Below are 72,089 nucleotides of genomic sequence, written 5' to 3'. Positions count from 1 at the left end.
TGCTTTATCAATATATGTTTGTATTTAATTTCTAAGAGTATTAGAAAAAAAATGTGTATTTACTATGAAATTCTATTTATATGTTCCATGATAGATCTTTGCGATGTTTTAAGAAAGAGGTAGGCAAACTTTTTCTGTAAAGGGCCAAATAGTAAATATTTTAGTTTGCTGGTCCTAAAGTTTCTGTCACAATTCTCAACTCGATCATTGCAGAGTGAAAGCAGCCATTGACAATATGTAAATAAATGGGTGTGCCTGTGTTCCTATATAAATATATTTTTAAAAATAGAAGACAGGTCTGAATTTGGCCTGGAGGTTGTAGTTCGGGGACCCTGTTTAAGGTATTCACTACACTTCAGTTTATTAAGTCACAAAGGATTAGAGAGGGCTGAAAGAAGATTGCAAAGGGTCTGTGGGGGTCCAGGTAAAACATAGTTGGAAACTACCCAGTCTGTTGATAAATTTAAAACTAGTCACTGGAAAATAGAAAGAAAAAGGAGAAGTAAGAAGTATGCAGACAAAGCTTCAAAGAGACCCCTTCCTTAAGAGTATTCCTTTCCCCTACATCAAACATTCACTCGCTTTTGAATTTAATTTGGCATAGCCACTTTGCAAAATTGCTTTGCAGTATCCAATAGGGCTGAACATATGTGAACCTTAAAACCCAGTAATTACACTCCTTGTTGTGCAACGAACAGAAATACATACATATATGCACTAAAAAGACAAGGTAGAGGTGACGTGTGTGTACCGATGGTTGATTCATCTTGATGTATGGCAGAAACCATCACAATATTGTAAAGTAATTATCCTTCACTTTAAAATTTTTTTAAAAATATATGTACTACAAATTTAGAGTGATTTTTTTTGTATTTTTTTTAATTTTTATTTTTACTTTATTTTACTTTAGAATACTGTATTGGTTTTGCCATACATTGACATGAATCCACCACGGGTGTACATGAGTTCCCAAACATGAACCCCCCTTACACCTCCCACCCCATATCATCTCTCTGGATCATCCCCGTGCACCAGCCCCAAGCATAGAGTGATTTTTAAAATTAAACTTTTTATTCAGAGATAATTGTAGATTCATGCACAATTGAAAGAAATAATACAGAAAGATCCCATGTCCCCTTTAACCAATTCTTGCCATGTAACATCTTGCAAGACTATAGAAGAATATCATAACCAGAATACTGACATTGTTGTAATTCACTGACCTTATTTAGATTTCCTATTTTACTTGTACTTGAGTGTGTGTGTGTGTTGGTATGTTTTCGTATTTAGGTCTGTGCAGTTTCATTATGTGTAGGTTCATATATTCAATCAAAATATAAAACAATTCCATCAATACAAGTATCCTTCATGCTGACCATTTATCACCACACCCACCTCTTCCTTCCCCCCTGTTATTCCCAGAAGTGCTCATCTGCTCTCCATTTCCAAAATTTTGTCACTTAAGACATGTTATGCAAATAGAAATCACTGCAGATGGTGACAGCAGCCATGAAATTAAAAGACGCTTACTCCTTGGAAGAAAAGTTATGACCAACCTAGATAGCATATTCAAAAGCAGAGACATTATTTTGCTGACTAAGGTCCGCCTAGTCAAGGCTATGGTTTTTCCAGTAGTCATGTATGGATGTGAGAGTTGGACTGTGAAGAAGGCTGAGCACCGACAAATTGATGCTTTTAAACTGTGGTGTTGGAGAAGACTCTTGCGAGTCCCTTGGACTGCAAGGAGATCCAACCAGTCCATTCTGAAGGAGATCAACCCTGAGAGTTCTTTGGAAGGACTGATTCTAAAGCTGAAACTCCAGTACTTTGGCCACCTCATGCGAAGAGTTGACTCATTGGAAAAGACTCTGATGCTGGGAGGGATTGGGGGCAGGAGGAGAAGGGGATGACAGAGGATGAGATGGCTGGATGGCATCACTGACTCGATGGACGTGAATCTGAGTGAACTCCGGGAGTTGGTGATGGACAGGGAGGCCTGGCGTGCTGCGATTCATGGGGTCGCAAAGAGTCGGACACGACTGAGCGAATGAAATGAACTGAACTGAACTGAACTGATGCAAATAGAATCATCCAGTATATATCCTTCAGGGATTGGCTTTTATTATGAAGTATAATTCCCAGGAGATTCATCTAAGATGTTGCACATCCATTTCTTCTAATTGCTTCTGACTCAGGATATGGAGCCACCGCCATTAAATCCTTCATTCATTGAAAATACTGAGTTGTTTCCAGTTAGAGGTTATTATGGATACAGCTGCTAGAACATTTGCATGTACATTGTATTTAAACATAGGTTGTGATGTATCCAGGACAAAGGTCCAAGAGACAATTGTGGGTCCTGAGGTGCTTTTTGTTTTTAAGGAACTGACGAAAAGAGTGGCTATACCTTTTAACATTCCCACCAGCAATGATACAGTTCCTCCACATCCTTATCAGCATTTGACATTGCCTTTTTCTTTTTTTTGAGAGACCTGTAATATTTTATTTGTTAAAAATGAACAGCTTCAGATCTAAAGGTAACTTTTCCAAAAAACACCAAAAAGTACAGTGTAAAGCATCTCCTCATTAAATACAAACGTTCATTTTGTGATGCACTGCATCAATGTTTTTTACATACCTTGATGCAAAGGGAAATTTAAGTTGCATCTTGTTTAAAAAAAAAACTTTTAATAACTGAAAAAGGATGACTACAACCACATTCTAAGAAAGGAAAAATTTCCTCCAAAAGAGCATATTCCTTTGTTTTTATACAACATGTTAGCACTCAAGAATTGTAATTTAGCTGTAACAAAGGCAAGATTTTATATTTAAAAAGAAAATGAAATTACAGATGCATGAAGAGCAAAAGTTTAATATACCAAAGACATTTTGTTTGATGCACTTAATATCAATATTTGGAAGGATTTTTTAAGATTTAAAAAGAAGGCATTAATAATAGCTCTGTACAATAATATTTAAAAGAACAAGAAAATGAAAACATCTTTATACCATATTTTCACAAACTGCTCTAAAGACAGCAAACTCGTGCTCAGTTGCTTTTCCTTTGTTTTAGTCATTCTGATAGCTATATGGTGATATTTTATTGTGGTTTTAATTAGCATTTAGCTAATACTAATAATGTTGAAGATTTTCTAGTGTTTATTTGTTCTCTGCATATACTCCTGTTTGAAATGCCTCTTCGTTTCTTTTGTGGACTTGAATCATTTTGTACCTGGATGCTGGAGAGGTAGTAGTTACTAGATGGCTATATGGTTTGTAAATTTTTTCCCAAGTCTGTAGTCTGTTTTTGATCTTTTACACCAGGGTATTAGAACCAATTTTTTGTTGTTGTTGTTTTCCTATTTTGATGAGGCCCAACTTGTCATTTATTCCTTACATGGATCATTTTTGGTCTGAAATCTAAGAACTCCTTACCCTAAATCCTAAAGATTTTCTCTTGTCTTTCCTCCTAAAAGCTTTATGTTTTACCTTTAAGTTCATGGTCTATTTTAAATTAATTTTTATAAAAGATGAGAGATTTAGGGAGGACTTCATTTTTGTTTTTTTGCTTACAAATTGTCTAATTGCTGAAGTATTATTTGTTGCAAAGGCAATCTTTCCTTCATTGAGTTTTTTTGCAGCTTTGTTAAAAATCAGTTTGGCAATTTGTGCAGTTACTTTTCTAGGTTTTCTATTCTATTTTATTGATCTATTGATCTATCACTCATACACATTGATCTATGTATCTATGTATCAATTCATATATATTGATCTATGTATCTATCACTTCCAATGAATATTCATTGCAGGGACTGATGCTGAAGCTCCAGTACTTTGGCCACCTGATTTGAGGAGCAAAGACCTTGATGCTGGTAAGGATTGAAGGCAGGAGGAGAAGGGAATGACAGAGGAAGAGATAGTTGGATGGCATCACTGACTCAATGGACATGAGTTTGAGCAGGCTATGGGAGATATTGAAGGACTGGAAAGCCTGGCCTGCTGCAGTACATGGGGTTGCAAAGAGTCAGACACGACTGAGTGACTGAACAACAACAATAAAATCTATCACCCTGCCAATACCACACTCGATTTTTGTAGCTATGTAGTAAGCCTTAACATCAGATAGAATAACCCCTTACTTGTTATTCTTCTATCTCAAGATTGTTTTAACTATTCCAGAGCTTAGGCCTTTCCATATATATTGTAGAATAAATGTTTGTATGTATTATAAAATTTTGCTAGGATTTTAATAAGAATTGCATTAAACTTAGAGATTAGTTTAGGAAAAATTAATATCTTTATTATTTTGAAAACTTTAATCCAATAAAATCATATATATCTCCATTAATCTCAATTTTCTTTTATTTCTTTCAACAATATTTGTTAGTTTTCAGCATGCAAACTTTGCATATGTTTTGCTTTGTGCACACCTATATATTAAATTTTCTTTGGAGTGATAGAAAATGGTATGGTGTCTTCAATATCAATTTCTACATATTCAGTAATAGTATATAGAAACTGACTTTTGAGTGTTAGGATCTCACATTCCATGATTTCCTAACCTCACTTATTATTTAACTTTTTTTGTAGATCCCTTCAGATTTTCTATGTAAGCAGTTGTATATTTACAAATAAGGACAATATTCTTTCCAATCTGTATAGCTTTTCTTTTCCTCTCTCCTTTCCCTCCTTCCTTTCTTCTTCTTTTTTTTTTTTTTTTCGTTTTTTTTTTTAGTTTTTGCCTTATAGCAGTGGCTAGAAGTTCCAGTACAACCTTGAATAAGCCTGGTTATTCTTTTTGTGTTACTAATCTTATGGGGAAAGCATTGAGTTTTTCATCACTAAATAAGATGTTGTTTTAGGGGTTTTGTAGATACTCTATCACATTACCTTCTATTCTAACTTGTGAAAATTATTTGCAATATATGGGTGTTAGATTTTGCCAAATTGTTTCCTGGGTCAGTGCAGTTCAGTTCAGTCACTCAGTCGTGTCTGACTCTTTGCCACCCCAGGAATCGCAGACCGCCAGGCCTCCCTGTCCATCACCAACTCCCAGAGTCCACTCAAACCCATGTCCATCGAGTCAATGATGCCATCCAACCATCTCATCCTCTGTCGTCCCCTTCTCCTCCTGCTCTCAATCTTTCCCAGCATCAGGGTCTTTTCAAACGAGTCAGCTCTTTGCATCAGATGGCCAAAGTATTGGAGTTTCAGCTTCAACACCAGTCCTTCCAAAGAACACTCAGGACTGATCTCATTTAGGATGGACTTGTTGGATCTCCTTGCAGTCCAAGGAACTCTCAAGAGTCTTCTCCAACACCACAGTTCAAAAGCATCAATTCTTTGGTGCTCAGCTTTCTTTATAGTCCAACTCTCACATCCATACATGACCACTGGAAAAACCTTAGCCTTGACTAGACAGACCTTTATTGGCAAAGTAATGTCTCTGGTTTTTAATATGCTATCTAGGTTGTCATAACTTTCCTTCCAAGGAGTAAGCGTCTTTTAATTTCATGGCTGCAATCATCACCTGCAGTGATTTTGGAGCCCCAAAAAATAAAGTCGGACACTGTTTCCCCATCTATTTCCCATGAAGTGATGGGACCAGATGCTATGATCTTAGTTGTCTGCATGTTGAGCTTTAAGCCAACTTTTTCACTCTCCTCTTTCACTTTCATCAAGAGGCTTTTTAGTTCCTCTTCACTTTCTGCCATAAGGGTGGTGTCATCTGCATATCTGAGGTTATTGATATTTCTCCCAGCAATCTTGATTCCAGCTTGTGCTTCTTCCAGCCCAGCGTTTCTCATGATGTACTCTGCATATAAGTTAAATAAGCAGGGTGACAATATACAGCCTTGATGTACTCCTCTTCCTATTTGGAACCAGTCTGTTGTTCCATGTCCAGTTCTAACTGTTGCTTCCTGACCTGCATACAGATTTCTCAAAGGCAGGTTAGGTGGTCTGGTATTCCCATCTCTTTCAGAATTTTCCACAGTTTATTGTGATCCACACAGTCAAAGGCTTTGACATAGTCAATAAAGCAGAAATAGATGTTTTCCTGAAACTCTCTTGCTTTTTCCATGATCCAGCGGATGTTGGCAATTTGATCTCTGGTTCTTCCGCCTTTTCTAAAACCAGCTTGAACATCAGGGAGTTCACGGATCACGTATTGCTGAAGTCTGGCTTGGAGAATTTTGAGCATTACTTTACTAGCGTGTGAGATGAGAGCAACTGTGCGGTAGTTTGAGCATTCTTTGGCATTGCCTTTCTTTGGGATTGGAATGAAAACTGACCTTTTCCAGTCCTGTGGCCACTGCTGAGTTTTCCAAATTTGCTGGCATATTGAGTGCAGCACTTTCACAGCATCATCTTTTAGGATGTGAAACAGCTCAACTGGAATTCCATCACCTCCACTAGCTTTGTTCGTAGTGATGCTTCCTAAGGCCCACTTGACTTCCCATTCCAGGATGTCTAGCTCTAGGTGAGTGATCATACCATTGTGATTATCTGGGTCATGAAGATCTTTTTTGTACAGTTCTTCTGTGTATTCTTATCACCTCTTTGTAATATCTTTTGCTTCTGTTAGGTCCCTACCATTTCTGTCCTTTATTGTGCCTATCTTTTCATTAAACGTTCCCTTGGTATCTGTAATTTTCTTGAAGAGATCTCTAGTCTTTCCCATTCTATTGTTTTCCTCTATTTTTTTGCATTGATTGCTGAGGAAGGCTTTCTTATCTCTCCTTGCTATTCTTTGGAATTCTGCATTCAAATGGGTATATCTTTCCTTTTGTCCTTTGCTTTTCACTTCCTTTTTATTTTTTCACAGCTATTTTTAAGGCCTCCTCAGAGAGCCATTTTGCTTTTTTGCATTTCTTTTTCTTGAGGATGGTCTTGATTCATGTCTCCTGTACAATGTCACAAACCGCTTTCTATAGTTCATCAGGCACTGTGTCTATCAGACCTAGTCCCTTAAATCTATTTCTCACTTCCACTGTATAGTCATAAGGGATTTGATTTAGGCCACACATGAATGGTCTAGTGGTTTTTTCCACTTTCTTCAATTTCAGTCTGAATTTGGCAATAAGGAGTTCATGATCTAAGCCACAGTCAGCTCCCGGTCTTGTTTTTGCTGACTGTATAGAGCTTCTCCTTCTTTGGCTGCAAAGAATATAATCGATCTGATTTTGGTATTGACCATCTGGTGATGTCCATGTGTAGAGTCTTCTCTTGTGTTGTTGGAAGAGGGTGTTTGCTATGACCAGTACGTTCTCTTGGCAGAACTCTATTAGCATTTGCGCTGCTTTATTCCGTACTCCAAGGCCAAATTTGCCTGTTACTCCAGGTGTTTCTAGACTTCCTACTTTTGCATTTCAGTCCCCTATAATGAAAAGGACATCTTTTTTGGATATTAGCTCTAGAAGGTCTTGTAGGTCTTCATAGTACAGTTCAACTTCAGCTTCTTCAGCATTACTGGTCGGGGCGTAGACTTGGATTACCATGATACTGAATGGTTTGCCTTGGAAACCAATAGAGATGATTCTGTCATTTTTGAGATTGCATCTGAGTACTGCATTTCAGACTCTTTTGTTGACTATAATGGCTACTCCGTTTCTTCTAAGGGATTCCTGCCCACAGTAGTATAATTTTTTTTAGTTTTTTAAAAAAAAATTTTATTTATTTTAATTGGAGGCTAATTATAATTTTTTAAATAAAATTTTTCTTCTTTGTTCTTTATTGTTCAGTCACTAAGTCATGTCTGACTATTTGTGACTCCATGAGCCTTAGCACACCAGGCTTCACTGTCCTTCACTATCTCCCTGAGTTTGCTCATATTCATATCCATTGAGTCAGGATACTATCCAACCATCTAATCCTCTGCTGCTCTCTTCTCCTTGTCCTTCAATCTTTCCCAACACCAAGATCTTTTCCAATGAGTTGGCACTTCATATCAGGTGGCCAAGGCATTGATACCATAGATTATATTAATTGAGTTTCAAATGTTGAACTAGGCTTTCATACCTAGAATAAATCTCACATGTTCACACTGTATAATTATTCTTACAAATTTTCATTCAACTTCCTAATATTTTGTTACAGATTTTCGGTCTAAAATCAATGAAAGATACTGATCTTTAACTTTCTTTTTTGTACTGTCTTTGCCTGATTTGAGCATCAGGCAATACTTGCCTCATAAAACAAGTTGAGTAGTGGTATTGTTTTTAGTTTTTCAAGTTTAGATGCTATTCAATTGTTCATAACCAATAGAAAGGACTTGCAGACTGTGGTATTTCATAAAATGTAACAGTATAAAGAAATTGGAAAAAACAAGCCACAACCATATACAAAAATATACATTGATCTCACAAATACTATCTTGAGCAAAAGAGCCAGTCACAAAAATATATATTCAATATGACTCCATTTAATAAAAGAATCAGAGAAAACTAATGTATGATGTTAGAATCAGGATAATGATTATCTTTATGAAAGTAGTTCCTTAAAAAAGGACATATATTGTGGCTTCTGGGTTCCAGTCATGTTCTATTTGTAGTTATACAGATGTGGGCATTCCTGAACAGTTCATTGAGCTGTGTACTTACCTACCCATTTCTATATGTTTGCTATATCTTTATTTGTGGCACGGGGGAAGCAATATCCACCACCCCAACCCAAGCCACGGAGGAGCTCCCCTCTCACACACCCTCTGTCTACTTTTTGGTTGAATTCCCAGGAACCAGAGTCACATGACTCAAAGTTCATGTAAACACAAAAATGAAAACAGCTTTTTATAGTGTGTTTGACTAGAAAGACACAAATTTCATTGTTTTCAAAACAGAACCACTATTTATTCTTGTTTCCTTTTAGGCCTTATGTTTGAACAGCCTCAACAAATGGATAATCTATCTGAAAAGTCTGAGAGCCATTCATACTTCTGGCAGAGAAGAAATGTATTAAAAGGTGGTTCTGTCAACAACTTTCATTCACTGTGCACTCTTTCCTGCCTGCTTGTGCTTGAAGAGACTGCTACCATATCATATTCTTAATAACAATACCCAGTTAATTAAAAGTAAATTATCCTAATAGCATCTGTGATTGCAGATATCCTTTCTTTAGCATTCTGTACTTAGGACTAATAAATGAATAAAGATTTATTAAACACATATTAGAAAATGAAAGCCTTGATTACTAAGTGCATCAGGAATCTGAGAATATTTTAGCTTCAAAACATTCCAGTGGTTAGTGGTACTATATCAGAGGAACAAACAGTACACTGAAAACTACTTCCACCCAAAAGATTTTAAGTTCTTAAGATTTCCCATGCATAGAAAGACCCCTGACCCTTCTAAATGTCTCTGAAGGTTTCTGAACCAGCACACTTCAAGAAGTCTGCAAAAAAAAAAAAAAAAAAATTCACTGAACACTCTGAAGAACAGGAAAACTTCTTTGAACAAAATCAATACACTCCAACATATAGTCACTATCAAGTTACCCTGACAAGTAACAGAGTTCCTATTGATCCACCACCCCATCACCCTCACCCTTTACTTCTTTATTTTATCTTGCAATCTTCAGGAATAAAAATTGCTTTTATAAAGCTCCCAGAGAAAATCATAATTCCAAAAGATACATACACCTCAGTGTTCATTCACTGTAGGACTATTTACAACAGCCAGGACAAGGAAGCAACCTGAATGCCCATCAACAGAGGAACGGATAAAGAAGATGTGGTACATATATATGGCGAATATTACTCAGCCCTAAAAAGGAACAGAACTGTGCAATTTTCAGAGACATGGATGGACCTAGAGGCTGTCATACAGATTAAAGTAAGCCAGAAAAGCAAAAATTTATGAATACATATATATAGAATCTAGGAAAATTGTACAGATAAACCTATTTGCAAAGTCGAAGTAGATACACAGATGCAGAGAACAAACATATGGACACCAAGGGGGAAAAGGGAGGTGGGATGGATTGGGAGATTAGGATTGAGAGAGATATATATATTATGTATAAAACAGATAATAATGATAACCTGCTGTATAACAACATGGAACTCTACTCATTGCTCTGTGATGACCTAAATGGGAAGGAAATACAAAAAAGAGGGGATACATGTATACATGGGCTTCCTCGGTGGCTCAGTGTTAAAGAAGTTGCCGGCCAATGCAGGAAACACAGGCTCAATCCCTGAATCAGGAAGATCTCTCGGAGAATGAAATGGCAACCCACTCCAATATTCTTGCCTGGGAGATCCCATGGACAGAGGATCTTGTTGGGGTACAATCCATGGAGTCAGAGTTGGGTACAACTTAGTGACTAAACAATAAGAACATATGTACACATATGGCTGATTCACTGTGCTGTGCCGCAGAAACTAACACAACATTGCAAAGTAACTATACTCCAGTGAATTTTTTTGAAGTTACTAGATGATAATATTTTCATATAAAACTATGATTTGAATATAATTAAACATATTAGCAATGTTTCTCAAGTTTTAGGATCCATCAAAACCATCAAAACCATCTGCTGTAAAAATACAGTTACTCAGATCCTAGATTCACAAATTATGATAGAGCCTTGGATTCTGCATTTTTAACCATCTTCCAAGATGATTCTGATATATAGGACTTGGGAGACAGAGTAAGGGACAGAGAGATAGAATGAGAGACAGAGCTAGAACCAGGCTGGATAAATGAAAATTTCAAGATGGAAGAGTACATTTGCAAGAAAATCAAACTTGTTTCTTTTGAATGTGAATGGCAATAACAACTGAGTATAAATAATGCTGCCGTGAACCACTAATATGAGGCCTGATTTATACATGTAAGATATCATTAAATATCATATATTGTCCTCATTGATTCATGCAATAGCTATTTATTAAACACCTTTGTGCCAGGCCTGAAGAATGCAATGGTAAAATATTCTTTCAAAAACTGACAGTGTCATAGAAAAGAAAAATAAGTAGGCATGCTGCTGGTGAATTGTGTTGTATGGCTGACTTTATATATTTAACCTTGTTTCTTTAGAACAGACTAACTACTGCAAAGATCAAGAATCCACACCACAGAGAGTCTTGAACGCAACCACCACCCCCATTAGCCTGGACTCTGGCACTATCTGCGTCCCTGGGGATGATCGTCTTGAATGCTGCAGACTCCTTTCTTCCCCTATCAAATTGAGACTTTTTAAGCTGACAAAGCATCTTGGAGACAAAACAGCCAGGGAGAACAATGATGGAGAGGGATAGTTAGGGAATTTGGAATGGATATGTACACACTGCTATCTTTAAGATGGATAACCAACAAGAACCTACTGTATAGCACATGGAACTCTGCTCAGTGTTATGTGGCAGATGGGAGGAGAGTTTGGGGGAGAATGGATACATCTATCTATATGACTGAGTCCCTTCACTGTTCACCTGAAACTATCACAACATTGTTAATCAGCTATACCTCAATGCAAAAGTAAAAGTTAAGAAAAAATAAATAACCCAAAACCATAAATTTCAGAAGTATAAATAGGAAAATAGCAAAGCTTACTTTTCTATCCACCTAGAATCTGTCTTCTCTTTAGAATTTAAGATTTTAAAAAATAAATTAGATTTGGATTGTGAAGTGAAGTGAAGTCACTCAGTCGTGTCCAACTCTTTGCAACCCCGTGGACTGTAGCCTACCAGGTTTCTTTGTTCATGGGATTCTCTAGGTAAGAATACTGGAGTGGGTTGCCATTTCCTTCTCCAGGAGATCATCCCGACCCAGGGATCAAACCCGGGTCTCCTGCACTGTAGGCAGACACTTTACTCTCTGAGCCACCACAGGAGCCCTAGATTACTTGTGACCATATTGATTTCTGCTAAGGGTGTAGTATACAAAATAAATGCATTTGGAATGTGGTATTTTGCTGCTAACTATGGAGTAAATTCTTCTGTATTAAAAACAAACAAAAACAAAAAAACAGAAGTCCTGCACCGTGCATGGCAGGTCCTCCAGGCAACCACTCTTTCTGCTAACCCTCGAAAGGCCTAGTGTGGATGAGCCATCCCTCAGGGTCTACAGCCCTTCTGAGACACAGCCCCCACCAAGACTCTCAGAGAGGTCCTGACTTCCTGCTGTCCCTGTCAGATACCAAGGAGATGCCTTCTAAGTGGAGGGGAAAACTACATGAGCAATTGGACTGTTTTTTTCTCTTCCATTTCAACACCATTGTTGTATCCCAAAGCAAAACACAGTATTTACCTTTGGTCTTTCCCTCATCATAGGGTGAACTTTCTCCTCCTGGAGGACTCAGATTCTCATTCCAAATCAGAAGTCAGACTGATTATGCACCCCCCCTCTCTTTTTGTTTAATTTAAAGTTTAATTGATTACCCTTCTATTTCAGGCTTGGGTACCCAGTGAAGAGTTCTTTCAGTGTAGCCTGGTGTCTTTTGTTTACTTGGTTCTCTGAGCAAAATTCTGCAGTGAGCAAGTGCCAACAAAATCTTGTTCCCATGCTTCTAGTTTCAAGCACTATAGGTTTCTCCAGTTATCACAATTAGATAAAGGGTTGATCTGGCCCTAAACCAGCTTAGAGGACAGTGTGATCACCCAAGGTTTTGTTGCCATAGTGGGTGAGAAAAGGGAATTGTGATTTTATGTTCCTCATTCTTTTTATTTTGGTCACTATACCATTAGCATAGATTTTTAGACAAAAATAATTATACAATAGTGAAATTCACACAAAATCACAAATCATCCTCAGACTTTTACCTAGGCAAATGAATATATGTATGAGTATTCATTTGAATGTGTATGCATATATTCACGTGTCTCTGTGTGCATAATATATATGTATATTTTAACAACTAAATTTCAGTGTCACATTAATTTTAAAACTGATTATTTCATTGAACAATGTATTATAGCACCTTTCCTTTTTTAAAAATAATACAGCTACCATCAATTTAAGACTATATTGGGTCTATTGAATAGATTAATATATTGTATCTAACAAGTCCACTAATGCTTGGTATCTGGGGTTGTTCACAGTTTTTCACTGTTATAAACAACTCGACATATTTTCACTACATTTCTGCCTTTCTCACACCAATTATCTTATCCAATCCTCAACACTCCAACATCTACCACTATCTCCTATCATACAGATACAGGAAGTTTGTTTTTCCTCTGGATAAGGGCCAATTAACAAACCTAGATGGCCTAGTCATAAAGATCAAATTCCTTCTGAACACCCTCCATTGCATTCTTCCTAACATACCCAGCATTTCAAAGTCCTACCTTTTGATTTTTTGGCATTGAACTCAGGTTACACTGAAGTCTCTCCTCTATCACAATAGTTAGGACTGAATGAAGTCCAACTTCACTGCTTTTACAAGTATCTGGCTTTGTTCCTTTCCACAGTTCTGACTGTTACTGCTCTGACAAGTTTCAGATCCTACTCATTGTGATCTATAGTACAAATCACCCTTTGTGATCTTAGTCTAACAGCATCCCTGTCTTGTATCAGTTCTGCTTTCCACTAATTGTACTTTACCTCCTTGTCTGAACCCCCAGTTTCTAATCTTTCTGGGGCTTAAAATATGCCTGTTGATCTCTGCTCAATCTTTTCTAGTGGGTCTGGCAACATTTAAACAGACAATAAGAGATATATAAGGTACTGAAATGGATAAGAAATGTATCTTTAATTCTTATAGTGAAAACCTGTATCGTTTTTTTCTTATCCTTTTTGACATTCTATTTTATTTTATTTGTTTATATCTATACATATCACATTCATCAACTACTAAATTTAAAACAATAATACTGTTTATCCTTAAGAAAATGTCTCATTTTCCTTACTTCTTTTGGTTCTTGAAATTGAACTAACAAAAAGGGTTGTAGGTGTGAAGTTAGGTAGAAATACTGAGGAGGAGGGTGGTTCAGCTTTGTTCCTAGCTCTCTGATTATCTATGTTACAGCACAGCAATGCTGGAATTTCCTCTGTTCTAATTCTTCAACACCTTTTAGACTGCCTAGAGGAAACAAACGGTCTCTTGACTTTGCCAGGAAAATGATCCAAATCTCTCAGATTTAAACTACTTCCCATTTTGATTTGATAGAATTTTCTCAGTAACCAGGAGGGAAGACGATAACCATAGAATAGCTTTTATTGCCAGTATCATATTCTTATTTCTATTCATTAACTCATAGTACTGTGGAAGCATATCAAATCTTAAGAACATGATATGTGCTGCAAAGAACATATAATTAGGCTGTGAAATAATGGTCTAGATTTCAGAGGCTTCAAGTTAACCCAGAAGATATTGTCTTTCTCCTTCTCTTATCCCCCTCCCATATTTGACTAATTGTTAACTATTAAATATTTATTGAGTAACTACTCAGTTCCTACATTGAGAAAAGACTCAAACTGTTTACCAATACAGTAAAACAAAACCCCAACCAACTATGTGCTTGAATTCTATGGTGAGATAAAACTTGAAAGGGTAAGGCAATTAGCAAGTAGAACAGTGTATATGAGTGAAAATGGTATGAAACATTTTATACTCCTCTTTTTTGTTAAGAGATCCTAACTTCTGTCAATGGAGAAGAAAAGTGTGAGAAGTAGAACATGTTTCCCTTATTTAAAGAGCTTGGGGAAAAGGATAATGCACATATTAACACAGCCAGCTTTTGCTAAGGTTCTAGAACACATAGTGGTGGTCGCTCAGTCACCTCCAGTTCCTTGTGACCCTATGGACTTAACCCACCAGGCTCTTCTGTCCATGGAATTCTCCAGGCAAGAATACTGGAGTGGGTTGCCATTCCCTTCTCCAACATATACTGAAAAACCAAATGTGTAGTAAATTAACAAAGAATCATGGGGAAGATGCAATTGTAGTTCTTTCCAGCATACTCTTTCTCATTTCTCACCACCCAAAGAAATTTCTCTATAGCCATGAAACTTAGTGAAGAATTAGCATTATCAGGTCTCAGAAGCATTATGTGATAATTTTTTAAAGCCCTATATTGTTCTGTCTGTATGTAAATAAATATACTTACTTTGTATTTGGCAATTAGAGATGGTGATGGACAGGGAGGCCTGGCATGCTGCGATTCATGGGGTCGCAAAGAGTAGGACACGACTGAGCAACTGAACTGAACTGAACTGAACTGAACTAAAAACTGGCAAGATTAGGGTTCTTTAGACCAAGATAATTGGGTATCTCAACCAAACTGTGATTGAGACAAATTTGTATGTTTTCCATATATGTTGTAATTTCTTCTATTTTTGCTAGAACTCTCATCTTGCCACTTTTTAGTCCAGTTGATTTTAATTGTCAACTACAATATAAATATATACATTTATAAACAAACAGAATAATATAAGACTTTAAAAAGTACTTTATTTCCGACTTTATCTTGAACTTTTTAAAAATAACAACTTTAGTAAAAATATTTCTCTTCAAAACTATATTTTAACTATTCTTGCTGATTTAAAGGCAATTTGAACTGCAACTTTAAATGAGAAATGAATAAAAATGGATTTTAATTTCACTTTCTGAAAAGAATGTAATCTTTCACTTGGGGTATATGGTAACTCTCAGAAGCAAGAGACTATTGATCCATTTTATCATTAGTAAAATTTGTAATAAGAAATCCTAATGAACACCAGAATCTCAAATTCAAGTCATTTTTTTGAATCACAAGAAGCAGGGAGGGGTAGAGGGCAGGAAGGAGGAATAAGAGAAGATGAAGAACGTCAAGTTAGGTTCAGGACTCCCAAGAGCAGGCTCACTGAGGACATTCTGCCCTCACTGCCACAACTGGACAATGCTTTTCATGTTTCTATGTTGTTAGTTAGAGTGGTTGGAGCAATTCAGTCTTGACTGACCAATTAACCTTGGCAGACATATTGAAGGGAGGGTCAAGGGAAGAACACTGTCTTACTCTGCTGCTGCTGCTGCTAAGTCGCTTCAGTCGTGTCCGACTCTGTGCAACCCCAGAGACAGCAGCCCACCAGGCTCCCCCGTCCCTGGGATTCTCCAGGCAAGAACACTGGAGTGGGTTGCCATTTCCTTCTCCAATGCATGAAAGTGAAAAGTGAAAGTGAAGTCGCTCAGTCGTGTCCGACTCTTAGCGACCCCATGGACTGCGGCCCACCAGGCTCTTCCGTCCATGGGATTTTCCAGGCAAGAGTGCTGGAGTGGGGTGCCATTGCCTTCTCCGCTGTCTCACTCTATCTAGCAAGAACAAAAAAAGGGAAATTCCCTAGTGGCTCAGATGGTAAAGTGTCTGCCTGCAATGTGGGAGACCTGGGTTTGATCCCTGGGTGGGGAAGATCCTCTGGGGAAGGAAATGGCAACCCACTCCAGTACTCTTGCCTGGAGAATCCCATGGATGGAGGAGCCTGGTGGGCTACAGAGTCCACGGGGTCACAGAGTCAGACACTACTGAGAGACTTCACTTGCACTTTCACTTTCTACCTTTCACACTCCTGGACAAAATTTAAACAATTAAGAAGATAAAATCTAAGCATTCAAATACTGACTTGATTTCTAGCTGAGGTTGAGGCCCTCCCTTGTTTAACAAATATTCAAGATCCTAAATATTTAGTGCATTTGAACAGTATTTTGTACTCTTGATTTCAACTCTGTATCATTGCTATGTTTCTTATGGCTTATGACCAAGATACCTTGAGATGATAGAATCAAACAGTAACATTCTCAGGAATTTCTCAGAGAAAAGGTCTCTGCCAGCAGCAAAATTTAGCATTCTCTCATGAGAAGTCACAGGAGTCTCACTTTCCACTGGCCAGTAGTTTATAGCTATGCTCACCACTTCCATGGTTATGGAAACACAGACATGGTTTTTAAGTTTCTCTTGCTGTGTCTCTCAACTTCTGCATTATTAAAAAGTACACTTCCACTTATCTTCTTTTTTATTATCTTTCTTGTCTTTTATGTTAACTAAAATGGACACGAAAAATACAACTTAATCATGGGAAGATTAGTGTTCAAAAACCTAGAGGTCATGAAATGAAATCAGGTATTTCAAGCACATAATCCCATTAGTTTTTCAAGTGCTTCAGTAGTGTCCAGAAATGACTCCCCCTAAATCCTAACAAAATTATTTTCCAAGTTCTATATTTTTCTCTGGATAAATCCTCCATCAGTATTCAGACTATATTTTAAAGTTCTCATTGAAGTTTACAGTTTTCTTTTTTATTTAATTGCTAGAATTACAAGAATTCTATTTTCTAAACATTTTCATGGCAAATGTACACTATTTCAAATACATTAAGGCTAAATAGCCTTTTGTGGACACGCCTCAAGGGAAACATAACTCCATTTGTAAATGTTTGTGCAAGGAAATGGATTCTGAGTTCCAAATAACTAATTTACAAATGAACATTTGGAAAGCTATCCATTGTAAGGAGCAGACTTCTTTTAACCTATGTTTTCTGCACTCTAACCCGTAATCCTGACAAAATCATCCAGTAGAATGACTGTAAAAAAGTTTTTCCAGATGGACAAGATGTGGTCAGCAACTCCAGTTAGCTGATGCCTGGACAATGTTATGCCCTGGAGAGATTTGAATGTTTCATTACCTATTTTGAACACTAGCTCATTTGAAAGGGCAGAACCAGACAAAACGCTGTTAAGTCTACACTGGCAGCAAGCCTTTGATCTTAGAAAAGTAATTGAGCCTTCTAGTTTTCTCATCTATATCATGAGAAAAACAACTTGATGGAGTGTTCTAACAATCTGATTGTTATAATTAGAGGGATTTATATAGAATCCCTACTAGCACCCTACCTTTAACATAAACAGCTACAATGGAGGTTTATTAATGATTCAAAGGATTGATTTGAATTAGAAAAACTCAGGAGGAAAATCAAATTGAGTCAACAAAAACAAGTATTAAGCTGTACTATCTAGGTAGCACTGTAAAAAGTATAAGAGGGATATGCAAGCTGAAAGAAAGGTTAGTGTAGCCTAAAGATTCTAGGTCTCAGTGGCAAACAAACAGTTTAAACCAGCTACTAGCCATAGACATACTTTGTCCCTCACGATATTTTAAAAATTGAACTAGTTGTCAACACTAAGAAATAGAAGTTTCCAGATTCTCTTGAAAAGTGAATTCTGCATGAGTAATCGGATGGAGTTGGAAAACAGTTGTCTTTTTAATTTAATGGGCTGTGATGCTTCCATTTTTCTATATTCTCCACCTGGGCTACTTAAGTGATTACCTACTGGACCTCCATGCCAATAAGTTTGTGATCCTTGTTGTAGATAATATGTTAACAAAGATATCCCTTTAAAGAGTCTTTTACCACTGTTTTCATAATAAAGCTTAAAATTTTCTCTTTATTTTAAACTTTTTGATATCTCAAGAAATAAACTAGTGACTACAGTGTTAGTTTTCAAAAATTAAGTAGACAATAGTTTTAAATCTATGTTTTGTATTGGGTTGGCCAAAAAGTGGTTCATATCTACAGGTGAACAGGGCCAAGGCCTATTCTAAGCTTGTTACCTACATTAACTTATTTAACCTTCACAACTACATTTTGATATAGGTACTAGATTTTTCCCATTTAGCACAGAAGGAAACTGAGGTAATATCCCAAGAAGTTAAAGCATCACACAGCTGGGAAATGACAGAGGCCATGACTCAAACCAGACAAACCAGATGGTCTGTTTCCGGGACCAGTGCTCATAATTATCATGCAGTGTAAACCTTTGGGTATGGTCCAGACTCTCCCTGATAACTTGAAAAACTATGTGTATGTGAGTAGATAAATAGATATAGATATAGATGATACAGATATAGATTAGATATAGACATATAGGGCCTCCCTGGTGGCTCAGATGGTAAAGAATCCACCTGCAATGCCTGAGACCTGGGTTCGATCCCTGGGTTGGGAAGATCCCCTGGAGGAGGGCATGGCAACTCACTCCAGTGTTCTTGCCTGAAGAATCCCCGTGACAGAGAAGCCTGGCGGGCTACAGTCCATGGGGTTACAAACAGTCAGACATGACTGAGTGACTAAGCACATAGATATATATAGTAAATATACATACTTATATATGTTTATAATACTGTGTATACATGTTATATATATATAAACATATACATATATACATACACAAAAATACACATATAAATATGAATAAATGAGCCATATTTGTATACTATTATTTTCTATTGACAAAATACATGTAGTCAATATTAGACTCTTAATTATTGTGATTTTGTAGAATATAAAATATTCTATAAATATTTTATATTCTACAAATATCTAAAAATATTCTATAAATACTCTTTGATATATTTCTTAACTAACCTCAAATACAATCTCCCCCAAATAAATTTTAAGAAAAGCTTGTTTGGTCCATAAGAATTCATAGTTGGATCTTTATTAAGATTACATTAAAGTTATGGGTTAATCTTGTTCAAATATCAACTTAATATCAAGTCTTCATATCCAATCACAGAATAGAAAACAACAGAGAAGAAAATCTTTATATACTTGAACTGACAGAGCTTGGTAATTGATTAGAAATGAGTGATGGAGAAAGGAGAGCTTGAAGATGTTTTTTTTTTTTTTTTTTAACAAATACTCCCCTGACCTGTTCAAGAATCATGATCTAGACATTAGAAAGACCAAGAGCAGCCATTTGCTGGAAACAAGAAAATCTCCTCAAAAAGATGAGCCATCTGCAGTATAAAAGAATAGAAAAGCTCCTCAAAGTTGCGTATTCTGAGTTGTAATAAAAATGGTGGATGAAAATTAGTAATAGAGTAAGGAGTTCCACTAGGACAAATCAGGAGAGGCTAAAAATATATATATATGAAACAAAGCAGAGGAAAAATAAAAAGTAAGGACTAATACATACTGAGTGCTTACTCTGTGCAAGGCCCTGTGTTAAGTACTTATAAATATTTTCTTCCAATAGCACCTTAAAACAGGTGGATAATACTGTCTAAATTTTATAGATGAATAAGCCAAATTTCAGAAAAGTTTTAAACAATTTCACATAACCAGAAAATATGAAGACCAGAATTTGAACCAAGCTCCCTGAGTTCAATGCCCATGGCTGCTGTGCCCCAGTGGAGAATGTGATACATTTGCTCCAGTCCCAGGTCCTCTCCCCTGGTTTCTCAATGATTCCAGAGGCCCTGTTTAGCAGCTTTGACAGACATAGCTGTAACTGCATGTAGAACTGGGAAAACCAAGATTACAATTGAAACCACACCATATACAGCAGTCCTTTTGGATATAATATCCAGGTATGCAGAGCAACAGAAACTTATGTAATGTACTCTAAAATTACTGTGAGCAGTTCCATATAGTAGGAGATCTAGCTGTGGATAAAAAGGGGATACAAACAATTTTTTTTTTTAATTTAAAAAAATACTTTTGTTCTGAGAAGAACACAGGTAAGAGAATGAAAAGTCAAAGGTTGCGAGTAAATATTTGTAAATTATGTATATAATAAAGGATTTACATCCAAAGTATGCAAAAAAGGAATTAAATCTCAACAAGAAAACAATTCAATTAAAAACGGGCAAAAGAATTGAACAGACATTTCACCAGAGAAGATATACAGATAACAAATAAGTATATGAAAAGGTTGAAGGAGGGCATGGCAACCCATTCCAATATTCTTGCCTGGAGAATCCCATGGACAGAGGAGCCTGGCGGGCTACATTTCATGGGGTAGCAGAGTCAGACATGACTTAAGCAACTTACATGTGTGCATATGAAAAGGTGATCAATGTCATTTGTCATTAGGGAGTTGCACATAAAGCACCAATATGTCATCCCACGTCTGTTAGAATGGTTAGAATCCAAAAAACTAACAATATCAACATGGCTGGTGAAACATTCTCATTTCTTACTAGTTAGGATGTAAAATAGTATAGACATTTTGCAAGACAGTGTTTCAGTTTCTTAAAAAGCCAAATACTGACTTACCATATTCCCTACCAGTTTCACTCATGCTGCTGCTACTGCTAAGTTGCTTCAGTCGTGTCTGACTCTGTGCGATCCCATAGACGGCAGCCCACCAGGCTTCCCCCATCCCTGGGATTCTCCAGGCAAGAACACTGGAGTGGGTTGCCATTTCCTTCTCCAATGAATGAAAGTAAAAAGTGAAAGTGAAGTCACTCAGTCGTGTCTGACTCTTCGAGACCCCACGGACTGCAGCCTACCAGGCTCCTCTGTCCATGGGATTTTCCAGGCAAGAGTGCTGGAGTGGGGTGCCATTGCCTTCTCCCAGTTTCACTAATAGGTATTCAGAAAACTTACTTGAATTTATGTCCACAGAAAAATCTTCATGTGTATGCTTATGGTAGCTTTTTTCATCAAAAAATCATGAAAAACAAGAAGCAACCAAGATGTCCTCCAAAAGATAAATGGATAAACACAGTATTATATTTCCACAGAGAGTACTACCCAGAAAGAAAATGGAATGAGCTAGTAGTCCATGCTATATATAATATGGATGAATTTTAAGTGCATCTTACTAAATAGAAGAAGCCTCACAGCACGCCAGGCCTCCCTGTCCATTACCAACTCCCAGAGTTCACCCAAACTCTTGTCCATCAAGTCGGTAATGCCATCCATCATCTGCCGTCCACTTCTCCTCCTGCCTTCAATCTTTCCCAGCATCAGAGTCTTTTCAAATGAGTCAGTTCTTCACATCAAGTGGCCAAATTATTGGAGTTTCAGCTTTAGCATCAGTCCTTCCAATGAATATTCAGGACTGATTTTCTTTAGGATGGACTGGTTGGATCTCCCTGCTGTCCAAGGGACTCTCACAGTTCAAAAGAATCAATTCTTTGGTACTCAGCTTTCTTTATAGTCCAACTCTCACATCTATACATGACTTCAGAGAAAGCATAGTTTGACTAGACGGACATTTGTTGGCAAAGTAATGCCTCTGGTTTTTAATAAGCTGTCTAGGTTGGTCATAACTTTTCTTCCAAGGAGCAAATGTCTTTTAATTTCATGGCTGCAGCCACCATCTGCAGTGATTTTGGAGCCCCCCCCCAAAAAAGTCTGCCACTGTTTCCACTGTTTCCCCATCTATTTGCCATGAAGTGATGGGACCAGATGTCATGATCTTAGTTTTCAGAATGTTGAGTTTTAAGCCAAGTTTTTCACTCTCCTCTTTCACTTTCATCAAGAGGCTCTTTAGTTCTTCTTCACTTTCTGCCATAAGGGTGGTGTCATCTCCATATCTGAGGTTATTGGTATTTCTCCCAGCAATCTTGATTCCAACTTGTGCTTCATCCAGCCCAGCATTGCTCATGATGTACTCTGCCTATAAGTTAAATAAGGTTTACATATACATGTAAACCTAGCTTATTTACATGTAGCTTATATACATGTAAACCCAGGGAGAAAAAGTAGGTACACAAATGACCAGCTATGGAAGTCAGATTTCTCACTGTTGGAGTGAAAAATTACAGATAAACAAAGGGTTCTAGAATGATACACATGGTACAGTATTAGAGGTGGAAATAGAGTTCACATTTCAATATTAAATAGAGATACATATAGATAGACACAGAAATAGTTATAGATATGTGTGCATGCATGGGGGCTTCCCAAGTGGTACAGTGGTAAAGAATCTGCCTGCCAATACAGGAGACATAGGTTCAATCCCTGGGCCAGGAAGATCCCTGTGTAGAAGGAAATGGCAACCTGCTCCAGTAATCTTGCCTGGAAAATTCCATGGCTAGAGGAGCCTGGCAGGCTACAGTCCACGGGGTTGCAAGAGTTGGATGCAACTGAATGAGTACACACGTACATGCATGAGTTAGCATGCCACATATATTTTCTAGCTCTGTCTGCTGAGAGAGCCTTAGAAGCAACAACACCTTAGTCATCACGAACACAGCACCCAAACCTTGGTTTCTTCTGCTGTTCTCCAATAAGAGGAACCAGGGGGCCTTGGAGAATTGGCTCATTCTGTGGTTAGAGCATAGATATACAAGATCAACCTGAAACAGAGCATCAGAACGTAAGGAAACAATCAAGAAGCCAAAGAAATGAGGGCATGTCAAAAGGACACAGGAGCAAACTTGTGCTCCCAATGACCAAAGCTAAAGCAATCTTAGCAATAAAATGTGTTGGATTATAAGTGTTAGTCACTCAGTTGTGTCTGACTCTGAGACTCCACGGACTGTTGGATTATAATCCAAATATAAAGTAAATATCCATGAGTTCAAATGGATAAAAATAAATAAATAATAAGTAAACAAGAAAAGAGAGATAAAGCTCTGAATAAAAGAATTTCAAGAATTTCTTTGGTGGTCCAGTGATCAGGCCCAGTGGTTAGATCCAGTGGTTAGTTGGTCTCCCAATGCCAGGGACACAGGTTTCAACCCTGGTCCTGTAAGATCCCACATGCCACAGGGTAACTCAGCCTGTGTGCCACAAGTACTCACCCTGCAGCCAAAAATAAATAAATAATTAAATTTTTAAAAATAATTTTAAATAATTTATGTAGATACTTCCCCCTCAAGGAGATGGAGCAGAACTACCTGTCTCTTAAGTGAAGGCTATGTATAACTCGCTGCCAAGAGCAAAGTCAGAAGAAGCAGGAGAATGCATTTTGACAATGAAGAAGTCTGACGTACTCCCTTAGCCAGGTCATCAAAGTTGCCATCATCAATGAGAAGTCATGTTGCTAGCACATGCCCTTGGTATAATAAGAAATGAATAGCAAATCATTCTGGGGATTTCTCCCCAAAACCATAACCCCAGTGTTACTAAGAGAAAAACATCAGACAAATCCAACTTAAGGGACATTCTTTAAAATGAGAGCCTCCCCAAAACTGTCTAAGTCATCAAAAACAAGGAGGGTTTGAAAAACTGTCACAGACTGGAAGAAAAGATATATGACTAAGTGCTATGCAGTATGATGAATAATATTCTGGGATAGAAGAAAGAACATTACACCCCACTCCAGTACTCTTGCCTGGAAAATTCCATGGATGGAGGAGCCTGGTAGGGAGGAGTCCATGGGGTCGCTAAGAGTCAGACACGACTGAACGCCTTCACTTTCACTTTTCACTGTCATGCATTGGAGAAGGAAATGGCAACCCATTCCAGTGTTCTTGCCTGGAGAATCCCAGGGATGGAGGAGCCTGGTGGGCTGCCGTCTACGGGGTCGCACAGAGTTGGACACGACTGAAGTGACTTAGCAGCAGTGAAACAGAATAAAGTATGGAATTTAGCTAACAAGAACATACTGACATTGGCTCCTTAGTTTTGATGAATGGGTCACAGTGATGCAAAATGTTAACAAGAAGGGAAACTGGGTTGGGGTATATGAACACTCTCAGTACTGTCTCTACAATTTGTCTGCAAATATAAATCTATTCTATAATGAAAAAGAATTTTTAAAAGAGGAAAATTGCCTTGCAGTGCAGGATAATGTTCTATTCTAATAAAGCTCCACATGTGCTTGCTTTGATCACCCTGCTCCAGCCTCTTCCTGACATCAGCACAGTCTGTTCCACTTATTTCTCAAGTGATAAATTTGGATGAATATCACATTGCTTCTCCCTTTTCGTTCACAGGGAGGCCCACCTTGTCTTAGTAAGTCCAGGTCTCATTATGTCCTCCTCACCCACCAGCCTCCACATGGCTCTCATCTCCCTCCATCCTTCCTTCTTCTTGTTTCTTTCCCCCTTTCCATTCTTCTTGTAGCTAAAGGTTGAAGCTAACTTCTATCAAATTAAATCTATACCAGGTACTTCCTTATGTGGTTTCTAATTCTCTAACTTAGAGATGAGGAAACTGCATCCTAGAATCTTTGAATAACTTGCTCAAGTGTAGATCTGACCAAAATGAAAAACCAGCATTTGTCTCCCCAGGCACAAACCCCTTGGACCAGTAGGACATTGCTGTGTCTTTCTTAAAGCATTCTAGATTTTCTTTCTTCAAGCATGTGATGCAACATGAAAAAGAATTGTACTACTGGCTTTTAAAAGAACCTTATCACTAATGGAAGTGAAGGGGCATGAGGGAGAGGAGAACTGGGGAAGGGAAGCAAGGAATCACATGCTGAGAAAAGGCAATCTTGAGAAAACACAGCCACAATAAAGAAAGATGTTCTCTCCTAGCAAATCAATGGACAGGGAGAGATTTGTAAGCCTGGCACTTATCACCATCTTCTCCCTCCTACACAGATTGCTCAAAAGGAGAACTTTTTCGTGTTCTGCTCACTCAGCAAACCCTATGGACACTGAAGGTGCTTGCTACCAGCTGATCCTTAAAAAGCTCTAGGTGAGTGCATAAAGAGCCCTTGCTTTGCAGGCTTTGCCAATCAGAGGAGAATACACACCCCCTAACTTCACCAGAGCTCACCTGCAAAAATCCTAAGAAATCTAAATGTTAAATGAGAACTCATTCAGATGGAGCTTTAAATTGATACGTTTAAATAGACTGAATATGTTACAATCTGGCATGAGCTTTTAATATTAACTACTACATATTTTATAGACAGTATTTGTTGCCAAACACTGAAACAAACATTAAGATGCTTTTGCCTCAACTGGTACTCTGAATGCTTCCAAAACAGTTGCATAAAAAGCCACATAAAACACATCATAATCATGGAAATCGTCTGCATTAAACTCACATTCTCCATAAAAGTGGCACTTATTTTTCATTTACAAACAATTATATCTCAATTACTTATTCTCTGTTAGGGAACATTTCATCAAAAACTCTCATTTAATTGATGTAAGGATACATTTTGTTTCGGGAGAAATATAATCTCTAATTTGGATTAATTAAAGAAATAGGCATTTTGAATTAATGAAAGGCTGATGTCTATTGAAAAATATGCAGTTGTGTTAGTTTTATATAGAGAGAAAAACACAAACTAAGCTGTGAAACTGACAGTAAGACAAGAAGGACCTAAAATACAACTGGTCTTTAATGAACAGGTAAGGGTAATGCTAAGAGGATCTACATTCCCCATAATATGCACAGCTTCAAAAAGTCTTTTATATAAGAAGTTGAAATGTACAACCTGTGTTATGCTGTTTAAAATTTGAATCTCCCTAGCGGTTATTTTCTTTTTAACTATGCAGTTATAATAGGCACATCTAAATTATTACATATTCAGAATTACTGCAGTTTGGACAACTGAGCTGCTTTTGTAGGAGTGGTTTAATTAAATTTAGATATGCCAACTAATCTTAATTGATATGAAAAATGTATAGATTGTAAACAATCAGTGAAAGTGAAAGTGTTAGTCATGTCTGACTCTTTGCAACCCCATGGACTGTAGCCCACCAGGCTCCTCTTGTCCATGGGATTCTCCAGGCAAGAATATTAGAATGGGTAGCCATTCCCTTCCCCAGAGGATCTTTCTGACCCAGGGATCGAACTCAGGTCTCCTGCATTGCAGGCAGATTCTTTACCATCTGAACCACCAGAGAAGCCCCAATCAGCAGTATACCAAAACACAAGAAAGGATGGAGGTTTACTGGCATGGAGCCATTTACTTGTAAGTTTCCAATTTTTTTAAACTCAGAAATTATTCAGCACAAGAATGTGCTCTTAGAATTAAAAAAGAAAAAGGAACCATCTGAAAATGTATTGGGTTGCAATGGAATGATTTTTCAGAAAACAAGGTAGTTTAGTTTCTCTCCTGTCCAGTTCCGTTATCATCCCAGCATATTGCTGTTTATAATCTTTGGGAGAAAATAGAAGACATTTTCCTTGGCTTAATATACCTGGGTATATGGTTTGTAAGAGGATTTCAGGAGATAAGAATGGCTTTAATCCCACTGGGTTTTACGTCCACCAAGGAATAACCTGTCACCACACTGGCCACAAAAGCCAAAACTGGCAGGGGTAAGTCATGGTGACAGCACAATGTGGCTCTTTACTACAGCTCAAGAAAAGAATAAAAAATCAGCAATATTAAGGTAATGGTATAAAGCCTTGCACTCAGTGACATAAAATGGGAAAACATTAACATACGCATTTCCTAGCAAAATATAGGAATGGCAATATTTTGTGATAAACTAAGTGATTATCTATCACTATTTAATCTGAATTGTTTGTATCTTTTTGAAATGATAGAGAGCTTGTTTTGTGACCTCTTGTGATACAGAAGTGATTCTGACCCAGTGCCACTGACTTTGCACATATCAGGGAAGCCTAGGGAATAGAAAAGGAAAAACTGTATAATTCTTCCAGGTCCCAAAGAAAGTTTTGACACCAGTCTCTGCCAATAGATCTATACCTGGATCTTTCTAGATCTATATAAATTCTGCTTCTTACATCAAATATTGTCACACAACATGTTATATAATATATACTACAAGGTAATAAAATCAGTGACATGATTATTAATAATTTAGGCTCCTAAAGCAAAATCTGTCTTGGAATAATGGCCAGATCACTGGCTGCATTACCCATTGGTACTTGTTTCATGTTGTATGATGGTGTTCAGTTGGCTAACAGAAAAGGTCATAACAACAGTAAGAACATGCATGGTAGAGGGGATGGTAACAATTAAGAGCCAAAAGTTGGGACTGCCCTGGTGGTTCAGAGGTTAAGAATCCTCCTTCCAATGCAGGGAATGTGGGTTCAATCCATGGTCTGAGAACTAAGATCCTAAATGCAACTAAATGCTCTGGAGCCCACATGCCGCAGGCAGAGAAGCCTGAGCATTGCAACAAAGAGCCTTCGTGCCACAGCAAAGACCCAGAGCAAGCAAGTTAATAGCAATAATGAAATAATGCTAATAAAGAACAAAAAGTTTTCAGCATTCAATCTGCTTTTATTTAGGCTCTGCATTATACTTTTCTCATTTACTCAATTAGTAAAAGTAATAATGATTTGACTACACTATTTTCTTTCCAAGATCCAGATTAAGAATATGATGAAATAGTCAGAGGACTTATTTAGGCAAAAATGTTAATTGTCTAGTTTTTCTAAAGCTTTTTTAAAATATCTAAAATATCAAATATTTGATATAATGTCCACTTTCACTTTTTCACTAGTGATATTAACACGTCTGCCTTAAAATTATCTTTAATATACAAGGCTAAATTCACCCTTTCAGAAATCCTCAGTTCTCTAGAAGTAAACATCAAACAAAACAGTAGAGATTTCTTTAGAAGCTTACAAATTCAGTTAAGACAGAGTTTATAATAGGGAGAAAAGTTACCACATTTTAAAATGTCTAATACAGGGACTCGACTAGTTTAATATAGCAAGAATTTATTATTGGGGTAATTTAATATATTATAGTTCTTTTAATATCATTTTACTTGAAGTAGTTATGTTTTTATTGATCTATTCATTATAACCCCTATTTTCTGATTATTCAGAAAATTGTGAAATTGTCAAGATAACCTCCAATATCATTTTTATCAATTATTTCTTTAATTTATAACATGTAGTTTTGTTTATTTCTTATTTTTTAATATAAGTTCATTTATTTTAATTGGAGTTTCCAGGATGGTCCCAGGAATAAAGTAGTAATAACAGTGGAACTAGCAATTATTTATTTAGTACTTTTTAAATGTTTTACGTACAGTAAGTATGTTGCTCAGTCGTGTTCGACTCTTTGTGTCCTCATGAACTATACAGTCCATGGAACTCTCCAGACCAGAATATTGGAGTGGGTACCCATTCCCTTCTCCAGGGGATCTTCCCAACCCAGGGATCAAATCCAGGTCTCCCACATTACAGGCGGATTCTTTATCAGCTGAGCCACCAGGGAAGCCCAAGAATACTGGAGTGGAGTGGGTAGCCTATCCCTTTTCCAGCAGATGTTCCCGACCCAGGAATCAAACCAGGGTCTCCTGCATTGCAGGTGGATTCTTTATCAACTGAGCTATCAGAGAAGCTTACATACATTATCTCATTTAATTCCAACAATTCCAATATAGAGAATGTTATCATTCCTACTTATAGATGAGGAAAAGAGATTCATAAAAATTTAGAAAACTTGTCTGAGATAATATTGCTAAAAGTGGCAACCTGGAATATGAACTGAGAAAGCACACTTTCCAAAGCACACAATTCACAAGTATGCAATATTGCCTCCCAAAATAGATGGTTTGTCTTTGGCTGACAAAATATGCATATGTCAGAATTTTCAAGTTCATCTGCTTTTAAGAAAAATGATAACTGGAGAAATCAACCTCTTTATTTAACAAATTCAGTCTCTAAATGTAGACGTTCAGATATCACAACAGGGAGATAAGGGAAATGTGAGTGGTCAAGCTGTATTTCTCTCACCCTGAGATGACCCCTATTTTATGAAAAATGAGAAGTTAGAAATTCCTGGATTCATACAGAATTTGAAGACTGCCAAGCAGGATGTTAGCAGGATGAGAATTTAGATTCTCAAGAATGGGGTAAAATTTTTCAAGGTTCTGCCAGAAGAAAACTCTGGCAGAATAGCTCAGGATAGCCTGGAAGAGTAAAATAGGGAGACAAGATGACTTTTTCTGGAAACAGATCAAGAATGGGTAATGAAATGGCCTTTTTGGGTCCCAGTCCCTATGAAATTTCCACCTTGCAGATTAACAAACTTAATACCCCTGCAGCCTTCGCTTGCTTTACTCTTGAAAACAATAATACATAAATATTGAGCTTCCCTCTGTGTAAAGGATAATGCAAAGAATTTTACTTTTTATTACTTTAGCAGAAGCATAAACCATTATCAACACAGAATGGTGATAGTCATGCTGCTGGGGCCAACAGCAGGGATGGGTAGAAACACAGGAGAACCCAAGATCCTACCTATTTCCCCTTTCCCTCAATACTTAAAGTTGGGGGAATCTGCAAAATCTGGGATAAAAACCACTTGCTATAGAAAAAAAGGAATGTGGTGTAGAGTGTTATGATTGGATTTCAAGTTTCAGTTCCTCCGTGTGACTTGCGGACAGTTCTCTAGCTCTCTGACTGAATCCCTTCATGTATAAACCCCAGATGACAATGATTCAATATTCTGAGTGCCCTTTGGGTGGCTCAATCATCCTCAGTGTCAGAAAGGCCCAGGGATACAGTGTCGCAGTAACTCTGAATCCAAAAAGCCACAAAACCAGAATGAGCCACATCTACTCCCAGCCCCATGCCCTGTTACCTGTAGCAAAGGCTACTAGTTAGGCCAGTGCTTCTCAATCAGGAACAATTTTGCTTCCCAGGGAATATTTAGCATTATCTGGAAACCTCTTGGTAATAACTGGGGAGAGTGCTATTGACAGGTAGAGGCCAGGAATGCTGTTAAAACATCCTACAATGCACAGTTCAGTCCTCATAGCAGAGAATAATCTGGTCCAACACATCAAAGGTGCTGAGGTTGAGAAATTTGGAGTTAGAGCAAGTGAGATCGAATGAGACCAGGCAGACATGGAAGCCTTAAATTTCTTTGTACGGACTGACAGAGTGGAAGCTACAACAAGAGACATGGTCTCTAATATCATCTGAACTTCAGTGTTGATTTGTTTACCCAAGACTATCCTCCTAGGTCTACTCCACAAACTCACTTCAAATGCTTTCTTGAATCTTCCCCCAAGATGGAGTTGGATAGGACATGGACAGCGCCACCTCCACCACTGCGTTCTATATCCACCCTTGGCTTTCTTGGCTTTTCTTATTGCTGATGGGCTTGTACCATCAGCAGCAGAACTTGGGCTCTATAACCACAGTGCCAGGAACAGAGCATGTATCCTGGGATAAATTTGTTGCTATCTTTCCCCAACTTAGTCTGAGCCTCATTTGTCCTTAGCCTATCTCATTCCAGCAGTCTCTAGAACACAAGTTGCCACTTTCACCTATTAATATTTTGCTGGTGAGGAATAATTTTGCCAAGCACTTTAAATGTTCCAAATAATTGTTTAATAATCACAACTACTCTCCTTAGTAGCTGCTTTCCCAAAATCTGTTGTAATTTATGAAACTGTGTATTATATTTATACTTCATTATATACTGCTATTTTTCTTATTCCAACGCCGCATAGTCCCTTTTTTATTTTGCCATATCCTACTGATAAGTGTGTGCTTCACAGCATTGTAGTTGACATGCAATAAGAAGTTATCTAAAAATGTTTTGCAAATATTTAGAACACACACTTTCTGTCATGGTTGCTGTTGCTAATATTCTTATTCTGGCTCTAGTTAAGTCCAAATTGCTACAGATGCCTCTGCTTGGGTCCCTAATTGTAAGAAACCATTTGTCTAAATGAACTTAAAATCACCATTCATCCTGTTTTTATTCCTGAATGTCCACTCTCTCCCAGGCCCTAGGCTGTCTTTTGAAAGTAGTTGATGGTGTTATGTCCTATTCAGTGCTCCCTTAAAACACATATTTTGGACTCCACATTGTTTCTCCTGATTGAATCTTGGGTTCTCAATTCTGCTATTTCCAGGTAAGGCCCATTCATTAGTGATATATGAGAAGGATGTAAAATGGTGGTGACTGTGAAAATGTGAGATTTCGCAAAGACAAATCCATCAGCATGCAAATGACTATCTGGAGAATCAAGTGCTTATATGTCTTAGAATAAAGACTCCTTAAATTGTGTGTTTTCCATGAGTAATATTATCACATGGTATAACAGAAAGAGCTTGAACTATGAAATCAAGACAGGACTAGGGAGAAGGCTCAGTTCTACCTTTTTTTCCCTCAGATCCTTAAGTCCTTAATATGTTTTGGTAGACTAACAATCATATCTTCCCTGGAATTTAAAAGATATACTGAATATAGAGGGCTTGACTAAGAACCTAATTAAAACATAGGTTCCCACTACTTTCCTAGAAGGTAAAAGAGTTAAAAAATAAATGAATATGTTGGTAAAAGAAGTCCTAGCACAGAATAGGTGATTGGAAAATATTTTCCTCTTATGAAAAATCCCATTCTTAAAAAAATAATTTCTCCACATTTTAAATGACTTTAAAATATATTAATCTAAACAGTAATGAAGGAACTTGGCAATAAGCCAATTTCAGCACTATTTATATTTTTAAAACTCAACTGTCATATTGTGTGTGTGTCTCTCACACACACACACATGCATACACACATACACACAGTGGCAGGGGGAGACAAATTCTTTGAAAAACCACAAATATAATTGGTTTCTTTTCTTATACTTACATTTCTCCCAGAACAAGAGTAATGTGACTCTATATCAGGTGAAAGGAAACATAGATATTATAAAGAATATTCTGAAGCTGTGACATATCATTTGCCACATTAGATGGCCTCTGCTTATTCATTCATTCAGCAAGCCCTTTTTGATCATTTGCTTCATATCAGGAATGGTACTAAACACTAAAGTCATAATAACAAATGAGATATCGCCTTTGCCTCAAGGACCCTGCAGTCCAGCTTCAGACAGGACGTGCGGTGGAGGGTAGATAGGATGAGGAACAGGGTGAAGGGAGAGGATGAGATAAATATACACAAAGATGATGGTATGCTGCAAGTTCAGTAGAGTACAAAGCAAACAGTCTTCCTGGGGTAGGAAGGAGCAAGGAAGGAAGAGGCAAGCTTCAAACAGAAGGTGAATTATGTACAAGGCAGGTGAAAAGGAGGGACAGAGGGCATCCCTATGGGGAAAACAGGAAACTTTGACTTAGAGGCGTAAAACAGCCAAGAATCCTGGGTAATAGCAAACACTTCTGTAGAGGTTTTGGAAGCATGAGAGAGCAGAGAGAACAGTACTAAAACAGAAGCCAGGAAATCCAAACTGTCAGCTTGAGTTGTGAACCAAACCTAATGGGGTTCAAATATGAGCTCCACTTCTTACACTCTGGGAAACTCGGGACAAATGAATGTCCTTATTTATAAAATAAGAATGATAATCCTTTCCACAAATAGCCACTGTGGGAATTAGAGATAGCCCGTAAAAACACCTCGAGCTGTGTGTGTGTCTCAGAATGGTCAGTTCACAGCAGTAATGATGAGACAGTGACCACACAGTGATGGTAGAGGGGGGAGTGGGGCTCTCCTTACCTGGGTGCCTTCACACCTTCCACCATCTAAAACGTCCCTTTCTATCAGATTCTTCACCATGATTACTATTACCTGCCCATCAACTATAAGTTCACAGTTCACTCCTTCACACAAGTTGGAGTAAGGTGTACTTCTCTGATCTCTGATTTGAATCCCCCTGCTAATACAGGAGATGCAAGAAATGCAGGTTCAATCTCTGGGTCCAGGAAGATTCCCTGGAGAAGGAAATGGCACCCCATTCCAGAATTCTTGCCTGGAAAATTCCATGGGCAGAGGAGCCTCATAGGCTAAAAGCCCATGGGGTCGCAAAGAGTCGGACACAACTGAGCATACTCACACACACGTCTTTAATTTCCCAGATAATATTCACACTCTATTGTCATTAGGAACTTAATTTTCCACAGCCTCCACCTTCACCCCAGGCAAAGGGAAAGGAGAAAAGAAGCCAGACTGTATGGTTTTATGTCTTATGCCTTTTGGTATCCTCATCTGTGCAACACATATGTTCACTAAATAGTTGTTGAATTAACATAGTGATCAGGAAAGAACTGGAAACTAGAATCCAGAAAGTTTCTTTTATAAAATAAAACCGTCTTTTACAAGGGTTGTGATAGGGCATAAAACAGAGATTAAACGCCTTCAGAGAAGGAAGAGTCCCCCAGTCCCCTGTGAACTGGAGCCTTTGGGGGTAGCACTATGGTCATAACACAAGATAATCACCACCCTTGGTTACGAGCTTATTCAGCACCAACATAGAGGCGAACACAACCTAGATGGGCAGAGTTCATCAGAAGAGGCCTGAGATGAAACTAGAAAGGTGCTGTGGGAACTGGCAGGAAAAAATAGTTCTTAGACAATGAGAATAGAGACCATGGTATGTTAAAGAGTTGGCAATGGTTTAGCCTCAGAAAGGAGGTCCATTTTTGTTGGAGAAGGGTCATGGGGTAGGGTTGCGGGGAAAAGAATGGACACCATAGGGTCAAAGGGTAGAACAGGGGCCAGGTCAGTGCAGGATCATCAGGGTAAGACTGTTTTCTAAAAGTGATGGTAAGATCTAAATCAGGTGTGCAAATGATTAGCATTGCATTGTAAAACCATCACTCACCTAGGGAGTGGAGAATGTTGGTAAGATCTCCATTACCTTAGAGACGCCGGAGTTCTCTCAAGTAGCTCCCATAATTCAGATGAAATGTGCATGTACACGGAGTTTGGGTGATTGTTGGTGGAGGCAGGAAAAGGAAATTGGACTGGGCATACATTTAGCAGGTAGAATGTGCAGAATTTTTGATGGATTGGATGGTAGATTGAAGAGAAGAGAGAGTGAAAATGTTAGTCACTCAGTCATGTCCGACTTTTTGTGACCCCATAGACTGCAGCCCACCAGGCTCCTCTGTTCATGGAATTCTCCAGGCCAGAATACTGGAGTGGGTTGCCATTCCCTTCCCCAGGGAATCTTCCTGACCCAGCGATCAAACCCAGGTGTTCTGCCTTGCAGGCAGTTTCTTTACCATCTGAGACACCAGGGGAACCCCTGGAAGAGAAGAGAGGAAAAAATAAAATTTAAGCTTTTGGTTTGAGTCTTTGCAATGAAGATGGTGGTACCATGTAATGATGTTAGATGAAAGAAGTGTATGTAGCAAGTAGAAAAGTTCTGATTTTCATGTAACAAATTTACAATGTCTATTAGACATCTACATGACAATATTGAGGAAAGAGTAACATCTGAGGATAGAGATCAAGGGAGCAGCCTAGGTTCCAGATATAAGTCTATTGGTGTTCAGCATCTGGTAATGAAATCCATAGTATTTTTCAACATCACAAGCTAGAGGTACAGAAACCCTCTAAAAATTATTTTTGGTGTGCTCACATGTAGTCTTATTGCCCTGTTATAAATGCACCTCCAAGATATATTGTGGGGAAGGGGAGTGGACTTTGTTCTGGTGTGTCTTTACATGAAACAGCTACCACAGTTTCAATTGCACATATAACCTTAGTTATTATGTAACCTCTCAACTTTGAAAGCATTTGGGTGTTTAAATGCTCTTGAGGGCATAAGGGCTCCAAGTCCTTAGAGCTAAGAGAGAAGAGGTCACTGCAGTAGGCCTTGAGCAATCAAAATTGTTTGATAAAGAATATCACCATTTCCCCTCATCGTCATCAAAGAGATGAGCCCAATGATGTGTGGGAAATGAAAACACAATGCACAGTGATTGGCTGCTAAGTCATTTGGTATCAAAGCGACCAGGCTGCTTGAATGAGACAAACTTGGGACCCTCTCCTCCCACCTTTTTGCTCCAAAGTTATGGGAAATATCTCTGTTATGAAGCAATCAGAGACAATATTATGTTTTAGTTTGTTATATCTTTGTTGAAACAGTTCTTAGACCATGGTATTACCTGTCTTTCACAGTATGATGTGCATTGTATGTCCATCAAATTCTAAAATCTTTCTGGTTGATCTCTGTGGCACATAATTTTTTTCTCTTTTAAAACCATCTAACATCCCTGACTGTTTCTAAACAGAACCCCAGGTTTAGTTGGTTAGCTACCTCCTATACTTTCTCAATCACGCGTATCTTCATGCCCAATGGATGAGGAACTGGCATGAGACAGTACAAGACAACAAAAGTTGACAGGAAATACGTGTAGGACATTTTCTTAAAAGAAACTCAAAGGAAGAAACTTCTCTGTCCACTGAACGTGGTCAGCTCTCAGCTCTGCATACCAATTATGGACCTGAAGCTGCTAGTCTGAAAAAGACAAAGTGTGACAGTGCACGGAACCTGCGTCCTAGGACTCCAATTAACTCTTGAAGTGCTCTGCCAAGGGACTTTTCCTTTTGTGAAACTAATATTTTTTCCTGATTCTTCTAACCAAGTCATTTAGAATTTTCTGTTGTTTCCTGATACTGTCAGCTAAAAGCACGTTGATTTATTAAACCTCCATATTCTCTAACTTATCCCAGACCTCAAAGAATGATAGCCAACACACACAAAACCATCTCATAGTATTATTATCATGAGATAATTGTGCAGGAAGGTTTTGTGTGCACATGCGTGTGTGCATGCTTCTTGTTCAAAATGATGCAAGGGGCAAAACTCACCTTATCTAACTTCCTTTTTTAACCCTCAGCTTGTTTGTCTGCAAAGTGAGAATCTGGAGAAGAGCATCTCTAAGAAAACTTTCAGATTTTATGGTTGTGGAGGTGTAGCACATCAAATGTACTTTAATCTTCCCTGTCATCTCTGAAAAATGGAGTAAGCCTTTGAGATAGACCCTTGGAGCTAATCCTTCAAGAAACCTAAGGTATCTGTATTAAAGACAACATATGGTTTATGTAATTACAAGATTACAAAGAAAGGAATATTCATACCTCTACTTCTGAAATTTCCAAGAATTCTTTATACTAAAGTCTGAAGCCCCTAACAGAGGTCATCTGTGGGCATTGTTGAAAAGACAAATAGCAAACAATATACCAGGAAAATGATTATCTGTATATAACATTCAAATATTAAAGAAAAGCTTCTGGTATAGTCCAACGATTGTCATTAGTCAAAAAAGACTTTTGAATTCAAAAGTGAAAGTGAAAATGAAGTTGCTCAGTTGGGTCTGACTCTTTGCGACCCTATGGACTGTAGCCTACCAGGCTTCTCCGTCCATGGGATTTTCCAGGCAAGAGTACCAGAGTGGGTTGCCATTTCCTTCTCCAGGGGATTTTCCTGACCCAGTGATTGAACCCAGGTCCCTTGCATTGAAGGCAGACGCTTTACCGTCTGAGCTACCAGCGAAGTCAAAAGTTACCAGTTTTGAATTCAAAAGTTATAGTAAATTAAAGCCTTTAAAGACCAGCTATTATTAGCATTCATAAAAGTTGGTGGTACTAAATCAAACTAATGAATAAATCTTTTGTTCTTATTAAGATTTACCTTCGGTAACCTGTCTGGCTAATGATATCTTATACTTGGATTATCCTGAAAGAGGGACGAGGAATGTGTCAGTCTTCACTTTCTACCTAACTCCTCAGGAATGCTTCCCAAGGTCACAGAACTTAAATCTCATGATCTTATCTTTCTACTCTTTGCCCTTAAGCTTCACCCTCAGGATACAGTCACATTCTGAGAAATAGCACTGTCAGTCCCCCATTTGATACTTGCAACATCATTTTTCACCCCTTCCAATTATTTGCACATTATAGTCAGTTTCAACTCAGCAATGCTGTCATATCAGTTGTATTGCTTTGCTTCTTCATCTTTTGCACATGTTTTCTCTGTGTCTGAAATATTTTCTTCTATCAGTCCATGAACTCTTCTGTGGAATTCTGTTTTGAGCTTTGTGAATGCCCATCTGAAACTTTACATTTGTTTCATCTAGCAGTTATCATTTTAGATTGTAACTGTATTAATTTGCATCTTAGACTGTGCTTTTTTTAAAAAAACAACTATTATCACCCTCTTAAACACTGAAATCCTCTTTCACTAAATGTTGAATGACTGAAACAATGAAACAGTGAGTCCCGGTCTCTACCAATCACATCATACTATGCTCACCAATCATTGTCAATGTTTCTTGAGTATGTCCTTTCAGTGGATTTTATTTCCTTCAGAGGCCATAGATAAAGGAAAAATTTTAACCATAGCTCCCCTTCCTTGATTAAGAATATCTGTCTTGCATAGTCTCTCTGCCCTATTTCTTCCACTGTCTCAAAAAATGTATTGAAGTAAAGGGCCCATCTATTAAATACAATAATACTTTTGTGCTATTTAATTTCCATTAAAATAAAGCAGAGTCCATTTTTCTTTAGGCCAAATCTCGGAATCCAAAGTTGTGAGAAATGGTGTTTTTCAATCCAGCAGCAGTGATTCATTTTGGAAATTAAGGTTTGCTATGAGAAAAAGCCTCACTAAAGTACCAGAGTCAATAGCCCCCTACATAACCCCATCAATTAAAATCAGCAGCAACTAGTGTTTGCTGTGCTAACAAGAGCCCAAAAGAGGGACAGAGATAGTCTCTGTTTGGACACAGACTTTCCTTAACCCAGATGTAGAAAGACACTCATAATAAAAACCTATTTTTGGCTTAGAGAAACCACTCAACCTCAAGAGGATTAGCATATCTGTTGTCACAAGACATGAAGCCCCTTTGTCATCTCTCCAAATTTTTTTTTTTTTTTTTTACATATTTTAAAGTAAAACAATTCATTATTCAAGGATCAAGGAGGATTAGCATGATTCTGAACTCAGAAGTCAGACTGCATCTCTTGGGATAAATGAGTTTATAGTCTTCTTTGAACATTCTTTCATTCAAAGAATCTTAATTGAGCACCTGCTAGGCACCAGATATTGGGCTAAACATTGGAATTAACAAAAATAAAAGACAGAGACCTTTTAAGAGTTCTTTAATAGCTAGTGGAGAGACATATAGTAACAAATGATTATAACTCAGAAGATGAATTGTTATTAATCAGATATAGAGAAGACTGGGCTTCCTTGGTGGCTCAATAGTAAAGAATCTTCCTGCTAGTGCAGGAGACACAGACTTGATGCCTGGGTCAGGAAGATCCCCTAGAGAAAGGAATGGGTACCCACTCCATCATTCTTGTCTGGAAAATCCCATAGACAGAAGAGCCTGGTGGACTATAGTCCATGAGGTCATAAAGGAGTCAGACATGGCTTAGTGACTGAACAACAGAGAAGATTATGTGAGAACATAGATGATTAGTTGAGACTATGACTGGTTTGCCTAGGGGAGTCTGAGAACCTTCACTTAGAAAATTCTGTATGAGGTTTCAAGTGAGAATATGAGTTTTTTAAAGGACCATTGGGTGGAAGGATAAATGAGGCAAAGGAAACAGTGAGCCCTGAGGTAGTAATAAGGCTGTATCCATATTATGATGAAACATATCCCCAGTTCACCCACATGTGCAATCCATGCAGTCACCCTCGGTCTCTTCCATTTTCTGTAGCATAGCACCAGAGTGAGTAACTGCATTTTTTTTTATTAAATTAATTAGTCCTTTAGATGGCATTTAAACTCAATCTCCTTCTCTCCCTACTTTTCTGGTATAGGTTCATGATGAAATCTTGCCGATGTTACTACAATATTAGAAGATACTTTTCAGCTCCCTGGTGACTCCAAAATGAGTTTTATCATCATTATAGTTAATAATAATTGCAAATAAAATTCTCAGCTTTTATGTCATAAAAATTGATTCTCACTATACACGTCTCTATGAAAATGTCATATCCCTTAAAAATTGCTGCTAGAACAAATTATAATACAAAGCACTTACATAGCATTTTTGTTTGGGGAGGTAATTTCAGTTTATTGCCCTCTGTTAGTGGGAACAAAAGCCTTGACAGGGTTAGTTGCCTCCCCTAAGATCACATGATTCATGGTAGTACTGAGGAACTGAGAACTCAAATTGAGGATGACACCCCAAAGGAAAACCCAACCAATCTGCCTTACATTTCATTCACAGGTGGTAGGGTAGGTTGTGCACATTTGATCTTTCTTCTAAGTGGAAACTGAAAAACCTAAGCAAAATTCTGAAGAATTTCCAAGAAATAATTCTGTTCAGAAGGTACGTTTTCTTTATTTTAGAGCTTATCACCCAGCTTAAATCTAATTCTGCTATTGGAACACCATGCTAGGTCTGTTAATGGGAGGTCAGGTTTGAAGATGATAATTAATTTTGGTATACTATTGCCAGTTATATCCTACCAATGTGGCCTATATCCAAGAGCTAAAGAACATTCATGAAGAGGAGGGAAAGGCTGTAGCGATACTCCTGCCTACCACTGTTTTGCCAAGTTTCAGAGGAAGCTGGCAAAAAAGGGAGACATTTATCTAGCACACTTTATGCTTAGTGTGACTATGGATCTCCCTAGTTACTAAAAAGTGTTGATTATCAGATGACCTCAAATCAAAATCAGAAAACAGAATCATCAAAAGCCAAAGAAACTGTAAATACACATTTAGAGAAACTTGCTATGAATTTAAAAGGCCATCAAGGCTTCCAACCTGATTACCTATTAAACACGATTTTAAAAATTGACTTAGCTCATCTTAGAGCAGATAGACCTGAGCAGTCATTTTGTTGTTGTTGTTCAGCTGCTAAGCTATTTCAACTCCTTGCGACTCCATGGACTGCAGCACATCAGGCTTCCCTGTCCTTCACCACCTCCTGGAGTTTGCTCAGACTTATGTCCATTGAGTTGGTTATGCCATTCAACCATTTCATCCCCATTTAATAATTATTTAATCAATTATTTAATAATCAGCAATTATATATTTGATGTCTAGTGTATGCAGGGTTTTCTATCAAATAAACCCTGTGAGCAATAACCTTGTATTTGTATCAAATAAGACCTGTGAGCAATAGAGATGAACCTGATCTCAGCTCTCATAGAATTCATGTTAGTTAATGGCCCTGAGTATCATTCCGAAGTTCTTCAGGTTCCATCTGTGATACTCAGTCAAATCTTACAGGTGGATCATAGCACAAATGTGTCTTATTTTGTAGTCTTGGTAGTCATTTAGCTCCATGTTTCTGAAATTTTAATACACATCTGAGCACACAGAGGACTTGTTAAAAGACAGACTGTTGGATCCTACTCCCAGAGTTTCTAATTGATTAGGTCTAACTGATTAGGCCCAAGAATGTGCATTTTTACCAAATTCACAAGAATGCTGATGTTGTTGGCTCAGGAAGCCACTTTAAGAAGCATTACTTTAACTTATTTATTCTGTGCTACAGTTGTAGAACCATACCGTTTCAGTGACAGACAGTGGTTTGTCATCATAAATTTATCATCAAGAATGTCTTTACTACCTGACCATAAGTTTCTAGAAAATGAAGTAATATTAGGTATTTTCTAAAATCATTTAAATTTACTTCAAACATTCTATGACAATACTTCTTTGAAGCAGAAGTTGCCATTTAAATGCATAAATAACAAATAAAAAGAAACTTTCTATTTCTTCTATTTTATTAAGAAAAAAGGCCAGCAAAATAAAAAAATGAGCCGATTATTATAACATTGTCACTTTTTACTAAAAAGAAAATAGAAACCCCTAATACTATCTTATAAAACAGTTTAATTGACATTTATTTAAGATAAAAGTATCCTATAATCTTTTAAAATTTAAATACTTGGCAATAAATTCAGCCTGTAAATGACTATAATTGCTTATCAATAGAATTTCTAACTTGTGGTCCAATTCGTGTTTATCATAGTCTGTGATTTTTGTCTAAGCATGTGAGGAAGCTGAGTCAAAATAAAAAGAGGTAGACCATTTCTAACAGTGACGGAAAAAATTCTCACACACAATATATTTCATTCAAATTTTCTGTAAGTCTTCTCCTCTGGCTTCTTCAAATATCATCACTTAACAATGACCCATTCTCCTAATGGTAAAAAAAATATGTTCCTTGCCAAATGGAACTGTAGGGTTCACTGAATACAAATGATAACTTTTTATTTAGTGTGTCTAAGTCTGTGTTGAGAACATAATTTAATAAACTGTCTTTCTGTTTCTCCCTTATGACTAAAGTCCTTAGGATTAAGGCCAAAATTGATCTTGAAGACAAAATACAATTCAGAAGTCTATTATAATCTTTGCCCTTAGAATTATACATAATAGTAAAATTGGGAGGCTACATTTTGCATATTGTGATAACATAAGAAGATTTTTTCCTTAGATGCTTTTGAATTTTTAACATTATAAAAATTCAAATAATTTGGATATTTAATTATGAAATGTTCTTTAAGACTAAATTGCAATACCAACTCAAGTACCATGTGAAATACAGATGAGGTGTCCATCCTTGAAGCACGGAGTATGGAATTAACAACCATAAAGATGCCAGTTGGTACCATTCCAAACCAGATGAACCATGCCAACTCATCGCAATGTCACACTCCAAAATTTTCAATTTACTAAACACAGAAATCCTTTTCTAACCACATACATCCTTAAGTCCACAGATTTAACAACCCAAAAAATTTGTGATTAAATTTTCATTCTGTCCTACTTTATTTTATACCTTGTTTCTTATAGCATAATTTTAACTGGGACTGTGGTTTACAGGTAGTAGGGGAGAAAGTACTTACTAGTATAATAACATTTTAATATTACAGTATAAAAATATAGCCAAAATTATGAAAAGAGTTTACCTGTTCATAGATGTTCTACCCCCAAGGCAATGAAAATCCTAAATACTCATTCAAATAAATTTTGTAAAATGTTTCAGCTACTCCAGCAGGAATAAAATGAAATTAAGATTTTTAGGCCTTGAGATCCTTTTCTATGTAGGACTAGGAACCTAGGTTTGAAGGTGTCAGTAGAATAAACCAGGCAAGTCTTGAAGAGAGGAAAGGGAAAGAAAAAGTCTGATATGAAAGGCTCACGGATAGGAAAAATAAGATAATATTGTGTACTACATTTGGAAGTTACCATAATAAAACATATATAATTCTTGACCTGGGAATCACCAACCCTAGATAATTTATGAACAACTTCTAACTTTTACAGAAGGATGGAGGATTTCTTTTACTACCCTTAAACATATATGGATGTTAGATTTATATTAAAATAAAAAAGAATTTTTAAAATCTCTCACACTTTTTAGGCAAAGTTCTAAATTTACTATTCCACTGTGGGGGGGAAGACAAATCAAGTCCAGAGATTTGGCTGGGAGATTTGATTTGCTTTCAATGTAGTCCAAAGAAGGCAAAATAAGGAGGAAAAAAACAAGTTTGTTGCCCAAGGTGGGGATAATTTTTCAGGAATCAAGTTTATAATAAGCCAAGATTAAATCTGTATTTAGCATTCCCAGATAGTCCTTGAAACTTTCCATTACAAATCTCACAATGAAAGATCTTTTTAGAGTGCTGCTATACAGACGGTAAGATTTGCAATCATTTTAGGAAAAGCTTTACTGCTTTGCAAGTTCCAAAATGGGAGCGGACTTTATGAGTGCATTGTATTCCACATTCCATCCAAAGTGATCTGAGAACATGCCTAGCACCTTTATTTGACTTCCTCTGCTCTATTCTCTCTTATCTGTTTTGACTATAAGAAAACACCTGGTCAAGCACATCAGTTGAGTGCTTGACTGGTTGAGTTGGAGAATGGCCAGAATGGCAAAGACAAATGTCAGGGCACATTCATAACTCCTCCTAATCCCCTTTTCTCCAACTCTGTTACTATCATGACCACAAATAGCTTTGACTAGCAATAGTTGCCAGATTTGACCCATTGCACATATCATTGTTTTTAAATACTTCTAGCAGGGAAAAATACACACACACAAACACACATACACACCAGTTCTTTCTCCACATACACATTTTGGCCTTTAAAGCTATTTTTAGCCAATTCAATTCAGTTTTGTTCATTCCCACTGCATTCTTTTTAGAAATGGTTAAACCACCAAGAGAAGGAACAGCCAGAATTTACTATACCGACAATGAGAAACAATTGCCTACAGGTTTATTACGTTGAACTATGGGGGGACAGTCCCTAGAGGTTTTAGAATTTCAAAATGCAACAGTTTACAAATTCTTAAGTATCTGGATATTTCTAGAGCCCCAACTGGGTCATGTATCATTATCTACAGGCCAGCTAGATTTCATAAGGGAGTTTTATTGCAAAGTTTCAGATAGTAACTTTAAAAGTGAGCAAAAATTAACTCTAAAAAACCATGCTGTGAACAAAACAAAATAGATTCCAGAAGTTCAAAGAGTCCTTTGAGCCTCAATATCTCAACTTCCCAAAAACCTCTCCTCATGGTTTCTCTTTAGGTTGTTGCTGCTTTTTGTTCATAGGCTAATGCATTATTACCTAAATATAGATAGCCATTTTAGCATAAATTCCAAAAGCCATAAATGTTTCATAATTGAGCATATAATTTGAAGTAAGAAAGCTTTTCCACTCATCCCCTTTTACTGTTGCAAATTGGAAAATACTCAAGTAATTACTCCCTTAATAGTTCAATGCTTGTAACTATATATATACTTTAGGAACACCACAAGTATCTTTTGCTCCCCAGAGTAATATCAAGGAGGGAGGGGCACAGAACAACTTCACTTGTCCAATTAACCAAATCACCCAGAGGTTTGATTCAAGATTCCTTAATGAATTCAAGATTCATTAATCCATTAACATAATACACTGCTAAGTGGTGGGTTGTCCAGTTTTTATGATGCCTTTCATTTCAATTCAATGGCTGCAGTTAGAATGAAAAACCAGCATCTGCAAGATCAGCAAGATGATGCAAAACGTTACACTAGATACATTTTTTTTTCTGTCTCCACAGTTTGTCTGAGGGCAGTCAATGCCAGAACACCAATAGGGAAGTGATTTTCAGTCCCAGAAAGTAGCATTCACTTGCCCTTATTCAATACATAAAAGGGCAAACAAAACACTTGATTCCTATGACCTCAAACACTTAAACAGAAAGCCACCAGCCATTTTATGGTTTTCTAAACATACTCAAAGGTAGATTGCCAGATTGTAACTCTACCACACTTTAGACTACAGCACATATTTCCCACTAGAGTTTATATATCACAGATGTGAAGTATTGTATATACTGTTTGGGCATTTTTCAGTAAAGGTACTCATATAATTGACATATGTGGAAATCTCACATGCAGAGAAAAACTTATCCTAAAGCTCAACATTTTGTTTCTAAACTTGGACACAATACAGAAAATCCAATGCTGAAAAATATTACACTTTTGCAATTAGAGATGGTATAAATTATCCTAATAATTTGGATTCTTCATTATTTTAGTTAACTCTATATGTTTATTATGATAGGAGTCTATGCATCATGTGATATATCCTGGAGACTTCATTGCTTTTAAAAATAATTGCAGATTAATGGAAGGAAGTGTTCAGTTTATGGTCTATTTATCACTGAAAGACTCTGACAGAGGGTAGGTAAGTTCACAAGAAAGAGACTTATTGCTGAAAATTATATTCCTTTTATGATTGCAGTCTATGCAGTATTTTCAAAGTTAAATATAACTCCCAAATAGTATAATCTAAAATGAGTCTTCTCAGATTTTGGAAACTCAATAAAAGGTATGCATTGTATGCAAATTAAAGACTACAATAATTAACTTTGATCCATCAGGCTGTCAGTTTCTTCTATAAAAGAGTTCCAGAGGAACCCATTACTCTTCCCACTACACAAATGCAAAGTATTTACACAGATAGTAATCTAATAAAGATAAATGGCAAGATAAGAGTAAATTCTTCAGTAGAAACCTGGTTATTTATAAGTCCTTATGACCATCCCAAATAAGAGGAGAATGACATAAACATTAATAATGAAACAGAACAGTAAAATTCTGAGTTGATCCTTTTCATTTAACCATGTCAGAAGAAGACTCAAATTTAAAACAAGCACCTGTCTTAAACAGTGTCTCCAATCACCTTACTGTTTCTGAGTTGTATGGTGGCATATATAAGGACATACATTTTTATACTTCCTCTAAACTCTTTAACACGCTTTACAGTCACTTTAGTATAACTACCAGTTCAATGCTCAAATGAAGGATGCACTTTTCTTTGGAAAGAATGAGAAATTCCAAATCCATATGACAATGAAACACTGCAATAAATTCTGTATTCTATTTAATATCGTATGTTTACAGCAGTTTGTAAATTCTACACCAGTTCCATCAAGAAAAACTGACATAGACCAGAAACTCTTCTAGAGGCTCACTAAACTTTGTTTCTGAAATACACCGTTGATAGATTCTAAGTCAAAAAAAGCCAAAGTCATCAAGGCAAAACAGTTATTTAGTGCAAACTACTCTCTCTATCCCATATACATAGGCAAATGAACCAAAAACTACTCAGATCCACCTTCAATTCAAACTCAAACCAACTAGGTATCGCCACTGTCAGTGCCCTGCCATACCAATGCCCATGTTAGAGGTAAATGAATAAATCTACATTCGCAGAAACAGAGAGAAGAAAGAGAACCTGGGTCCTACCTTGATTGTTTTCGAGGGCTGACACTTGATGTGATGGGACACGCTGGCAGTTTGGTTCATGTTTCAGGACCCTGGACAGTGCACGATCCCAGGTGGAGTTCGATGAACTGGAGATCAGGTCTCCTTTATTGGACTTCAGCTGGGGCTGTTGCTGTTGCTGTTGCTACTGCTGTTGCTTCTGCTGCTGCTGCTGCTGCTGCTGCTTTCTCACTCCGGAGGCTGAAACGCTGTCAGATTGGAGAGATCTGTATCTCACTTAGCCCTAAAAAAAACATTCACTTGGTTCATCAGTCTCAAAGCTCTTGGCGATATGGAATAGAAAACTAAAGACTGTTTCAATTCACTTGCACTGTACCTTTTCAGTACTGAGATGTGACAGCTTCACAGTACAGCCAATGAACTTGGCTCTCATTCTTTTTTCAAAGGGATGAATACCAGAAAACGTACAGAGATCAATTGCAGTACCACAGTTTAAAGGGATATTCTCAACTCCCCTAATTCTAACCAGTTAATGCTTTTTTTTTTTTTTTTTTAGGGTGAAATAAATCTTTCTCCTTGTCTTTTCTCTGTATCCCTCTCCTGATTTTTTAAACCATAATTCATTCTCATTCTGATACTAAATCTTACTTCTTCCAGGGTAGTGTGTGAAATCAAACCATCAGTAAATGCTGAAAAGGACCTGTTGCTTAATTTAAGATTGAAGGTTTATATATATGTATGGTAAAGGACTGGCATTCTTTACCCATATTTAAGAAATTCTGCAGTAACAGTCAGCCAAGACACTGAATCTTCTGTAAGCAGGAAGAAAGCCTATGATATGTAAGAAAAGTTTCCAAGTACAATAGCTATTGGATATCACATCAAAGCAAGAAAATGGTTTCTTTTTACCTTTTGTTTTTTATATTTAACCATCTATTTCCCTGATGCCAAAACAACAAATAAAAAATATTTGTTTTTATTTCTTGGGACAGACTAGTATTGAACTCATGCCTGTCTAACTTCCCACATAGTTACCTTTCTGTTCCAAAGAATACTCTAGGCAAATATATTATAAATAGTTGTGAAAAAAAAGTTTTTCTAGAGTCACCAATCTCAACTGTCACATCAGTTCTAAGATGAATTTATCTTAATTAGAAGTGAGAGATCCAGCAGGGTTGACTTTATGGAGGAAATTACTTTCCAACATGTATTATAAAGTATTAGATGTGACCTAGGCTGAGTCTGTATGTCTCATGTATTTTTGAAGACCAACACTTTTACTCATCAAAAATATATCCTGCTGGTGAAATGCCAAGTTTATAAAATTAAACTGCATGAAGATTTCAAGAGTACTACTTTATGAGTATGCCCAGAACATTACAGTTAAACTCTAGTATAAAATAAATAAACTAAAAAGTTTTGTGACATAATTTAATTTATACTTGATTTAAAAATGCATTTCTTTTTCTGTAATGGAAAAGGGATCTAGATATTCTGTACAGGAGTCTACAGATGTGTGAAGATGCTCAAGTTGCAGAGACTGATAGTTCTTGAGCACACTGGAGATAAAGATTTGACTTAATCAAGATTAGACACTAAATCAAAAAGTTCATGGCAGGAGTATTAGAGAAATTAATGAAATATTGAGCAAAATGATGGAGCCTATAGGGAACAGGCCAAGGCCATGTCCAAGAATCTGGGGTACCAGTATCAAGGCATCATATTGAGCACAACCAAAGGACCAAGAAATAATGTGATTCACAGTTTAATATTTTAAATCATAAGTTTGACCATCTTTGTGGCTTACATTATATTTTTATTGCATAGGATGTTTTAACAATCCATAAATTAAAGAATTTATGTTAAATTTTTCAAACATTTTGAATTTGAAAATAATTTTAAAATATACTATATTTATGGGATATAGCCAAATCAGTATTTAGAAGGAATTGTGTATATTAGAAATGCAAAAGTGCACAGAATTAACAATTAATAAGTTAAATGATCTCAAGGAGTTAAAGAATAGTAAAAAATAAGATCAAATACAGTATAGGGGAGAAAATAATGAAAAGAAGGGAAGAAATTAATGAAGTGAAAAACAATACAGTGTATGACCCAGTGGACAAATCCTTAAACATGTAGTTAGCAGGGTTGATAATCTTTGAAGAATTGACTATCCCATACAAGTAGGGTTGACAGCTCCTCTTTCTTAGATGATATTTGGTAACTAGATATCTGAGGAAACTTTCAGCCTAATTATCTAGGTAGTTCAGGGAGAATCGGAGTTGGGGTGATGGAGGCATCTGGAAGGGCAGGTGTAAATTCAGACAAAGTTCTTCATCCACATTGGAGAACTATCCAGTATGGGAAGAACCATCAATACCCCAAGGACTCTTAACCAAGGACAATGAGAGAGTCAACACTTACATGTTTACCACAAAGGAAGCACAGGAAGCTCAATTACAACCACTATAGTCACATAAGACTCCACTCTTTTCCCTCCTTTCTTCAAAACTGTCTTCCATCCCCATTTAGATGGCAGTTGGAATATAAAAAAATACACTGGCATTACCATCTACAGGTAAGTGACCAGGACCCACCTGAAATCCTCTTCCAATGTTGAATTTTACAAATAAAAGAAAAAAACTCACATGAAGAGAAAGGGTAATTAGTATATATCACACACTCCCTTTCCATTTCTCCCAGCCTACACTATATCAAACATTAAATCCAAATAAAAATCAATCACTCTGAACAAAATATATGACTGAAGTCTCATTTAGGGTATAGTTTTCCCTTTTAGTTACATTGTTTTTTATTTTTCATGAATTAAAAAAATTAAAACCATTCAGTTCAGTCAGTTCAGTTCAGTCACTCAGTCATGTCCGACTCTTTGCGACCCATGAATCACAGTACGCCAGCCTCTCTGTCCATCACCAACTCCCGGAGTTCACTCAGACTCACGTCCATCGAGTCGGTGATGCCATCCAGCCATCTCATCCTCTGTCATCCCCTTCTCCTGCCCCCAATCCCTCCCAGCATCAGAGTCTTTTCCAATGAGTCAACTCTTCATACGAGGTGGCCAAAGTATTGGGAGTTTCAGCTTCAGCATCAGTCCTACCAATAAACAGCCAGGACTGATCTCCTTTAGGATGGACTGGTTGGATCTCCTTGCAGTCCAAGGGACTCTCAAGAGTCTTCTCCAACACCACAGTTCAAAAGCATCAATTCTTTGGCACTCAGCCTTCTTCATAGTCCAACTCTCATATCCATACGTGACTACTGGAAAAACCATAGCCTTGACTAGACGGACCTTTGTTGGCAAAGTAATATCTCTGCTTTTCAATATGCTGTCTAGGTTAGTCATAACTTTCCTTCCAAGGAGTAAGCGTCTTTTAATTTCATGGCTGCAATCACCATCTGCAGTGATTTTGGAGCCCTCCAAAATAATGTCTGACACTGTTTGCACTGTTTCCCCATCTATTTCCCATGAATTGATGGGCCCACATGCCATGATCTTCGTTTTCTGAATGTTGAGCTTTAAGCCAAATTTTTCATGGCTTGTTAGTTCCTCTTCACCTTCTGCCATAAGGGTGGTGTCATCTGCATATCTGAGGTTATTGATATTTTCCCCAGCAATCTTGATCCCAGCTTGTGATTCTGCCAGTTCAGCATTTCTCATGATGTACTCTGCATATAAGTTAAATAAACAGGGTGACAATATACAGCCTTGATGTATTCCTTTTCTTATTTGGAACTATTATACTTTTTTAAAATTTCTATTTCAAATGTATAGATTTTTAACAATTCTGTGAAATCTTCTATCTTAATATGTTCAATTAGAATTACTACCAGAAAAAAAAAAATAGAGATTTTTTAAAGTTTAGCCAAGAGCTAGAAAATTATTAGTACTGATTAATAAAGATAAAAATTTATATATAATTATTCTAATTGGGATGTATATGGTTAAATAAGTTCAATGTGAAAGCAGCTATAAAGTTTCATAAGTTTTTCACATGGTAGGATTTGTTTTAATGTTTAGATCTATTTAGAAAACACTGTATAGTGAATCATAGTGAGCTAGAAACTTTAGGAAATTTAATCCAAAAGACCACTTTCAAATTTAACACCAGCAATAATCATATAAAAATATGTTATTTTCAGATTCCACCATTCATGGAAAAGTAGAAATGAATCCCTTCTACCCTCCTCACCAAATAATAAGGAAGATGGCTACAAATTTTAGAAAATATAACCCATGAGTGTCCTTGAATAGCTATTGTTTGATCTGGGAAACGGAAATCTAAAAGTGGCCTAAGGCAAATATCCCTTTAGCAAAAACATTATCATACTATCAAGTAGATTTCACTGCCTTCTCTCTCTTTGGTTCATATCCTGTTATATCTATTCCTAACCAGCTTGTCACAGTGATGATCTACTAATTGAAAACAGACAATACCAACTCTTTATCAATGAGAATGGTATCCAAAAGTATGTTAAACAGTTTCTTTGATATTTGGATTTCACTACAAGGGCTTCCCTGGGGGCTCAGACAGTAAAGAATCTACCTGCAATGCAGGAAACCCAGGTTCGATCCCTGGGTCAGGAAGATTCCCTGGAGAAGAGAATGGCTACCCACTCCAGTAGTCTTTCTGGGAGAATTCCATGGACAGAAGAGCCTGGCAGGCTACAGTCCATGGGGTTGCAAGAGTCAGACATGACTGAGTGACTAACACTTTCACTTTCATTTTTCACAGAAAATCCAAGTTTCTAAATAACCATAAGGGAAATCACCTCTTCATTTTAACACCCACTCTGTTATGTCCCAGAGTTCTGCTTACCTGTCTACAGACTGATTTGCATTGCTTGCTAGAATCGGAATGCAATGTCAGATCATCAGCTTCATTGGCCTGGAGTGTAAGGTTACCTAATTTCAGCTTGCTTCTTCTTTCTTCATAAATATAACCTGGTTCTTATATCTGCTCAACTTCAGATTGTTTCCTAAATTCATTCAGGTTGATGTCAGTGGCCTCATTCTGGCCTTTAAGAATTGATCTTTCCTAGAAACCAGAAAATCAGTCAAGATAGGCAAGGTTATACTGCAGTAATAAATAATCTCAAAATTTTAGGGGCTTAAAATAATGAAAACTAATTTCTCATGATGCTGTATGTCAATAGAAGATTGGCAGGGAGGTTCTTTACAAATTAAGATAATTCAGGGTGATGGAGAGTCATCTTGGTATGAACTTCCATAATCAACAGGTAAAAAGGAAGAAAACATGGCAAATCATGCTTTCACTCAAACTTCTGCCTAATAATGAATAGCACATATTATTTCTTACATTAAGGTGGCCAAAGCCAGTCCACATCACACTGATGTTTAGATAATAAGAAAGCAAACTTCCACTATATGCCTGAAGAAAAGAGGGATCAGAAGTGAACAATCCTAATGACAGACCACAAGCTATTTTACTGCTCTTTCTTCCATACTCAGAACCCGTATATGCAGCTGGTCTCAAGACACCAGCCCATTCATATTTAAGGTTCTGTTGCCTATGACATCTCTTCATTTGGAAGAGATGATGTAGATACATGACAGAACTTCCTTATCGTGCACATCCGGCTATCAACAGAGCTTTCACAGAATCTTTTCCCTGGTTTTCAGGAGCCGGGCACTGACCTAGAATAGTCTTTGTTTGCAGGAAAATGCCACAGTTGAATGTGAGGTAAGTGGTTTGATTTTCCCTGTGCTAGTAGGTAACTACAAAGGCCAGGGACGTTGGTCAGTGTCAGAGGAGTAGGTGTGACTGCATTCCAGAACGCATACTCATCCATTATGCCATACCACTAAAAGACAGTTTTTATTCTTCTAAGCATGGTAAGTCCACTAATAGAACAGTATGTGAAACTCACAATTTTTATTCTCTCAATAAGAGTCATTTCAAGAACTGCTTGAAAGAGCCCAATGATAGTACTATGAACACCCAAGTAGCAATAAAATGCAAATTTATGGGGGAAAGTAACGTGAGTATCTAACCTTTACTTTTATTTTAGCTGGCCAACCACTATGTGACTGTGAAAGTATTAGTCGTTCAGTGTTGTCTGACTCTTTTGCCACCCCATGGCCTGTGGCCTGCCAGGCTCCTCTGTTCATGGAATTCTCTTGGCAAGAATACTGGAGCGGGCAGCCATTTCCTTCTCCAGGGGGTCTTCCCAACCCAGGGATAGAACTGGGTCTTCTGCACTGCAGGCGGATTCTTCACCATCTGAATCACCAGGGAAGCCCCAATATGTCCACAATCTACCTGTCCAGAATCATGTCATATCATATTACAACTAAACAATATGTTGAAGAAATTATGAAGGTGGTAATTTAGAAAGTCATGTATGGTATACTATCATGTAAGAAACAAATCGCCAGTCTATGTTTGATGCAGGATACAGGATGCTTGGGGCTGGGGCATGGCGGTGAGCCAGAGGGATGGTGTGGGGTGGGAGGTGGGAGGGGGGTTCATTTTGGGGAACTCATGTACACCCATGGTGGATTCGTGTCGATGTATGGCAAAACCAATACAGTATTGTAAAGTAAAATAAAGTAAAAATTAAAATTAAAAAAAAATCTTAAAAAAATAACAAAGAGAATGGAGAATTTAGAATATATCCATACCTTTGGGATAGAGCAAGATCTCACTTCTAGATCTCTTAATTCAAAAATAAATATAGCCTAAAATTAAAAAAAAAAAAAGAAAGTCATGTATGTATGTCAGTCTCATCTGAGAAGCACTTGCCTTATATTTTTGATGTATTAATGTCTTCCAATTTAAATAATGAAGCATTTTATTGTTCTCATTCAAGACAGGAGGTATTGCCTAAAGCCAGATGGATGTGAGGAGAGATTAGAACTCTTAAGTGAGATTATTGTCTAGTCTATGCCACTGAATCTCTCAAGCTGACTCCCCATTCCCCTATCCAACAAGAACCATCACAACAGTCACTGTTTTTGTTGTTCATTTAGTGAGTCACGTCTGACTGTTTGAGACCCCATGGAGTGCAGCATGCCAGGCTTCCCTGTCCTTCACTATCTCCTGGAATTTGCTCAGACTCAAGTCTACTGAGTCATTGATGCCATCCAAGTACATAATATAAATATCAGACTGACTTACATTCTTGACAGCTTTCAGCCCCCCATCCTTCATCAACCAGAAAAAAACATGAACATCTCAGAAACTATTTCTTACCCAAAGTAGAGTTCCACACCAATGAAAAGACCTAACATTATCTCTGCTAATGTTATTCAGTCCTTTGCTTTCATTTTCAATGATGACATTTATGTTTTGTAGAATAATTCTCTTTGCAAAACTGCCAGCTGAAAATATGATCCAAACCCTAAATTTATAGAATACCAAAATAAATAGCCACGATTCCCTCATGAGAGATTTCTGTAGCTCTCCTCACCCTTAGTTCTCTTGTTGAAATAATTCAGCAAATAGGGACCCCAAATGTACCATAGAAATGTCCAGTTCTATATACAGATGCTTCCCTGAATAAATAGAATACATAGAAATAAACACTGGAGGTAACTCCTCATGTAAGCGTAACAATTTCTGCTTCTCAACTGCTGACAAATGCCTTCAATAAATTCTCTCCATGACCAAAGTCACAAATCACTGTAAAGACAGAGATGCATACATAAAATTCACTGTATTATAGTTCCCCGGACACCCAGAAACAGACTTCTTCATCCAGTTCAGCTATTAGTGACAGTAGTCCCCCAAGCCACACTTCTATTCTAAAGTTCCAGGACCTGACTATTTGAAGTTTGACTACAGCTCCCTGGTCACCCGTTTGTCCTTTTTCCCAATCCTTCCTGTTCTGAGGACTATCCCAACTTGTATGACCTGCAAGGAGTTCACATTTAAGACAGGTAATCAATGGACACAATAAAGCAGTCATTATTATTATATAGAGAGCTTTGGCAAGCATTCAGACCTGGACCCCGCTGTAAGTCTCACACTTCCAACAAAATAGGGAGGAGCCATGGATTTCCAGGAGTACCCTTTCTCTCATACGGTAAACAGATATTCAACTCAGGTGACTAACTTCTATGTTTGTAGCAAGAAAGAGATGCATCACAGCTGTGTTTCAGTGTTTTGCCTATTATGTAAGAGAACAAAGTGGTCACATGGATTTTGTTCTAGTTCAACAAAATTATTGTTCAGAAGACAAGTCTTTCATATTAAATCCAAGCAGAAGTCTCAAACTTGTAATGCTTGTAATCTTTGGGATGTACAATTACAGGATCCAGGTTAAAACTCCTCTTCCATCCTGGCCAATGTGCCACTCCAGAAGGATCCTAAAATCAAAGTTAAAATGACTAAGCTTGAACTTCTGTAAGAAGATTGGGAAAATGCTGATATTATCCCCTTCCTGCCACTCCCAATCATTATATATCCTTCCATGATAATTTAAGATGCTCTCATTCCTCTAGTTTTACTTTTTTTTTTTTCCTGATTTGCCCAAATAAAGCTGAGCTCTTCCTCCTCACATTTTATCTTTACCACTTGTATGATATTAATCTACATTCTGACTTTTTCAGTAACTTAGTTCTGTATTATTTTTATGTCATTAATTTACCCATAAGTTCTTTGAGGGATATGATTACAACTCAAAATTCCTCATACACCATGAAATAAATACTTCAGTGAAGACTATGTACATGGAAGATTGATAATTGACTACTATTTAATTAATAATAAAGTAAAATCTGTTCATTAAGTTTAGCAACAAATAAGTCACATTTAACTTGGCTCAGAACACTTTTGTGGAATGATAGATGAGATATGAGATTTCAGTGGGTCAAAAGGTGAATAAAAGTTGAGAAAATAGACATGGAGAATATAAACCATTCTTATGAAACTCAGCTGGAAAGAGAAATATGTATGTGGACAAGGTAATAGCACCATATAAATAAAAATTATTACTATTAAACCATGAAGTCTATTTAACTACTAAATTTTTCTTTTCTCTAAAAATATTACTAAACCTTTTATCCTCTTCTCCTAACAAATATATCAGATATGAGTCAGCTTGGGAACCAAACAGCAGATGTGGTACTGAGCTTATTAGAAAATTTAAGCAAAATACAGTGTCTGAGTAATAGCTAAAAGGGTGCAGCAACACCAAAGAAGTTGTGTTTTATTCTAAATTTTGCAAAAAAAAAAAAAAATTCCACAAGTTCTTCTATAGGATTCTTGCTTTTATTCTATAAAAGTTTATTGTAATTAGGTGCTAAGCTGGCTCAAAATTACTGTTAGTTCCTTTTTTGTCATAAAAATATCCTAGAATGATGTTTCCCACTGAGAAATTTTTATACAAGGACTGCTTGAACTCTAACGGTTTCCAACACAATAGTTAAAGCATTCGTTGATTGACGGAGAAAATGTGTACCTACTATGGTCTAACAATATGCTAGGCACTAACAGTTCAAAAGTGAGAAACAGCAATCCTCTTCATTGGACTCACCTTCAAATATGGGGAAGACAAGGTCAAATGGTAGTGTCAAATATGATGCAACTACCTCTAAGGTTGTGTGGACAAAAAAAACCTTCTGGGAGAACATGCCACCTAAGTTGAGTCATAAAAGTTGAAACATAAAGAATTCACTAGGTAGGGAAGTCAAAAGAAACAGGAAACACCAGTGCAGCAATTTTCAGAGGAAATCTGAGGGGATGAGGTAAAGATTACTGGTGGCAAGATCATTGTATATGAGGATGAGCTTTCTATCTCCAATGAGATTGGAAAGAAAGAGGCTCATGTGAAGTCAGTTGCAAGTCTTCCTCTGTATCAAGATGGGCATTTGCGTACAGGAACAGATACTATGCTAATAGGAGTTAGCATATTCTGCTGAGAATAAATGAGGCCCCCGGGCTGGAGAAGAGTAACGAAAGGTTGAAAGAGCCACAGAGAAGAATTGAGCACAAGTGGACCAAGGATAAACAAAAAGAAGGTAGGATGGAGTGGGAGATGGAAGTTGGGGTTCAGGAGGGTGGGGATATACGTATTCCTGTGGCTGATTCATATTGATGTATGGCAGGAACCAACGCAATATTGTAAAGCAATTATCCTCCCATAAAAAGTATATTAAAAAGATATACTAGAGAAATGCCTATTATTCAGGTCCTCTGCCCATTTTATAATTGAGTTGTTGATACCAAATCACTACGTCATACACCTGAAACTAATATTGTAAGTCGATTATAGTGCAGTTTAAAAAAAAAAAGGAAAAGAAAATAGATAGTCCAATCCTTTGGCTATGAAGTAAAATGAAATGGAGAACTGTCAAAATGGGGGGGAAATAGATATAATAGAGGAATAAGGGTACAGTTGAAAAGGCCATAGCAGTAATTCCAGAGTGGTTTTGAATGAGTACCAAGGCCATCTTCGTGGAGGACCAGCACTCTGTGTGGCATGGGTTAAAGGTCACCAGAGCTTCAGGTTTTTACTCCATTTTCGCTGGTGGCCTGAAATGTCCATACTACTGATTTAGGCACTTAAGGCATTTCAGGTCTCCTTTCAATATAAAGAAGAGCAAACACAGAGAAAGATATCAAATTGAATACATGAATTTCATTTGCTGCCTCCAGAAAATCCACCCAATAAATAAAGAAGTATTTTTCATTACAGTAACTTCTCAGAAAATTATGCTACTTACATTAATACAAAATGGTATGTTATTTTGACTCTTCAGCAAATTAACAAATATCACTTTTTTAATATCAACAGTTTTAATTTCCAATTAATCAACATCAATAGATATAATAATATATATACATCATAAACAATAAATAATTGTTCTTTGGCTTTCCAAGTTCAAAAAAAAAATGTTAAGATTAAAGAGTTTTGTTTTTCAACCAAAATGTTTAAGAGCCACTAGTTTAGGAACTTCCCTGGTGGTCCAGTGGCTAAAACTCCACGCTCCCAAAACAGGGAACCCAGGTTCAATCCCTGGTGAGAGAAGTAGATCCCACATGCCTCAACTAAAAGCTCCTTCATGCTGCAACAAAGAATGAAGATCCTGCATGTCTCAGCTAAGACCCAGTATAGCCAACTAAATAATTCAAAAATATGTTAAACAGAAGAATCACTGGTTTACGGAAAGGAGCAAAGTAGATATGGGGCTCATTCAGGTTTCTCTTTTTGGTAATGTCAGGTGTTATGTAAGTGCGTAACCTACTACTCATCCAGCCCCCTAGTTTATAGATGAGAAAGCTGAAATTTAAGGACAGTAAGGCAGCTAGTTAGGGTGAAGCCTGAGATGATATAGCAATGAGTGCAAAGTCAGTTTTTAGAGCCTGTGTCTCTTGTCCTCTCCCTTCAAGGCCAAAGCCACTGTTTCTGTGCCATACTGGATCCTCAACCTCAGTTTCTCAATCTACATGTCATGTTTTATGAATGGATATTATAATGGACATGGTGTGTGTGTGTGTGTGTGTGTGTGTGTGTGTGTGCAGAAGTTTTCTAGAAACGGCCATCTTTGCCTTCCAATTTTCACTCCTCAGAAAATTTGTTCTCATAAGCCTCTAACAAGGACGAAAAACCCAGGTGCCCATTCCCCCTCATTATAGCTAAAGAGGCTAAAGGTAGACATACAAACAAAACACACTTCTCTTTATGGGATTTAGACTGGAAAGTAGAAAATATAGTCACTGTCTACTGGGAACTTCAAGCAGAAAAACTGAACAGTAGGGATTGGGGCTAGGGCAACCATATCTGGCTAAGACTTGTCAAGCCCCAGAAAATGTGAACAGAAGCAGAAGATATGCAGAGAAACACAGGGGGATAAAATGGTTCCCAATTCTCCAGTTTCTGATTCCAGGACCCTGTAAGGCCCAACAATGCTTCTTTATTTTGGTTTCATAAGGTTTTCTTTAATTTGCCAATATTGCTTTATCTATCTCAATTAGGTCTTCATTACTCGCAACTCTGCAACCTTATGTGAGGACAAAGGTGCTCACTGACGTATCCCTACCTTGGTCATGATGAAGGGCAGCTGAGGAGTGTGTGTGAGAGCAGGCAGAGCATAGACCGAGAGCAGCGGCTGAAGCGCAGCACTCTGCAGAGAGAACAGAAATATACGTTCACAGTTGGCAATATGAGAAACCACATCAGAAATCTGTAATTTGGACCTAAAATGTAGCGGCCACTTTCAATGAAAAACTGGATTCAGACTGATAACACATTACAAGTTCTTCATAAACAATTGTTAAATTAAGAACTGAAAGTAAGACCCACTTGTTGCCAACTCTGGCTAAATGTTAACATCATCTGGAAAGCCTCTTATCCAAAACTTCTTATTCAGTTGGCCTAAGGTGAGATCCATGTAAAAGTTTTCTTTTTAAGAGCCTCCCCTCACCAGCACCCCCCACCAACTGATGTTAGTCTGAGATGGTGAAAGCACACAAGGACCCCAGAGGAGGAACTCTATAGGAAAAAAAAAATCACAGAAATTTCTAGCTAACTGTTATAATTCAGAAACAGAAGGTAAAAGTGGTATAAAAGAGGAAAAGACATCTTCCTGGATAAACACCTTTTTCCAACGGCACGAGAGATGACTCTACACTTGGACATCACCAGATGGTCAATACCAAAATCCGATTGATTATATTCTTTGCAGCCAAAGATGGAGAAGCTCTATACAGTCAGCAGAAACAAGACTTGGAGCTGACTATGGCTCAGATCATTAGCTCCTTATTGCAAACTTCAGGCTTAAACTGAAGAAAGTAGGGAAAACCACTAGGCCATTCAGTTGTGACCTTAATCAAATCCCTTACAGTTATACAGTGAAGGTGATGAATAGATTCAAGGGTTTAGATCTGGTAGACAGAGTGCCTGAAGGACTATGGATGGAGGTTCATAACACTGTACATGAGGCAGTGACCAAAACCATCCTAAAGAAAAAGAAATGCAAGAAGGCAAAGTGGTTGTTTGAGGAGGCTTTTCAAATAGCTGAGGAAAGAAGAAAAGCAAAAGGTAAGGGTGAAAGGGAAAGATATAACCAACTAAGTTCTAGAATTTTTTTTTAGAAGGAGCTTAAAGACTGGAGCAGTCAACCAGCAAAAAGCTAAGAAAGAGTGTCAAATCAATGAGAAATCCAAAAGAGGAAAACACTGGAAAGAATAGAGGAAGTAGCTGTGCTAGCAACTCAAGTAATATCAGGTAATAAAGTATTTTCATCAGGATATGGCTGAAATGTCAGAAACAATGTAACCCCCATTACAGACTAGTGTTTATTGTTTTTGAAAGCTCCTTCTAAAGCATTATGTTCAATGTGCTTGAAAATAGCAAGGGAATCATATGGGATGTGGCTCTGACTCCTGGTTTATAGGGACTCAAACCCTAGTAAATGTAAAATTATCTTTTAAAATATGGTTCTGATATGATGGGGCCTTCTCAAACATAAGAATTTTACATGCACCCACACACACAAAGGCATAAGACTTTGGACAGTTGTTACTGGTATCAGCTAAAAGTGATCTTATTTGCAAAGCAGAAATACAGACACAGAGGTAGAGAACAAAGGTGTGGATACCAAGAGGGAAAGCGGGGGTGGGATGAATTGGGAGGTTGAGATTGACACATATACACTATTGATACTGTGTATAAAACAGACAACTAACGAGAACTTACGATATAACTCAGGGAACTCTACTCAATGCTCTGTGGTGACCTATATGGGAAGGAAATCCAAAAAGAGGATAAATGTATACATATAGCTGATTCACTTTGCTATGCAGTAGAACCTTAACACAGGAGAAGGCAATGGCACCCCACTCCAGTACTCGCCTGGAAAATCCCATGGACGGAGGAGCCTGGTAGGCTGCAGTCCATGGGGTCGCTAAGAGTTGGACACGACTGAGCGACTTCACCCTCACTTTTCACTTTCATGCACTGGAGAAGGAAATGGCAACCCACTCTAGTGTTCTTGCCTGGAGAATCCCAGGGACGGGGGAGCCTGGTGGGCTGCTGTCTCTGGGGTCGCACAGAGTCAGACATGACTGAAGTGACTTAGCAGCAGCAACAGCAGCAGAACCTTAACACAAGGATGTAAAGCAACTATATTCCAATTTTAAAAAATTTTAATAAAATTAAAAAATGAAAGCTTTATCTTCATCCACAAGAAGGTGTGGCACTTAAGGTTAGTGAAACAGTGATTAAAATCTCTACCCCTACCCAGCCAGGGATAAGAGGGTCTTAGATTCCAGGAAAATCTCTTCACTATCTTTGGCTCACCAGACAAGTCTGTAGAATGATACAGAGTCTGCAGTTCACCTTTTTTATACCTAAAGACATCGAAGATGATGGGGCTCCAAAGTAAACCTCAAAATGCACTGATTCTGTATTTATGGGGCCAAGGAGATGGGGAACATTAAGCAGACTTAAAACAGCATATTGTGATCAGATTTTCAGTTGTTCTGTGTCACTGCGGATGGCAGAGTAAAAAGAACAGCCCTGATATCAATAATGAATGTCTACCCGAGAACTCCAATAAGCTATAAGGATTAAATAACACTAAGGAAGAAAGGCAAAGTCTAAAAGACACTTTCTCTCTTGCTCTCTCTCTCTGGCAAAATGCCCAGGCCATTGGTTTTTCTTTGCTTCACTTCCATGTTTGCCAGACTACCCTCACCTCCATAGAAATTTGTTCAAATGACAGGGTAATTGAGATCTTACAGGAGTTAAAAAAAATTATTTCAAGTCTTTGAATTTCTCTCTGGCCAAAATACATAACTTTAAAGTTGATGAATCGATCCTTCATGCCATTTCATATCCAGATGTGGACTCCTTATTGATTAGAAGATAGCAGAAAATGAAATAAACTTTCATGGTGTCACAACTATGAATCTCCCAGGACATACAGCACTTTGTACATGTGACTTATAGGAACCATGCAAGATCTGCCAAGTAAAACTGCCCTCATTTTACAAATGAATAATTAGAGACTTTGAGAGGTTAATGTGCCTGAGGATTTGTAAACATCAGAGCTGCTAAACTCTGGAGAAAGTATCGAAACCCAGTTCTGTCTGGCACCAAAACCCTCTCCATTATTCAGATTTTTTATCAGTGGGCAGCAAATCAGAGTGAATTTCCCAGCATCACCTACTCCTCACCATTGTTTGGTGCTGACATCTGATAGAAGATTAATCTAGGTTGGTTGGATGAAAGCATCAGTGAATGTCTTATAGGGGCCCTTGACACTGAGATGTGACCCCAAAAAAGCAGGTAAGTTGCAGGAAGAAGATAATCACAAGGCCACAGAGTGAAAAACTCTAAGACTTCCATGAATGGTTTTGCTTGAACGCCAGCCCACCTGGTTGAAGTGCTGCACCAGTCACTTTGGCAGGTATTCTGCAGTTTGTCTCAGCTGTCTTTTGGCTTTTTGAGACAGCAAATACTAGTGCCTTTAACTTGAAAATCTGCTACCAATAAGTAAGCCCTGGTTGAGAAATGTACCTACTCAACTAGTATTGTGGTTGGATTACAAAATTTTAGAACAGATTTGGTTGTGGTCCGTGTCTGCAATTTATCTAACAAGGACAGAGAAACTGCAGAGGGAGCTTTGGTTGAATGTTTCAGAGCGTTTTAATCCACAAAGCTTAATTTCCACACTGCTTCCAGCACAGAGAAGCCTCTGCAACCCTGATGGATTCAATAGTAGCAGTTTATCCTGCTCCTGTTCTCAGTCCTTAGAGTTTTCTCTTCCTTTTCTTTTTAACATTTGATTTTGTATTAGATTATAACTGATTAACAATTCTGTGAACAGGTGAACAACGTTTCATTTCAGGTGAACAGTGAAGGAACTCAGCCGTATATATACATGCATCCATTCTCCCCCAAACTCCCCTCCCCTCCAGACTACTACATAACATTGAGCAGAGTTCCCTGTGCCACAGAGAAGGTATTTGTTGAAAAGATGGAGTGAAGGGATAGTCTGGCAATCTGGAATGGGCATGTACATACTGTTATATTTTAAATGGATAACTAACAAGCACCTACTCTTACTCTTTCTTTACATCCGCTTGTCCCATTCCTCTCAGCCTAGGTGCGGGAATGATTTTTCCCTTTCAAGAAGAAAATAGTCAAAAAACTGAACAATGGGTTTAATGTCTCTTCCCTTTGTCTAAGACTAGCTAGGTGTTCTCTTTGCCCCAGGACCTCTTCCTGTCCAGACAGATGCAATCACCAGAGGCAAAGCCACAGGGAAATGTCCTTCAAGTAGAGAAGCATTTCAATATTGGGAAACTCATGATAACGCATACTGGATGAGTATCCGTCCTGTCTTTTCCAAAACTGGATAGAGGCTGCCACTATCTATGTGGATATATTCTGTCCTCCCTTTTCCCTTTTTGCTACTCCTCTTTTTCCAAAACTGAGCTTGTTAAGAATATATCACTCCTCTGCTTTCTTTTTTACAGAAGCTAGAGTGCTTTTATATTATACAATCCTTGGACCAAGGGAGGTACTCAGAAAGAACCGGTGTTATGGGAATTGGAGGCATAAGCTCTAGTGAGGTTATACACTTCTGTGCAGGATAACCTGGATAAATATGTCAGGAACTGGTCTTCATTTACCCTTTTCCTACTCTTGCAAGGAATTACCATGTTTCAGCTATCTATAGAAACTGGCAACATTCTTGATAGAAATAAGCAATGTGGATCCACAGAGATGAATTTAGAGGTAAAACCAGAACTTAAAAAGCTTGTGCCACATCCAGAGGCAAACAATGTTGTGGAGGATTTCAAATCTCAAAATTATATAATTTTTAGAACATGATTAAGGTCAATAGAAATGATGATTAAAGATGTTTAGAAGTGAAACTTTGACGAAGATACAAGATGTATAGCTGTGTCCCAGGTCTCCATTTTCAATCTCAAAGACCAGCAGCAAAGTGTGAAGGCCTCTATGATCAAAGGCAAACAAAAACAGGAGGAGGAGGCACAAGATTTCATATTGGAAACTCTAAAACCTTGGCCACCCCAGCTTCTGATAATGCATGTGTACTAAGTTATTTTGGTTGTGTCCAACTCTTTGTTACCCTGTGGACTGTAGCCCACCGAGCTCCTCTGTCCATGGGATTCTCCAGGCAAGAATACTAGAGTGGGTTGCCCTGCCCCCTTCCGGGGGATCTTCTAAACCCAGGGATCCAACCCACGTCTCTTCTGTCTCTGCATTGGCAGGTGGGCTCTTTACCACTAGGGCCACCTGGGAAGCCCAGCTTCAGATAATGTTGGGACGTAAAATTCTAAAAGTGCTACAATTTCAGCAAACTGTAGCTGTACTTACAAAATCAGGAAATAGACCTCTACAAAAAAAGCAAAACGTGTTAAAATAATGAAACATACTGGATTTTTTTCATTGATTAAAGTCTAAATTTCTCCCAAAAAAGTTAAATCTACATTTATAGATCTCAGCTCTTTTTTAAAAGTGTTCCTTTATTTTTTATTTTTGGTCACACATTTTGTAGGGTCTTGGTTCTCCAACCAGGAACCAAACTTGGCCCTTGGCAATGTGAGCATGGAATCTTAACCACTGATTGTCAAGGAATCCCCCTCAACTCTGTTTTAGTAACTATGCTAAATACCCAATCCAAGGGGCATCCTCTCCATCTTATAGACAGTTGAACAACTTTATTATTTAAAGTCCTCTCAGTTCAGTTGCTCAGTTGCTCCAACTCTTTGCAACACCATGAACCACAGCACTCCAGGCCTCCCTGTCCATCACCAACTCCCAGAGTTTACCCAAACTCATGCCCATTGAGTAGGTGATGCCATCTAACCATCTCATCCTCTGTTGTCCCCTTCTCCTCCTGCCTTCAATCTTTCCCAGCATCAGGGTCTTTTCAAATGAGTTACCTCTTCATATCAGCTGGCCAAAGTACCGGAGTTTCAACTTCAAAATCAGATTCAACATCAGTCCTTCCAATGAACACCCAGGACTGATCTCCTTTAGGATGGGCTGGTTGGATCTCTTTGCAGTCCAAGGGATTCTCAAGTCAGATTTGTGTTTAAATAAGAGGAAGCAACATCATCTGATTATCGTTAAGCCAACTAGGGATGGATGTAGATAATGTTGTCTTCTGTGAGATATAATTATAGGGTGCCAGGATGAGCCATTCTGGGCACTGATTCACCAGGCACAATCCCAAGCACTGGGACTTTGGTTTTATAGTATGACAAGTTGTACAATGAAGAGTCATTCTTTGGGGACTTTCTATTACTCTCTTTATAAATCATAAATGCACTTACTATGGTACAATTCACTAAAAATATTCTACCCATGTATCCTTTCATTTGAATATGAGAGAGAGAGATGAAAATATATGCCTTAAACTTTTGTCCTAGAAAACAGGATATGAAGGAAGATAAAAATGGCAGAAAGAAAGGCTTTCTTTTATTCTTAAAATTTTTATATAGGGCTGGATTTGGTCACATTTTCAACAAATATACAGTAATTCTGTAACTTTTGACAAAAGAAATCTGAAAAGAGATCATTTCCATGCTTTTGGAATGTTAGTGGCTTATCCATTCCGCAAACCTTGCTCTGCCTAAGGTAAGTTTTTCACTGCTGATCCCTCATACAACTCTTAAGAACTATGAATTTGAATCCTATTCTGATTTAAAATATTTTAAATGAAAACAGCTGGAAGATCACATAGGGCAAACTCTGAATATGAGAGGAAAAGAGATAAAGTGGTAAGTCACTTGTCTATGACACACTCTCTTAGCTATTCAACAAACTTTCTTTAATGTCTATTCATTGGATCAAAAACAAAAGCCTGTTGGAACTGCAATTATTAGTTCACTACATACTTGCTTACATAGGACATACCTCATACAAATTTATTTCATATAGATAACAGGGCTGACTTAATTCTAAATATATCCATACTCATATACCCATACTTTTAGGCAGAAATAGGTTGTCCTATTTCACGGACAAAGAAATTGAGACTCAGAGAAGTGAAGTGATAATATATTCAAACTCAGATCGTCTGCCTTCCAATCCAAGGATCTTGTTGGTTTTACACTGGGTGTTCTTATAATTTAGCCCACAACACCAGAGACATTTTCTCCTAAATTTCTAGTTCAATATTTTTTCTATTAAATGTTAGTGATCAGTTTATCAATGTGGATTGCTTATATCCTCAGTTTTAAATATTATATTGAATAGCGCAGACATATTTCCTTGATCAAGACCTGATACGTTCTTGGCAAGCCCTATTACTTAAGTCATCTCTCATTGAAGAAGGAAAAAAAGAGCTCATTAGAGGAAATTTTTCAATATTCTCTGATATCTAATTAAAACAAGAATTAAAAATCATAAAACTGACTAACGTTTATGTGGAGGAAAATAACTTAACTTTTGAACTACTGATATTTATCATTCTGGGTGACCTCTCAAGATGAATTCTGGCCAAAAATAGGACTGTAATGAGAAATGTATTTGCGTCGCTTTTTGTTTCTTCACAAATCTTTCTAAAGACCTTGAACACTTGTTGGATAGAGGATACCATGACTTATGATAGAGATGACTACAAAAAGTACTATGTTGAACCTAGAATAAAAAAATATAATTTCAGTTTAGGATTACAACTTCCTTGTCATTATATCTTACAGGGATATTATGGACTGAATTTTGGCCCCTAAAATTCATATGTTAAAGCCCTAATCCCTAATGTGACTATTTAAAGATAGAGTCTATAAGGAGGCATTTAAGGTTAGATAAGGTCATAAGGGTGGATCTGTGACATGGTAGGATTAGAGTCCTTATAAGAAGAGACACAAGACATTTAGCTCTCACTCTTATCTCTGAACATGCATACAGCAGGGTGGATGCTGCCTGCAAGACGAGATAGGAGTTCTCAGAATGAAACTTGCCAGCATCCTGATCTTAGACTTTCCAGCTTCCAGGACTATGAGAAAATCAATTTCCCTTTTTGAAAGAGTGCAGTCTATGATATTTTGTTTTGGTAGCCCAAGTAGTTGTGCTGGAGAAGACTCTGGAGAGACCCTTGGAAAGCAAGGATATCAAACCAGTCAAGCTTAAAAGAAATCAACCCTGAATATACTCTTTGGAAGGGCTGATGCTGAAGCTGAAGCTCTGATACTTTGGCCACCTGATGCAAAGAGCCGTCTCATTGGAAAAGATCCTGATGATGGGAAAGACTGAGGGCAGGAGGAGAAGGGGGCAACAGAGGATGAGATGGTTGAGTGGCATTACTGATTCAATGGACATGAACTTGAGCGGACTCCAGGAGATGGTGAGGGGCAGGAAAACCTGGAGTGCTGAAGTTCATGGGGTCACAAAGAGTCAGGCATGACTTGATGACGGAACAGCAACAAAGCCCAAGTAGATTAATACAAGGGAGTATGAATGTTCATTTAGATGAACAGATAATTTTGAGCAAAACTACATTTGGGTAGGTAAATTGAAAGTTGCTATTCTGGGCATGGAGCTTTGTTCCAAACAATAACTAGTTATGAGAATGATGGATTAACTTATGACATATGTAACATGCAAATTTCACTCGTTTGCACTTTACTTAGTCATAATATACAATTTAAAAGATCCCATAGACTAGTTAAATTCCCTAATCTTAAAGAAATCCGTTTCACTGAATGTCCATTTGGCCTTCCCTTCTATGAGTTTTTATAGAAAAGAACAGACACACTCAGCCCATCGATAAACATTTTTCCCATTTTCCCTCGTGGCAAATATCAAGGTCCACTCTCCTGCCAGGGCCCAGGACCACTTCAGAATCATTTCTACATAGCAGTCTTGGCAGTCTGTCCAACTGACTGGAGTTGGCATACACAATAGAATTTAACTGCTGAGCCTGAATATAACAGCCTGCCATTTTTTTTTTACAGAGCCATAGACCCAGAAGTGAGAAAAACTGGGCTGAATTTAAATTAAATTAGGTTAAAAGAAAGTAAGATCTAAAACTACCAGCTCTCATATTACTATATTTGGGAGAGGAAAAATATTAATAATTTAAAATATTGTGTTATATAATCATTGCCTATATAATAGTTATCCTTAGAATGGCTTGTTGTTGTGGTTGTGTTGTTGTTTAGTCGCTCAATAATGTCCAACTCTTTGTGACCCCCTGGACTGAAGTCTGCCATGCTCCTCTGTCCATGGACTTTCCTAGGCAAGAATACTGGAGTGGGTTGCCATTTCCTTCTCCAGGGGATCTTCCTGACCCAAGGATTGAACCTGTGTCTCCTGCTTTGACAGGCGGATTCTTTACCACTGAGCCAACAGGTAAGTTAGAATGGTTATGTGCCAGCATTAAAGATTGGTTAATACAACTTGCACTTTCAGTACCCTTCTCCTTTGCCTGACAATTACAAATGCCCATTCTTTAGTCTAGAATGCACTCATGGACCCTGGAGCTGTGGCAGCTTCCAATGCCCATGAGACAACATGCATAAGCATAAATTCCAATAAATTCAAGATGGTGGAATAGAAATATGGGAGAGGCCCAGGTTCCCAAGGTCATTATTAAACCCCCTGCTCTTCACTCTTACTGCCAGACTGCTCATTATGTTTGGCAAATATGGCTTTAGCTTTTTCATCTAGAGCTAACAACTCTTCTGTATTTTGCAGTTGAACACACTACTAATTAACACAATGGCTTTAATAAAATCACAAAATTTTAAGCAAAACAAAGGTTCCATATCATAAATATTTCTGTATGAAAAACTTAAAAACCTTTTTAAATCTGTAAAAACCCAGCTACTGCCCCCAGTGAAGGAATTTCTCACTTCCCTCCTCTATCCTGGAAGAAGACACCAATCCTCTTATACTGATAAAATGAACATGATGTTAAGCTAGAGTCTTACAATTCTGTTTGCTTTCATAATTTTATCTTCTTTATCACTTGCTTGCTCACTAATTCTATGTGCTTGCTGCAATTCTTTTTTTATGTTTAATAGTTCCTTTCTTTTCCCAATCTTCTTTGGCTGCCAGCATGGCAGAACGTCATCATACTAGCCATCTGGGTCCAGACTGTCCCAGTCTCAAGCTATGCTTCGCCATATATAACGTCTGCTCTCTCCTTGCCCTATCATCATATACATCACCTCCATCCTACAGAACTCCTCCAGACTGCTAGCCACACATGTCAGGGTCTCCCAAGAGCTCAGTTACCACAAACTACACAGTAGATTCTCTGTGCTCAGCAAACTTTCTGCCAGGGATCAAGAGGCCGACGTCTCCTCCTTCCAGGCACTCTCAACCTCTGTAAGTAGACTGTGAGCTCCCTCACTTGGATCAGGTAAATAAAAGAAAGAAGGAATCTCTAAACCTCTCTATTCATAGGCGTTTCCTCCAGTCTATATTCCTGTAATTTATTGTCCTGTTTTAACATTGATGGAAAGGGACAGTGAGGACAAAAGTCCCAGGACCAATTTTGCTCTCATGGTAGTAAGTCCCACATAGATGACTCTAGCACTTCTCTATTGTTTTCCACTTCAAGATTTTTTGCCCAATGGACTTCTCAAACAAACAGAAATGTTCCACTTAAAGGTTGCTATATATGCTCAGTTGTTCCTGACTTTTTGTGACCTCATGCACTGTACCTGCCAGGCTCCTCAGTTCATGGTATTTGTCCAGGCAAGAATACTGGAGCGGGTTGCCATTTCCTGCTCCAGGGGATCTTTCTGACCCAGGGATCGAACGCACATATCTTGCATCTCCTACACCGACAGGAAGATTTTTTATCACTAGCACCACCTGGGAAGCCCTGCTATAAATATAAAAAAGCTAAGGAACACATACATACATAAAGGATTTTTTACCTAGTGTTTTAATTTTATAACATTATTAACTGGAATATTAAATTGCAATTTTCTTAATAAACAGTCTATCTGCAAAATCACATTTCTATGATGTCAAAAATAACTAAGCTGATCATTGTCACTACTTGAAGTTCCTGCTGCAATGCCCCTCCACCTCCAGATCAAATGCCTAGAGTCTCATTAATCTTCTCAGAGACTCAAACACTAATTTGGATGGCTAACTGCCTCTCACCATGCCTAGGCAAGGGGCAAACACAAAGCACTAAAAATTGCTCCTAGTCCATATGCTATTGATTCCTCCTCCTCACCAGCCATTCCATCACCAGGACTCAGCTTGCCTTGTGGTGGTTTAGGGCAATAGTTTATAATACATAATAGTTTACAACAGTCAATTCCTCCAGAACGTGGAAAGCTGCAATACAGCATATATAAGGTATTTCTTTTTTAGAGGTAACCAGATATTTTGATCTTTATTTCAGGTTCTCACATCCTTCTTCTTCTGAGAAACTACTCAGTCAAAATATTGATGTTCAATGGTTTCGCTTACTTTCCGCTCTCCATAGAGACGGAACAAAGTAGCAGAGCCAGAAATAGGATCTTGATTCCTAAATTATAGGTGATGGAAAGACATGGAAATTATAGGACATGCATTTTTGTTTCTAGGTCAGAAACAATAATGAATGGATGAATTCATTTACATTTGTTGACATACAGGTATGTGTCAAGCACTAGGTTAGTGTAAGGAATCCAGAGCTAGGCAGTAGAGTGACACAGACACATAAACACGTGATGCTAACTTGTTTTTTCACTATGGATGTTAAGTTGAAAGAATTTTCCCTGTATTTCTACCTTCCTAAAGGAACAGGATTGGGAGTTGGGGGCTTTCTGTGAATGCCTTTCACAAGCAGAGGAAAACCTTAGTGAGAAATGATACATTCATAAAATAGAAAAAATGAAAGACTGACAGATCCACATGAGTGACCAAGAAAACAGTCATACACCCCTGATACGCTCAAAAGGGCAATTAGATGAGTGACTCATGAGCAAAGTCCTCCCACCTTTCTCAGAATCGCTGGATCACACTCCCTCATAGCTCAGCTGGTAAAGAATCCGCCTGCAAAGCAGGAGACCCTGGTTTGATTCCTGGGTCTAGAAGATCCCCTGGAGAAGGGATTGGCTACCCACTCTAGTATTCTTCAGCTTGCCTGGTGGCTCAAATGGTAACGAATCTGCCTGCAATGTGGGAGACCTGAGTTCGATCCCTGGGTTGGGAAGATCCCCTGGAGAAGTGAACAACTACCCATTCCAGTATTCTGGTCTGGAGAATTCTATGGCTAGAGGAGCCTAGCAGGCTATATAGTCCATGGAGTCACAGAGTCAGACACGATTAAGAGACTTTCACTTTCACTTTCACTTGTATTACGATGGAGAGGGCACAACTGAGACCGAATTAATTTCTACTCTTTCAAGCAAGGGCTTGGATCCAGGTCAGTTTTATTCAAAGAGAAAAAAATTATAAAATTTGATGTGTTTTGTACCTGCCTCTTAAAAGTAGCCACTTCTGCTACTCAAATAATATTAATAAGGGATATATGCCATCAAAGAAATATATGTGGGGATGAAAAGGAAAACATCCAGTCTTCCTAGGGAAGTAGAAAGATTGTAGGTCAAGGAAATAAAGACTATATATCACACATTCTCTACGTCTCTCTACATATAAGCGCTCACATCCCATGATGGTAGCATGTGCACAGTAGGGTGTTGGCAGGCTTGTGCCAGTGGCTAATATGAAAAGGTAATTCTGGGTGAGGATAGAGTGACATAAGGTGTTAAAGTGCTATCTTCTAAGATGACTATTTGATTTTACTAGTAGATAAATATATGCATGTATTTTACAAATAGATTTTTAATGCTTTAAATAAGGAATAGTAAGTATTTATAATTAGACCTAATCACAGAAGCAGTTCGAGATAACTATTGACTCTATAGGATGTTAGTCATGGCTTTTCCCATCTTTAGGAGTATTTGATGAGAGCAAAGTAAATAGGTAGAAATAAGTATAGATACAGGTATAGATGATAGATAGGTACATACAGAGAAAGTCTTATGTATCGAACTGAAGTTAAAGGAATAGAAAGTACTGTTCATTTTAATGTGTGTGTGTATATATATATATACACATATATATATATGTATCAGTTCAGTTCAGTTCAGTCACTCAGTCGTGTCTTACTATTTGTGACCCCATGGAGCACAGCACGCCAAGCCTCCCTGTCCATCACCAACTCCCGGAGTTCACTCAAACTCACGTCCATCGAGGCAGTGATGTCATCCAGCCATCTCATCCTCTGTCATCCCCTTTTCCTCCTACCCTCAATCCCTCCCAGCATCAGGGTCTTTTCCAATGAGTCAAGTCTTTGCACAAAGTGGCCAAAGTATTTGAGTTTCAGCTTTAGCATCATTCCTTCCAAAGAACACTCAGGACTGATCTCCTTTAGGATGGACTGGTTGGATCTCCTTGCAGTCCAAGGGACTCTCAAGAGTCTTCTCCAACACCACGGTTCAAAGCATCAATTATTCAGCACTCAGCTTTCTTCACAGTCCAACTTTCACATCCATACATGACCACATGAAAAACCATAGCCTTGACTAGACGGACCTTTGTTGGCAAATTAATGTCTCTGCTTTTGAATATGCTATCTAGGTTGGTCATAACTTTCCTTCCAAGGAAATTTCATGGCTGCAGTCACCATCTGCAGTGACTTTGGAGCCAAAAAAAAAAAAAAGTCTGACACTGTTTCCACTGTTTCCCCATCTATTTGCCATGAAGTGATGGGACCAGATGCCATGATCTTCGTTTTCTAAATGTTGAGCTTTAAGTCAACTTTTTTACTCTTCTGTTTCACTTTTTTTTTTTCATCAAGAGGCTTTTTAGTTCCTCTTCATTTTCTGCCATAAGGGTGGTGTCATCTGCATATCTGAGGTTATTGATATTTCTCCTGGCAGTCTTGATTCCAGTTTGTGCTTCTTCCAGCCCGGCATTTCTCATGATGGACTCTGCATACAATTTAAATAAGCAGGGTGACAATATACAGCCTTGACGTACTCCTTTTCCTATTTGGAACCAGTCTGTTGTTCCATGTCCTAACTGTTACTCCCTGACCTGCATATAGGTTCCTCAAGATTCAGGTCAGGTGGTCTGGTATTCCCAAGTCTTTCAGAATTTTCCACAGTTT

Source organism: Budorcas taxicolor, chromosome 2 (assembly GCF_023091745.1).
Source record: "Budorcas taxicolor isolate Tak-1 chromosome 2, Takin1.1, whole genome shotgun sequence".
In the NCBI taxonomy this organism is placed as follows: Eukaryota; Metazoa; Chordata; class Mammalia; order Artiodactyla; family Bovidae; genus Budorcas; species Budorcas taxicolor.
This window is presented reverse-complemented; position numbering follows the sequence as displayed.